The sequence below is a fragment of the Pseudochaenichthys georgianus genome, chromosome 10 (assembly GCF_902827115.2).
Source record: "Pseudochaenichthys georgianus chromosome 10, fPseGeo1.2, whole genome shotgun sequence".
In the NCBI taxonomy this organism is placed as follows: Eukaryota; Metazoa; Chordata; class Actinopteri; order Perciformes; family Channichthyidae; genus Pseudochaenichthys; species Pseudochaenichthys georgianus.
Genome location: NC_047512.1, coordinates 40,778,737 through 40,850,825, shown reverse-complemented (window position 1 = coordinate 40,850,825; position 72,089 = coordinate 40,778,737). Strand labels below are relative to the sequence as shown.

The 72,089-nt window shown below is 44.5% G+C and overlaps 3 protein-coding genes across 3 annotated transcripts; 1 reads left to right on the top strand and 2 right to left on the bottom strand.

The window, feature by feature from the left end:
• The first annotated feature begins 126 nt into the window (after positions 1–126).
• Positions 127–19,429, top strand: ccdc142 (coiled-coil domain containing 142). Its single transcript, XM_071204510.1, has 15 exons — positions 127–138; positions 336–494; positions 1,728–2,210; positions 2,462–2,973; positions 3,368–3,645; positions 7,239–7,325; positions 7,992–8,168; positions 10,542–10,708; positions 11,147–11,299; positions 11,644–11,758; positions 14,112–14,289; positions 16,930–17,040; positions 17,672–17,772; positions 18,341–18,506; positions 19,111–19,429. Exons 1-15 carry the CDS (start codon positions 127–129, stop codon positions 19,217–19,219), a joined length of 2,808 nt encoding a protein of 935 aa, XP_071060611.1. The 3' UTR covers positions 19,220–19,429.
• Positions 19,430–21,114: 1,685 nt separating this feature from the next.
• On the bottom strand, positions 21,115–49,057 carry LOC117453527 (glycerophosphocholine cholinephosphodiesterase ENPP6-like). Its single transcript, XM_034092353.2, is given in 9 exon segments — positions 21,115–22,283; positions 25,784–25,907; positions 26,513–26,650; positions 31,817–31,996; positions 32,088–32,229; positions 34,090–34,201; positions 34,582–34,761; positions 48,703–48,894; positions 48,897–49,057. Coding segments are annotated over 9 exon segments (1,341 nt in total). The 5' UTR covers positions 48,964–49,057; the 3' UTR covers positions 21,115–22,077.
• A 4,892-nt stretch (positions 49,058–53,949) lies between these two features.
• LOC117453468 (glycerophosphocholine cholinephosphodiesterase ENPP6-like) lies at positions 53,950–71,055 on the bottom strand. The gene is made up of 4 exons (XM_034092282.1): positions 70,694–71,055; positions 56,597–56,776; positions 56,105–56,216; positions 53,950–54,073 (listed from the first exon to the last, which is right to left on the bottom strand). The coding sequence occupies exons 1-4, from the start codon at positions 70,953–70,955 to the stop codon at positions 53,950–53,952; spliced, it is 678 nt and encodes a 225-aa protein (XP_033948173.1). The 5' UTR covers positions 70,956–71,055.
• Between the last annotated feature and the right edge of the window lie 1,034 nt (positions 71,056–72,089).

The following is a 72,089-nucleotide window of genomic DNA, read 5'->3' as shown; positions in this document are numbered from 1 at the left end:
GATGCTGTGAGAAACCAATGTGAGTTTGGAACATTGAACAATGTAAATCTATTCTAGTAGACCTCAACAATGGAATTATGATCAGTAGAAATGGCCATGTCATGGGACCTTCAAGTACAAATAAATATGTTTCAATGTGTATAACAAAATAAATAGATATATATATATATCGTGTCATTGCAAGCTGGAGTTTAGTGCAATTATTGCTCTGGGGAAGAAACTGTCTTTAAGTTTGATAACTAGATACCATTCCCCCCCCCCCCCCCCAGGTGTGTGTTAAAGGCCTCCCAGCAGACAGTGGGGTGCTCCTCCTGCCCTCCTCCCTCCTCCTGCAGGGACATCACTCAGCTCTGTGGAGGCTCCTGGAGCAGCGGGTCCTGCTGCTCTTCATTCACGAGTTCATCAGGAGGGCCCGCCTCACAGCAGCTTTCATCTCCAGAGTGCGCCACCTGCTGGAGGAACAGCTGAAGAACTCACACCTGACACTTAACCAGGTCAGGCTGAACTGCAGGGTTCTCTCCAAAGTGCATTGAGATCTGGAGGCTGGCTTCATTATGGCCACTTACCTACAAAAAGAGTATTTTACTTTTGATCATTTAAGTACCTTTGTTAACCTGTAAGGCTTTTTTTTTCACGAAACTCAGGGCTTCTTAACATTTAACAAACTATTAATGTGTCATACCCACTTAACGGGAAGACACTCCTCTAACTGACGATATGAACCATTTTTAGCTAAACGAAACACAAGGGTAATACCAAGCCTCTGAATTACCATTAAGCGAAAAAATGATAACGCACAGAACTCACGGTAGAAATATTGTATTACTTATCGGATCTGCACAAACAAGATATCAAATGAAGGCTGAGATTCCACAGATTCTAGAGATATAAGTATCATCACTGTGCGACCAGAACTCAGGGCAGCGAAGGCAAAACCAGACAACACACAACGTAGCTTTACGGAGCCAAAACGGCAAATACGTCTTACCTTTGCTGTTTTCTGAGATTTCATATAGAGTGTGTGAGAGCTACAACCCAGCTTCCGGTTTTGGGCATTCTGGCTACGCATCACTCATTCACCAAATGTTTAGATGGATTTAGGAACTTCCCCTCGATTCTATTGGCTCTAACGGTTCTAAAGAGGTGTCAGAGATAAGTCAAATGACCCCAGAGGTGTTTTCTTTTTGCTAAACCTCTCTAAAAAAGTCAAATTTCACTTGTTTTGCATCAATCTTGATACAGGGTACTTATTATATGTTAAAGTTTGGATTCCTAAGTCTACTAACCCATCATTCAAGGTTGGTTTTCACTATAAGTAATGTTTTTCTTTTGGACGGACACTATAATCTAAGAAAAATGTCTATGTTCAATCAGAGTTTACTTTAAAAAAAAAAATCTATATTGATTCTCACTTTTCTACATCCAACTCACAGGTTTATCATTGCTTTGAGAAACAAGATTATTAATTTACCCCTTTTAGAAGTGAAGATATAGTCATTTGTTCGGGGCATGTCATTTTCGAGCCTGAGACCTGAAAAACAGGCTCAGGGCTTAACCGGTTAACAATACAGTACCATTGTGCTTTAACTCAAGTGAGATTTCGAATTTAGGATTCTTAACTTTTAATGGAGTATTTTCAAATGTAATGTATTTGTATTTTCTTCGAAGTAAAGCATCGGAAGACTTCTGCCACTAATCACAAACAAAAACGTTCTCCTCTCCCCCAGAGTTCTTCAGTCAGGGGGGGACTCTGCTCGCTGAGTCAGGAGCTGAGGGTCCACCTCAGCCACTGGTCCTGTCTGTTCTCCAGAGTCCAGTATGACCCCCCCCTGAGAGCGGCTCTGAGCCTGCAGTCCGAGCTGCTGCTGCAGGTCAGAGGCAGTCTGGAGCTGCTGGGGGTGCAGGCGCTGCTTCTGGTGGAGCAGTATGTGTACGCCCTGCTGTGTGCTGTGGCCCACACTGAGGGGCACTGTGTCCCCAGAGAGCTCCTGCAGGACATTTTGGCTGGCACGGAGCTGTATAACCAGGCGGTGGGAGAGCAGAGAGCGCAGCACAGCGCCACCCAGCTGAGGACTGCAGTGTTACAGCAGGCTCATTACCCCCCCCTGGACTCCAGTCAGCCCAGCAGCAGAGGGCCTCACCCTGCTGCCTTCTCCCGTCAAAGAGCTGATGAGGATTTTAGCAGTGCATCAGGCAGATGTGGCAGCCCAGCAGCTGCACTGCATGGCCTCTGAACAGACCCGCGAGGCCTCGGCATGTTGTCAGAACTCATCCAGTCGGGGGGCCGGGCCCCACTGCAGGATCCCTGAACTGAGACCTGAGTGGACCTGGGAGCAGCTACAGCAAACCTACCTCACCCCCTCTCCTCTCTTCTCCACCAATCACCCCCCCCTCCTGCAGTCATCATCTCGTCACAGATGCCATCAGACTCCTCCTGTTTACATCCCTGACCTTCATGTAGACAGAACACTCTCTGAAAACCCCCATCCTGTTCAAGCCGAGCCCCCCCCTGTCCACCACAGGCCCGGGTGCTTTGGCAGAGGTCACACAGACACCCCCCCCGACCATTGTGAATGCTTTTAGGTTAGCCAAACCACATGTAGAAAAACAGACCAGCTTAGAAAAACAATGGCCGACCATCTCCCTCCCTCCAGCCCCCATCCAGCCCCCCTCCCTGTCAGGGCTCTGCCAACAGGACCAGTCCTCAGTGGAGCTTCTGTTTCAGGTGCTCCTCTCCTCCAATGAGCTGCTGGCTCCGCTAGTTTCACATGCAGCTGCACCTGGAGCTGATCAGCTACTCTCTCACACAGCAGCAGAGGTGTTCTCAGCCAATGGGAAGGCTCCAGTCAGAAATACAGCTGATTCAGCAGATTGGAATATTGTGAGTACAGAACTAAACAAAGACCAATGTGTGGATGGTCTGCAGGAATGGGCCGAACTGGAAATACCCCCCCGGCCAGAAGCTGTTGTCAGGTAATGTCAGGAATAACAGCCACTGTACGGTGTGTTTTAAACAGACCGTGATACACAGTTTTCTTAGTAGGTGTACACAAAATGTAACTCCTCCACATGTTTGTAACTTTGCCCATTAAACATATTTTTTAGAGATGGATTACCTTAAGCAGATCCCTTATAACATATCATGTTTGATAGCTCAACCAGCCTCCAGCTCCAACAACTATACTCCTCCTGTCTCCCCCTTTCAGCAATTCATCTATCAAAAAAGGCACTAGTAATTATACCAAAGTGTTTGACAATGTTAATGACGTTTGCCTAAATGTGAGCAGGAAAACATTGTGTAACAATTCAGGGTTTCCAGTAGTAATGTGGCCTAAAATGTGTGATAAATGTGTGTTTGTTTTGGAAGGGATGGAGCCCCAGAGAAGGAGGAGCCTGTGGGTGCAGAGGGGGCCACAGATGGAGCACGCTGGCCTCACTCGGTACAGTGGCTGGACGTGGGTCAGTCTGTGTTATTTGCCGATGTGTGTGGGCAGTACCGCAGCCTGCTGTGGGCGCTGTGCAGCAAGGCCCTGAGGCTGCAGCTGCATGTGCCAACTGCAGGGGGCACTGCAGGGAGCATCAACCTCCAACACACACGCACAGGGTTCCACATCCTGCACAGCATGAGGCACGCTTCACACACAGGTAACAAGATAATGTCCGGTGTGCTAACACAGTGTGACCAACAAGCAGTACTCCAGAGGTGAACACAATGCACAAATGAGTCCTGCCGGTACTACATCTTTCTGACATTATTCGTGTAACACAACCTTTGAATCTGATTCGTACTTTTAGAGATATTAAACATTGTTCAGACCTTGGTAAAGAGGCCTTCTTCAGATTTTAGAGTGCGTGATGTCACAGCTAGAGTGGAGGACAGATTTAATTTTGCCTTCATATTTTCTTTTAAACCTGCCATAATTCCCAAACCCTACATTCCTGAGACATAATTTTTCATGACAAACGTAGGAAAACAATTATAATAATTAAGCAAAATAATTAAACAAAATGCCTCTTGAAGGCATGAAGTGACAACAACTTTCAACATTGTCACTACCCGATCTGTCCCCCTGCCCGATCTGTACTGCGCATGTGCGAGATGGTCCGCCATATTGGACAACTCCGGACGGCAACCCAAGTAGGACACTTGACACAGTGGCCGTTTCTCAATCTCGAGGATACTGGCTTCCAAGCCAATATTTCAAGGATGCTACGTCATCGAGTGCCGCAGAAGGACTATTCCAATCTCCAGCATACTTGGAATTCCACTGAGGCCGCGTCCTTGGATTGGGGGAAATTTCAAGGCTGCACATGGGTAGACTTCGTGTCCTCAAAATCCCCACAATGCTTTGCGCATGGACCAATTTCAAAAACCCTTGCGGAGAATGGCTGAACCGACGCAGCACACATTGAAATGTAAGTATGTAGTGGCGTAGAACATGTGTTGGTAAATATGTTACTTTGTTACATTTGTTATCACCAAAAATATGTTCCGTGAAAGTAAAGCAAGTTCATAATTAGATAGACATCGTGAGGTATTTATTTTCGGTAAAGTTTATGTTAAAACCGTTAGAGAGAGTGGCACACTTGTTAGCCTGTTCCATTCTTCTTCGTTTTCCGAAGCATACTTGCTTCGTTTCTGAAGGAAGTGACTTGGAAGTACGCGACTACCAAGCCAGCATCCTCGAGATTGAGAAACGGCCAGTGGCTTTTGGCAAAGCTCAAAAATAAAACTCGAGAGAGATGAGTTATATCTCTCACAGGCTCCGCCCTCTACTGGACTCTATGGGTACTACCTTATCATGCAAGCATTCACCTACTGAGATTTCTATGGACGTAGCCGGCCCCGGGGCGGGCCTACCTGAATGCGTGCGCATCTCACTTCCGTATAAAAGGAGGCCTCGCCTCCTGACCACCATCCTTTACTCTTCAGCGAGCGGAGCACTGAGTCCGAGACGTATTTTTTGAGAGAAAGGAAGAAAGAGAAAGAAAGATAGCGGGCGCCGCCCCCCACCACCTCTGCTTCGAGTGTTTGGAGGACCAGGATATGGCCGAGGCGGTGCCATTTCACGTTCGCCATTCCTTCCGAGTCCGGCGTCCATGGAAGTCCACCGCCCAGGGCTGTACTCTCCCTGGATGATGTGTGGGCTACTCGCTCATTGCTAGAGATGCCCCCGCCTCACCAGGTCATAGCGATTATTGGGCCGCAAGGCCGAATAAGTAGCTTGGTCCACGAGCCTTGCCCCAGGCCCAGTTCCCCCGGGGACCGGTGCTCGGTGGCTTCACATGATATAGGGTCGACCCTACTTCATCACAGGCTGCCGCCGCTGCCTGCCTTGTGATGTCCCTGGGATATCACGTCGCATGGCATTTTTCCAAAGAGGACTGTGTTGATCTCCTGGGAGCCCCTGTCTTTACGGAAGGGCTCTATGGATCGATCTCCTTGCTCACGGGATAAGGAGTAATCACAGCGTGGCTGATTCTTGCCCATCCCCAGCGGAAGAAACACTGTCCTACACTCCCCGCCCCCCGCTGTAAACCCCAGTATAGGGAGCCAGCAGGTGGGCGTGTGCACGTGAGTGGAATAAACCGTGTGTTGTCAAAGCACTGTGCGGGTTCAAGAGACGCTATTGCCGGCGTGCTGTTGTCAGAAAACACACCTTGCCTGCAGGGGCGCCGCCAGGGGGGAGCTGAAGCACCCCCCAGGATTGCCCAAGCACCCCCTAAGCACCTCCAAGAAATATGTGTTTTTTTTTGGTGTAAATATTGATTACACCAATGCAAATGTGAAACAAACACATTTTTGACAAAAAACATAAAGCCAACTCAGGTGATATGATTAGGCCAATGGCCAGCATTTTGTGTGCCTGCGCGAGTGAGAGAGCTACCCATAGATCGTTGTGGTTAGCATCTGGTGCTAGCTAGCCAAGCTAACGGATATAAGGAGCAAGGTGGAGGGAGAACTCTCTCCTGTCAGACGGAGAGTCTCAGGTAACCTCAGCTCAGGTGAAGTAAAGGACTCTCAGTGTTTAGATAGTTAACTTTCGTCTAGTTATCTCAGGTCCGATCGTCCCCAAACTTCGCTTGTATATCACCGGTCCATGCCCAACAGCTCTACGCCAAATCTGAGATCTCACCATAGGCTGTTTCCATGGAAACGCATCCCTCACCAAAAAACACGATGTTGTCGTAACTGATATGAAAATGGTCAAAACACCACCAGACTTCAGATGACATTTAATGCTCCAGCCCTCAACATGTGTATGTATGTGCCATTAGTGAGTTTTACTCAAAGCTGTTGCCATGGCAACGCATCTCTTGCAATAAAACACGATATTGCTATAACTCCTATGAAAATTGTCAAAAGGTGCATGGTTTTCTCATAACTTCAGTGAAAATGCTCCAAAAAGCCCAAAACTAAACAGGTTTGGTAACAATGCAGCCATGAACATATCTAAGCGTATTATGGGGTGTCATCAAATACCGTTGCCATGGCGACAGATCATTCGCCATCAAGTTAGTTCAATAGTTTGCAGTTCAAATATTCTGCTGCTTTTCCAAGCCTTTTTACTTTATTTTCTTCTCTTATCACACATTCAAGCCCCCAGTGTTCATGAATCATTTAAATCTAAATTCTTCACTTTCTTCTTACACATTACATGTCAGCATAGCAATTCAGCGTCAGCTTTTCAGCATAAAGCATTCCCCCTAGCAATTTCTTCAGGAATTGGATTCTCTAGTTGTATTTGCTGTGCATACATGTTGTGCTAATAAGTTGTGTAGAAAAATATATATTTGTTTTAGTTTCTACAGTTTATTAGTGTTTCTGCACATATTTCTGTAGACAGAATTCTCCCTTAGAAGAACAAAGCCCTTAGAAGATGAGTGTGCTTTTGATTGAGCACATCAGTGTGTAGTTGATTGGACAGATTGGAAGAGTTGTGTAGTATAAAGGAAGTGTGTGTGTCCAAAAGTTTTGTTTTGGTAAGTGTTTATGTAGTTTTGAGTGCAGTGCTTCATTCTGATGATACATGAGATGTTTTGCACCTTAGGTGTGTGGTTTTGTTAATTATGTTAAGTGTTTTGAGAAAATGAGCAATGTTTTCAAAAATCTGTGTAAGCAATACAAAAATAAGTAATTGTAACATTTTAGTTCCTACCCCAGTTAGTGATGTTGTAAGAGAGATGATCCAGTCCTCTGTTCAATCTCCATGACGACGTTGTGCTGTTTGTTGCAGATCTGATCCCTGAGGAGTGCCGGACCATGCTGCAGGACTTCAGTCTGTATGTGTTAGTGGTCACTGCACATGCTCAGTGGGACAATGGTAAACACACACACACACACACACACACACACACACACACACACACACACACACACACACACACACACACACACACACACACACACACACACACACACACACACACACACACACACACACACACACACACACACACACACACACACACACACACACATCATCATCATCATCACAGTGGTTGAGTTTGACAGCAGCAGGCAGAGCTGAGTTGTTCTGGCATTATGTAAGTTATGAAGCATTCCTTTATTTGATGTCATTTTTGTATAATTGCTGATCAGCAGATACTCAGTGATAATTTATTTATGTATTTATTAGTGTATTCCACACATGCCAATTATTATTAAAGAAAAACATGTACACTTGACCCAGTTTGTAGCCCATGATGGAAAGGAGCAGGGAGAAGAACATCTTATTTGACCTGCCCCTCATTCAAAGAATGTGATGGTCTGTCAGTCACAGCTGCTTACAAATACTTACAGGAACATGAAACGAAAACACACTCACAAGTCAACACCACAATCTACCATCAGCATGACTGAAGACAATGAATCGTCACAAGCTTTGAATCTTAATCTGGTCATCAGAACATTGCACTGTTTGTGGGGAAACAAACCTTTTTTCTGTTGCATTTGTTCGTTGTCTGTAACACTGTCTGTCTTTCTTAAGTGTTGTGCAGGAGTTTGGGTTCCGCTCTGAAAGATAAGTGTCTCACGGTCGTGAATCAGCCGTCATCTGAGCATGATGGAGATGTGATGATGTCAGAGACCATGAAGCACTTCCTGCTGCTGTCCCCCCCTCTCCTGTCATCTGTGTGTGGCCTTCACTCAAACAGTATGGCCTCAGGTGAAGACACACACACACACACACACACACACACACTCACTCACTCACTCACTCACTCACTCACTCACTCACTCACTCACTCACTCACTCACTCACTCACTCACTCACTCACTCACTCACTCACTCATCATTTCACCTTTTATTGACCAAATGTCCATTGTGATAAAACTCTCTGTTACAATGTGTATCTGTCCAAAAAGGCTGCAAAGTCAAATGTTCGCACATCGACCCTCATATATACAAAACAATTCATACAAAAGGGCAGGGACGTGCACAGACATTTTGGGGGGCGGGTGCTCAAGTGAGAAAAAGGGCACTTCCCATAATCATTTATAAAAAAATGTTTTAAAACAAAAAGTTAAATATAGTTACACATCTCTGACTTCCTGACCAATTTATTTTAATACCCTCACATTCAAACAATTGTACGTAGCCCCCTAGGGGACATGGAGAAGAAGAACAGAATTATTTGACAAAAAAAAAATGCTTTGCGAGATCTCGCAATACTTTTCATTTAGCTCAATGTACTTCCTGGTCTGTTCGGCTGCCACGGCAACACAGAAACCACAACAATGGAGCGGTTCATCGATTTTAATTTGAGCTTGGCCTTAAATATAAATATATAACATCAGTGCTTGGCAATAGGCACGGGTTTCACATAAGTGAAAGACACCTCAAGAGAACACTCAGAGCGAGGGGACACGTCCCTCTGAGCTGAGTTATTGACAGATTTGAATTTCGCGGATCAATAACTCATGAACATAACGTTGTAAAAATACAAACAACATGACTTTACGATCATAGCAAGGTAGACAACGAGCTACCGAGGCGTTTTTATCAGAACAGTTCGATGCGCGCCGTCATCCGAGCTAAACATCAAGAATTGGTCACAATCTGCAGCTGGAGGAGGGAGAGGAGGAGTGCTTAGGGACCGTCTACAAACTGCAACGGGTTTTGCGAGATCTCGCAAAACATTTTTATTTTTTTTCATATCATTTTTTTCTTCTTCTCCATGTCCCCTAGGGGGCTCCGTACAATTCTTTAATACTTAATAATTCTACAATCTAATCTGCATTTAAACATAACATTTCCGGGGGAAATACTGACTTGATGTAAGTAACTGTCTGGGGAAGTTGTGAGGTGATATGTTTTTTTGTTTTATCCCTTTCACCTGCAATGCCTCGGTAACTGCATGCAATTAGCGCATTTTAATTAAGCCTAGTTAACGCCTGATTTGCATATCAATGGGGCAATTGTGATGACATTATTAGATACACATTTTACTGTATTCACTTTAAGTGTCTCCCCTTAAGTACAGTACATTAGCCTGTATGCCCATGATACATTGCCTTAGCTAAACCTTATCCATTAGCTAGTAGCCTCCCTTAATTAACTATATTTGTTATTGTTTTTAGTTAATTAGCTGTAAACCTGAGGCACTGGCAGTTTAGTCATTTGTTCATCTCCACTCACAACATGGGACAGTAAAGTGGGAGGTGCTGCTACCTGTCTGTCTGAAGGGACTGCCGATGTCCGCACCGCTGTGCAAGAGACGTGGAGGGTGGGAGGGAGGGAAGGAGGGAGGGAGGGAGAGCTACGGAACTTCACAATCTAATCTCCCGACCTGATATTTTTATTTTGTATTCAATCAATATATTTTTGGAAAGGCAAACTGTGCGCAAACAGCGGTAGATATATATTCATTTCTATAAATTAAAAAAAGGGGGGGAAAAGGGCTCTTTCTCTGGAGGAAGAAAAGGGGCAGGGGCTCAAGCCCACTTTGATGTCTATGTGTGCACGTCCCTGCAAAAGGGACATGGTAGAAAGTAATGTCCACACATCAACAGAAGAGGGGGCTCATACCACAGACCTGAGAAGTCACTATGCACAGGCAGAGAGAAGCATCAGAGAGGAACGGTGTTCAGCTGTAACATAGACAGTGAAGGCAGCACAGCAGAAGATCAACATGTATTGACTTATCGTTTTATTTTCAGGGGTTATCTTCATTCTTAAATAAGTGAATCCTTATGGGGCATTTGCAAACCGTGTACATGGGGAACATTCTCTATTGTTTTCATAACGGGAACATTTTCCTCATATCCTCTGAAGATGGCAGAGTGCATCAGATTCCCAGATATGTGAAATACTTCAAAGAGACAAACTGGAGCTCTGTCCTCTTGGTCTTGGCTTGTGTGATTGTCTCCAGCCCCCCCAATGTCCCTCAGGTGGGACAGAAACGCTTCTTTAATGCTTCTTCCAACCTAATGACTGATTGCTTGAGGAAATATTCTTTGAGAACAAATCATACCAAGTACATTTCTGTTAGTAGGCAGTGAATATAGCCTCTCTCTTTCTCTGTGTCTCCTCCCCCAGCTTCAGTACGGCTCTCCCCCCCCAGGCTCACTTTGCAGAGTCAGACCGTTAGCTTGCTGTTAGCCACCGTGCAGCTGTCTACGGTGTGGGTCCTGTCCAAGGCTTACCAGTTCCTGTCCTCATGGAGCCTCAAGAAGTTCCTACTCATCTCACAGGGAGACCTCAATGTAGGTTACCCACTCGTATCAGCCAGGACTCTCCCATATGACATGTTCAACAGAATAAGGCATGAAGATACATTCAGAGGTGTTATCATCATATGCACAGAAGTTACAGTTTAGATATGGCAATTAAAAACATTAAAATAGTGCAAAATGAAACAGAGTAGAATAAAATAGTCCAGGTGATGTTGCAGACCATTGTGCAAGTAGTGCAGATGAAGTCAACTCTCTACATGTCAGGAAAACCAATAAATACAATACGCTAAATCATGCAGAGAATGTTATAAGTGACCAAGTTTCACAACACTTCATTCAGATATGTTCACATATTTGGATTGACCAAATATTGACAGATATTTGGATATTGCACCAGTTGTAGCCTTGAACCCTAACATCCAATCAGCCTCAGTTGGATGAAGTGTGTGTGATGTCCTCTGTGTGCAGGTGCTCTCAGAGTCATTGGAGATGATGCTGCATCAGACTAAATCCCTGATGACACATTTAGAGGGTAACCAAAGTTCCAGTGTCCACCCCCACAGCCAGCTCCTGCTGCGGCGGCGCCTGGGAGCGCTGGACGGAGCGGTGTCCGAGCTGCAGGTGACTCTCCTGCTCCTTTCTTTACTAGTTTCAGAACCTCATCTTAAGCTGCGCTTTCCTCCACGTTCTGCAACACTGCTTAGATTAGCTGTGAGTATGGTATGGAATCCTATTTTATATATATATATATTGCTGTTTAAAGGGTCAGATTCACGTCTCACAGAGAGCCTCGTAGCTTACTGCTTATGTATACCTGCTTTATCATCAGACTAACAATGTGATACGACGGGACGACAGGCTCTATTTGTGTGAATGCTTTTAGGAAGATCAGATGTTTTCCCCTTCTTTCATCATGCTAAGCAAAGGATGTGGGTGTCATGTGACCCTGCTGCTCTCTCCATCAGACCTTCTCCACCCTGCTGCTGCACACCTTCTCCAGTGACTGCAAGAGGATGTCAGGGGAGATCTTTGAGCAGACCATGCCCTCTGCTGGACACTGGAGACCCAGCCTCAGGACAGGTGCTCACCTCTGACTGCTGCTGGTCTTCAGTCTATGTTTACACTCCTCTCTGCAGACGATAACATTTTAGCTGCTGTAAACTCGGCTTGTAACTAAAGAATACACACACTCTTGATTGCTTTGGCATACATCCATCTCCGTGGTTTTGTTTGAACATTCTAACATAAGAGAATGGTAAGCCACACTCTGATAGATGCAATCTACATCATCAATGAATCAAAGGACCTGGGCCGTTGAAGGTAACTAGTGCAGTGCGTGTTCAGGTTCACTTGTGAGACTCTGTACGTGTGCTGTAGCATTACAGAGTGCAAAAGCTCCCATGAAAATGTTCTGGCCTCAATAAAGTCAAAGCCCCATTATATGTGTTTGCTCCAGCCAAGGGTGTAACTTTGGTTTGAGAAGTGGGGGGGGGAACAAAACAGGGGGTCCTCTGCAATGAAACATTTTCTGAATTTAATTCCATTTCCTGCCTTTCTACAAATATATTAGGGACTATAGTGTTAACAAATCCAATAAAAATGTGTAGTCTATATAATGAGTGTGCACACCTATCTAGTATCCTATCCATGTGAACCTGTTTTATTTGTGATGACCTCACACCCTCTAGGGCGGTCCAGGAAGATGTGTTTCTTTAAATTGAAGCTAAATGCATCAATCTGGTGCACAAATTAAGAGATTTATGGATACAGCTCTCAACACTCATATGAAACAGAACTGTATATATTTCAATAATCAAAAAACCATTAGAGTATGCTCACAACCAATAACAAATCATTGATAAACTCCTCTCTCCTGTCTTTATCTTACCTAGTCTGCATTCTTTCTTTTTATTTATGCATATTTGACTAATCACTCCCCTTTCAAACTGTGTTTTTTATTTTTGTACTGACCTATAGTACACATTGGAAGGATTTCTTAACTTATTTGATATACATCTAATATTACATAGATGGAAATATTTGTTTACATAGATGACCAAACCGTTTGAGACCCACTGAGATAACTTAGACTAAAGTTTACAACCTAATCACTCAGATTCCTTTACCTCCCTGAGCTGACGTGATCTCTCTCAGTCCCATAGGAGAGGACTCTCCCTCTCCTTATTGTTGAAACAGCTTCTAATCTCCGTTAGCTCCGAGCTAGCACCAGATGCTAACAACAACCCTCGTAACTCTCTCTCTCTCTCTCTCTCTCTCAGCCTCTCAGTCCGACAGGAGAGGACTCTCCCTCTCCTTATTGTTGAAACAGCTTCTAATCTCCGTTAGCTCCGAGCTAGCACCAGATGCTAACAACCCACGTAACTCTCTCAGTCTCTCTCTCTGTCTCTCTCTCTATTTCTCTCTCTCCCTCTCCTTATTGTTGAAACAGCTACTAATCTCTGTTAGCTCCGAGCTAGCACCAAATGCTAACAACAACCCCCGTAACTCTCTGTCTCTCTCTCTTTCTATCTCTCTCTCACAAGATGCGCTCGTGCCACACACACAAAGACGCTCCTCCGTGACGATGACCGCTTGCGTAAAAAAATAATAATAAACACATTTAAAAAGTGGGGGGGACACAAATGAGATTTTGAAAAGTGGGAGGGGGACATGTCCCCCCTGTCCCCAGTGGAAGTTACGGCCATGGCTCCAGCTGTAGTCAACTTTTTGGAACAGTCAGTCAGCTTGGCCAACATTATAGAGATGTCTTTCATTATAATGCGGTACTTTTTTGCCCCTGTACCGCAATGCTAAGGATAAAGGTAAACCTTGTTTAACACACACACACACACAATTATTAATAGAACGAGGGGCCGTCGGGGGAACAAAAAGGAAAAACATTCACACAACAGGAACGAAAAATAAGAAGATAAATATATCTAAATAATCAAAAGTTTAGAGGACAGAGTTAACTGAGGCTGAAGGCCTTGACAAATAGTGAAAGAAAGCATACAGAGTTGTCCCATAGTTAGCGAACATAGCCGCTCTATTTTCTGATTTAGACGCACGTCTTTTGCGCTGTAATATCTTAGTGCCGGCAGTCACAGGGCAGACCGGGTCTTTGCCCTTTTCTACAGAACTGCTGATCCAATTCCACACGGATGCCGAATTATTAGGAAGATGATAAAGTCCTGTTATACTCAGCACTCATGCGGTTCAGTATATCATATATAATACAGCTATAAAGCTTAAGGGCATCTGCATGTTGCTTCAGTTAGAATAAAGGTGCCTGTCAGAGGGCCATCCCATTGCATCATTTCACATAACAATAACATACTTTATTTGTACAGTACTTCTTCAAATGAATCACCCTGCTGTATAACGTGGACCTCTAAAAGAATGTTGGATTGTGTATTTCTCTGTCGCTGCGCAGGTTTTCCCAGCAGCCCCAGTGAATATGTGTCTCTGGCAGCTCAGACTGTGATTGGCCAGGTTTTAGAGGGCGTGGCTCCACTGTCCGAGGATGCCCGTGTCCAGGCTCTGAGCATCACAACCACAGCTTTCATGGAGGCCTGGATGGAGCACATCCTGAAACAGAGGATCAAATTCAGGTCAGCTTCTCACATCGCACGTTGATGCCCACCACCATGTTATCCACCAAACAACAGCTTTGAGATCTGTGTGACTCCCAGCCAGACCGTCTGTGTTTTATCTCACGCCCCTCTCTCTTTAATCACTTTTGGATCAAACTAAATGCCAATACATAATAATGCTTTGGAATAGAAATGACCACTTTCCACATCCATCAACACTATTACAGTAAAACAATTACAGTATATAATGTAATACTTATTACATTATACACATATGTAGCTGTTCATTGTGAATGATGACTTTTATTATGTAAAGCACTTTGAGGGGTCGTAAAGATTAAGCGCTATATATCACCCCAGCCACCAAGTGTTCAGTCTGCTGCCGTCTGGCAGGCGGTACCGCAGCATCCGGACTAAAAGCACCAGACTCAGGGACAGCTTCATCCCACAGGCCAGAAGACTGTTACACACCTGAGCTCAGTAAAGTGCCTCCATAACCCAAAGCATCTGGTTGCGTCTTAGAATTAATTTAATTTATTATCTTAATAGTTATCACTGGATCAAACAGTATTTCATTGTATTTCACTGTACAATATTCAACCTTACATTCTGTCCTTTGATATTGTATTCTACTTACATGTACCTGGTCACTTTGAACATTCTCTGCATCGTTTAGCTTATTGGATTGATTGATTTTCTGACATGTGTATATAGTTAATTTCATCCACCTTCATTGTAGACTGGTCTAGCAACATAACCTGCACTATTTTATTCAAATTACATTACATTACATTGAGCTGACGCTTTTATCCAAAGCAACTTACAATAAGTACATTCGACCAGGAAGACACAACCTTGAAGAAAACAGAATCATAAAGTACATCAGGTTTCCTAGAGCCAAACATTTCAAGTGCTACTCAACTGGCTATAGATAAGGCAGCCCTTTATTAGTATATAAGTGCTCTGTTAGCAGTTCTATCGCTCGAAGTGGAGTCGAAAGAGATGAGTTTTCAGTGTACAGTTTAACCATGTCCTGGATGTAGGAAGGGCCAGATCCATTCGCAGCATGGAACGCAAGTACCATTGTCTTGAAGTGGATTCTAGCAGTTACCGGAAGCCAGTGGAGGGAGCGGAGGAGCGGCGTGGTGTGGGAGAATTTAGGAAGGTTGAAGACCAGACGAGCCGCTGCATTCTGGATGAGCTGCAGAGGTCGGATGGCACATGCAGGTAGACCAGCCAGGAGGGAGTTGCAGTAGTCTAGGCGTGAGATGACGAGAGCCTGGACCAGAAGCTGCGTCGCTTTCTGGGTCAGCTGGGGACGTATCCTCCTGATGTTGTAAAGCGTGTATCTGCAGCAGCGGGTTGTAGCAGCGATGTTTGCAGTGAAGGACAGGTTGTTATCTAGGATCACACCCAGATTCCTTGCAGTCTGAGTCGGGGAAACAACAGAGGGGCCGATGTTGATTGTTAGGTCAAGAGTGGGACAATCTTTTCCCGGAAGGAAAAGCAGTTCAGTTTTGTCAAGGTTGAGCTTGAGATGATGATCAGACATCCACTGAGAGATGTCAGCTAGACAAGCAGAGATGCGTGCGACGACCTGGGTCTCTGAGCGGGGGAAGGACAGAATACATTTTGTGTCGTCAGCGTAGCAGTGGTATGAAAAACCATGCGGGCTAATGACAGATCCGAGCGAGTTTGTGTACAGGGAGAAGAGGAGAGGACCAAGAACAGAGCCCTGAGGGACCCCTGTAGTTAATTGACAAGGGTCGGACTCAGACCCTCTCCAAGTAACCCTGTAGGTGCGGTCTTTGAGGTATGAGGTGAGGAGGGAAAGTGCAGAGCCTGAAACTCCAAGTTCTTGGAGAGTGCGAAGGAGGATCTGATGGTTCACCGTGTCGAATGCAGCAGACAGGTCCAACAGGATGAGGACAGAGGAGAGGGAGGCTGCTTTAGCAGTGTGCAGTTCCTCAGTGACAGCAAGGAGGGCAGTTTCTGTGGAGTGACCTGCCTTGAAACCAGACTGGTGCGGATCCAGAAGGTTGTTCTGATGGAGAGAGCAGGAGAGTTGTTTAAAGACAGCGCGTTCAAGTGTTTTAGACAGGAACGGGAGGAGAGAGACAGGCCTGTAGTTTATAACATCAGACGGGTTGAGAGTGGGTTTCTTCAGGAGAGGGTTTACTCTCGCCTCCTTGAGACTGTTTGGAAAGTGACCAGACGTTAGAGAAGTGTTGATGAAATGGGTGAGAAACGGTAGAATATCAGGAGCGATAGTCTGAAGGAGGTTTGAAGGGATAGGGTCCAGAGGACAGGTGGTAGGGCGGGCAGAGGTAATGAGGGTAAGAACCTCCCTTGGAGAGAGAGGGGAAAAGGAGGTTAGTGTGTGGGTGAAGGGAGGGTCTGGTGACCAAATGTGTCGTACTCTGTTTCATTTGCACTATTTTCATTTTATTAGTATTTATTTGTTCTTATGTCATATATAATATGTTGCATTGTTGGAGTAGTTTTTCATTGCCATAACTACTGTAGCGTATCGTATAGCTACTGTGCATATGACAATAAGACCCTTGAATCTTGAATATAAATACAGTCCATTTACCATGTATTCATATACGTATGTCTATATATATATATATATATTAACCCCCCCCCCCTCCTCAGTGTGCAGGGGGCTCTCCAGCTGAAGCAGGACTTTGATTCCATCAGAGAGTTGATCCAGTCTGACAGATACGGTCTGTCAGCAGAACTCCACCAGCGCCTGCTCAGCCTCCGGTACCTCCATCTGTCTTATAACTTCTAACCTGCCCTTTATATAGCTATTCCCGACACCTCGGTGAGCTGGTATTATTTCAGATGATGCCTCCACTAGGACTAGCATTAAAGTACACTCATCTCCAAGAGAGAGAAGGTGCTGGGACCATTCTTAAGTGGTTATTGACTCCTTAATATGGATGTTCTTCCTGGTCACTGGACAGGTCAGACATTTCATATAAAGCAAAAAAAGATAGAAAATGAATTGGTGTTAGTAAATGAGTTGAGTTGGACTGTTGCCCTGCTCAGTTGGACTGTTGCCCTGCTCAGTTGGACTGTTGCCCTGCTCAGTTGGACTGTTGCCCTGCTCAGTAGGACTGTTGCCCTGCTCAGTAGGACTGTTGCCCTGCTCAGTTGGACTGTTGCCCTGCTCAGTAGGACTGCTGCCCTGCTCAGTAGGACTGCTGCCCTGCTGTCTGAAAGAGCTGAAACAATCATCCAATATACATTTCTTGACATTGTATTCTGAGAGCCATGTTGTTATTGTTGAAACACCAGGGTGAGGAGCCCTCCCCTTTGTGCAGATCATATTCCAGAGCGGTCTGGGATAGCAGGTTGAGTGACCCCCCCCCCCCCCCCCCCCTGTGTGCAGGGTGTTCCAGCAGGTGGACTCAGCCGTGATGTGCCTGCTCCAGCAGCCGCAGGCCAAACCGTACCTGAGGCCCCGAGCCTGGGAACCGTTCACTCGCTGCTGTGAGTATCACAGGAAGTCATGGTGACCACCCTCTGGACCCAGACTCACATGTCCAGCTTTAGTAGGTTAGATTGAAGAAGCCAGAAATAGCACACAAAGACCCCCTCCAGAGCCTTCCCCTAAACCTCTCATTGAGAACGTAAACAACGGACTTTGCAGTAGTTGGCACTCAGCTGTGAAGCCCCGGGCCCAGTCCTGTCGAGGACCAGACTGGCCTGGGGGCCCTTTTACGCATGTCTTCCCCTCTATCTCCCCCTTTCACATTTAGGTGGAAACTTTAATTTCCTTAAGAGAAACTGATAAACGATTCATAAACAACTTTGTCTTTTGTTATATTAAACAAAGTAATAAAGAAAGCCCAAATACAATTGAAATCCATCTCAAATGCAGGAACCGTATGACTGCAGTTCAGTGCTTTTTAAAGATGGATCATAACATTATTCAGGTGACACATCTGGAGTGCTGAACTTCATTTCCCAGAGATACTAGTTGTAGACAGACAGCTGATGGTTCTGCGAGTGGTGCCACACTAGATGGAGTGTGTTAGCAGGCTGTGTGTGTGTGCAGGCCCGGCCAGCAGCAGAGACAGCATGGACGCAGCAGGCGGGAGCAGTATCACAAACCTGAGGAGCATGGAGGGGGAGGAGCTGACTCCGTGTGATCCTTCAGTGGTGACCTCTGACCTCCCTCCTCTGAACCCCTCCTCCCCTGGAGAGCCCTACCTCGCCCCCAGGTAAAGTGTTTTAAAGGTCCCCTATTATACTCTTTTTCAACGACATATCACAGGTCTCAGACATATACAGAACCTGTCTCTGATTGGCTGAAACACCAAACAGATCATTGCAGCCTCCCATCATCTCCCAGTTGCTGCTTGGAAGAAGGCTGATCCACAAGAGTCTGACTTAGCCCTACATCTCACTGCGTTGTCAAGTTATCAAGTCTCATCTCAAGTGTAAAGACATATCATACTTGACAGGACTTCAGCTTTTAGCAATGGCCCCGTTCTCGACACTTTCTCTTCTGTTCCAACGTTGTGCTCGCTGCCGATCTCCCCACGATCTGTTCTGCTCTGGTTAATCCCCCCCAGCCTTCCCCATATCTTGGTGTTTGATGCTGAGAAGTGGTCAGGGACCAAGTTGAAGCTATGTGCAAGGTCAAGCCCTCTCTGGCCCTGGAACCACTTCTGTGGAAAGCGTGTGTGATGCGGTTTGGAGCGGGACTCATTCCTAATGTGTGTGTTAAGGTAGCCTCAAAAGAAAGTGAGGTGTTCACTTATTGGTGTGTTGATTCAGACGTGTGTGTGCTGTGGTGATGAACTCTCTTCCTGTTGCTCTCAGTGCCGCTCTGGGTGCTGCTCAGAGGGAGTGGCTGGAGCTGAGGATCCACAGCAGCACCCCCCGCTGGAGGCTGCCGGGACTGCACTGCCTCTGGAAGTCTGAACCCTGACCACACACTCACACACACGGCTCTTTGGAATCAAAGTCGTAGTTTGATGTATTCAGTACAAACATTTTATTTTGGTTGTGAATATGTTTTGCAAATAAGAATGTGAAAACCCCCATGTATTATTTTTAATAATGTAAAGAAGATTTCATAATTTCTTTTAAAATATTTGTTTTACCACATATTTTTTTATTTGTGAATAAAAAAAATTGTATTCAATACTTTCGACGATATCTTTATATACAGAAGTTTTTCAGCTGCTTTTATAAAAGGGGGGGGGGGTTACCGCCAGCCGTCACCTGAAAAAAATTGAAAAATCTATATTAAATATTTTGGGTATTACATTATGTTACTTGTTAGACGCTTTTATCCAAAGCGACTTACATACATTCAGTACTGTGGACAATCCCCACAGGAGCACTTTGGGGTGAAGTGTCTCATAACACCATGCTGACTGCAGTGGGGTTTGAACCTGTGACCCCTGATCCCAACACCAAGGCTCTATCCACTGTGCCACACGCCTCCCAATTTATATATATATATATACACTCAACAATTTTACCCTATAGTACAAATGAGAACCTTGGGAGAAATGGGAGCTGTCCCTTTGTGAGGAGGGGGGCTGAGACTCTTCCTTTGTTTGGACAGGGACAGGGGACTGGTAAGACTCAGGCCATCCCTGTCTCATGCTGTCCCCATCTTTGAAAATGGGTTCTTCATGTTGGGTCGGAGATGGAATAGAATGGGAGGGATGAGCCCCTCTGTAATGCTCTCACATGCAGAGCACACACAGTGACATGTGTTCTCTGCATTTCACCCATCCTAGTACCAGGAGTCTAGTTCGAGGAGCAGTGGGCAGCTCTTGTCCAGCGCCCGGGAGATATGAGGATTCTTGGACATTCTTTGACTCCTTGTTTGTTTCTGATGACAGGACTGATATCAAATCCATTGTTTCTTTGGCATTCAAAGTGTTTCACATACACAGCTAAGATAAAGAAGAACCAGATGTGAATGTTTCGGATAAGTAATTGATTTAAGACAAAAGTATTCAGGAACACAGCAAAGCTTCATCTTCCTGTTTTAAACAAACGGCTATTTATACAAGCACACACTGACACGTTGAGGGGGGGGTCTTGATGAATCAGTGTTATATTGGGATATACAGTGTATACACGTGTCAGTCTAGATTACAAAGGAAATCAGAAATATCCAGGATCCATCTAAATGTCGCCCGGGCTCAGCGCTGTCATGATAATAATAATAATAACTGATATTTCTATAGCGCCTTTCAAGGGACCCAAGGTCGCTTTACAGGAATAGGGCAAGCACAAACAAAACAAAAATAATGGAGTAACGGCAGTTGACCTATGGAGTGTCAGCCTCCCTGCTGGGATGGGGAGGTTCAAACCTAGGCTGACATGGTGCGGCTGAGGATGGTGGAAAGACCAAATTGTTTCTATGTAAATAAAATGTCCAGTTCCATAGTGGTCCCAGTGGTACTGAAGTAACATATCACATGACATCGTTAAATAAGGTTTTATATCTTGGTTCCGGCACAGAGACCTCGCCTGATTCTCCTTCCTCCTTCTCTGGTGTGGGTCTTCAAATGGAAGCTTGGGAATGTGGTTCCAGTGTCTGTGCAGGACGACCTTCACGTTCTGTTGAACTGAGAACATACTGATACTGCCTCCTTAACTCCCAGAATGCCCCTCTCATTATCGCCAAGCTTTACCCCCCCCCCTCTACATCTTTCACTCTGCTGACAGAATGCTCTCTATATGAGTGACTGAACTTTGAACAGCTGCCGAATCCTTATAGAAAGTTCACAGCTGTTCCTCAATCTGAAGTGTTGGCACAAAAGAAGCTGTTGAGCACACGAAAAAAAATCCAGAGTCATGTTTTCCAAAGCAAATCTATTTTATAGTCATTTTCACATAACATGTTTCACAGGGTCAGATCCAACACAAAGAAAGACATGAAGAGCTGAATTCAACGTGCAGCTTTATTGCCATCACTTAACACAGGATTGCACAATGGAACGAAGTTGGAAACACATGAAAAAGGATCTTTTCGGTCATAATCATCGACCATACGAAGTCAGATACAACATTTTAAAGAGCCTAAGCGTAAAAAAGTGTTTCGAAAGCTTCATTTATTTGTGCTTTGTGAATTGAAAATCAGAAATGCTTTCATCATTCTCAATAATATATCAGATAGCTTGGACACATCAAAAGAAGGCAACATCAGCATTATTGACGATATGAGTCCAGTGGTGACTGTGACATCCACGAAGATTCATTCTGCTCAGGGTATGCATCACAGCGCTCTGGGGGAAACGACATCTTGGAATAAAAGCTTCCAAGAAAGGAGACGAGGTTTACAGCATCAGGGTTACACAGATATCAGCAGTGCGTCAGAATGAGAAAAGCTTTATTCGTCCCACAGAGGGGACACTTGCACTGTTACAGCAGAGGGAGTGTTTATTTGAGTTCTTTCCAGGAAAGTATGCAGAAAATCACTAGGATGCCATTTGGATCAGACATGGAGAGTTGGGGAGGGAGAGGACTCCGAGTTTAGAATGGAAGTCCTCTCTGAGGTGTTGGAGGCATGTAAGGTTTTTCTTTTTTCCCAGTCCATTTCATTAGTTGGGATGTGGTTCTGGAAAACTTTAAAGGCCCTTTAAGGCTTCAAGTTCTTGGTCCTTAAAAATGCTCTAACCATATCAATGAGATATTCAAGCCACTTTCTTTCCCCTCCCTTTGAGATGCATTAACCTCTACACGGTGTCATGTTCTAACTCTTTCTAGCAGGTCCTTTTCTAGCTACCATCAGATGCCATAAGCGCTGAACTGTTTAATGCCTTAGTTCCAAAGTGCAAGCAGTATTCCTAAAAGCCCCATACAGCAAAGGGTCATGGGCTTGGATGGACCCTCAGAGCCGTTCAGGAAGTACTCCACCCGAGACCAGGACCCATTATTGGGCAACGGTTTCACTCCCAACGTCCAGCACATCAAGTTGTAGACGTCCACCGTCCGGATCGGAGCCGCTTGAACATTCCGCTTGAAGTCTGGGTGAAAGGAAGTAACCAGATTTATGTCAAATGAATATTAAATGTTTAATTAAATTAAACAATTTACAACATTTCACTTTCCCACAAATAGACACACCGACAGGGCGGAGTCATTTCTCCAGCACAGTTCTGACCTGTGTTCTGGTCCAGTCTGTTACACTTTACCGAAGCATCTTTACAGCCTGCTTTAGGCGAGGCAAGTTCATTGATATAGCACCTGTGTAGTGCAGCAGGAGGTCAGACATGTATTTTGGGCCCAAACCATTCAGTGCTTTAGAAACCAGCAGCAGCATTTAGAAATCAGTTCTTTGACACACAGGAAGCCAGTGTGAAGGGTTCAGAACTGGACTGATCCACTTTCTTAGTGTTAGAGAGGAACCAGTGGAAAGAATTCAGAACTGGACTGATCCACTTTCTTAGTGTTAGAGAGGAACCAGTGTGAAGACTTCAGAACTGGACTGATCCACTTTCTTAGTGTTAGTGAGGAACCAGTGTAAAGACTTCAGAACTGGACTGATCCACTTTCTTAGTGTTAGTGAGGAACCAGTGTAAAGACTTCAGAACTGGACTGATCCACTTTCTTAGTGTTAGTGAGGAACCAGTGTAAAGACTTCAGAACTGGACTGATCCACTTTCTTAGTGTTAGTGAGGAACCAGTGTAAAGACTTCAGAACTGGACTGATCCACTTTCTTAGTGTTAGAGAGGAACCAGTGTGAAGACTTCAGAACTGGACTGATCCACTTTCTTAGTGTTAGTGAGGAACCAGTGTGAAGACTTCAGAACTGGACTGATCCACTTTCTTAGTGTTAGAGAGGAACCAGTGTGAAGACTTCAGAACTGGACTGATCCACTTTCTTAGTGTTAGAGAGGAACCAGTGTGAAGACTTCAGAACTGGACTGATCCACTTTCTTAGTGTTAGAGAGGAACCAGTGTGAAGACTTCAGAACTGGAGTGATCCACTTTCTTAGTGTTAGAGAGGAACCAGTGTAAAGACTTCAGAACTGGACTGATCCACTTTCTTAGTGTTAGTGAGGAACCAGTGTAAAGACTTCAGAACTGGACTGATCCACTTTCTTAGTGTTAGTGAGGAACCAGTGTAAAGACTTCAGAACTGGACTGATCCACTTTCTTAGTGTTAGTGAGGAACCAGTGTAAAGACTTCAGAACTGGACTGATCCACTTTCTTAGTGTTAGAGAGGAACCAGTGTAAAGACTTCAGAACTGGAGTGATGTGATCCACTTTCTTAGTGTTAGTGAGGAACCAGTGTAAAGACTCCAGAACTGGACTGATCCTGTTTCTTAGTGTTAGTGAGGAACCAGTGTAAAGACTTCAGAACTGGACTGATCCACTTTCTTAGTGTTAGTGAGGAACCAGTGTAAAGACTTCAGAACTGGACTGATCCACTTTCTTAGTGTTAGTGAGGAACCAGTGTAAAGACTTCAGAACTGGACTGATCCACTTTCTTAGTGTTAGTGAGGAACCAGTGTAAAGACTCCAGAACTGGCCTGATCCACTTTCTTAGTGTTAGTGAGGAACCAGTGGAAAGACTTCAGAACTGGACTGATCCACTTTCTTAGTGTTAGTGAGGAACCAGTGTAAAGACTTCAGAACTGGACTGATCCACTTTCTTAGTGTTAGTGAGGAACCAGTGTAAAGACTTCAGAACTGGACTGATCCTGTTTCTTAGTGTTAGTGAGGAACCAGTGTAAAGACTTCAGAACTGGACTGATCCACTTTCTTAGTGTTAGTGAGGAACCAGTGTAAAGACTTCAGAACTGGACTGATCCACTTTCTTAGTGTTAGTGAGGAACCAGTGTAAAGACTTCAGAACTGGACTGATCCACTTTCTTAGTGTTAGTGAGGAACCAGTGTAAAGACTCCAGAACTGGCCTGATCCACTTTCTTAGTGTTAGTGAGGAACCAGTGTAAAGACTTCAGAACTGGACTGATCCACTTTCTTAGTGTTAGAGAGGAACCAGTGTAAAGACTTCAGAACTGGACTGATCCACTTTCTTAGTGTTAGTGAGGAACCAGTGTAAAGACTTCAGAACTGGACTGATCCACTTTCTTAGTGTTAGAGAGGAACCAGTGTAAAGACTTCAGAACTGGCCTGATCCACTTTCTTAGTGTTAGTGAGGAACCAGTGTAAAGACTTCAGAACTGGACTGATCCACTTTCTTAGTGTTAGTGAGGAACCAGTGTAAAGACTTCAGAACTGGCCTGATCCACTTTCTTAGTGTTGGTGAGGAACCAGTGTAAAGACTTCAGAACTGGACTGATCCACTTTCTTAGTGTTAGTGAGGAACCAGTGTAAAGACTTCAGAACTGGACTGATCCACTTTCTGAGTGTTAGAGAGGAACCAGTGTAAAGACTTCAGAACTGGACTGATCCACTTTCTTAGTGTTAGTGAGGAACCAGTGTAAAGACTTCAGAACTGGCCTGATCCACTTTCTTAGTGTTGGTGAGGAACCAGTGTAAAGACTTCAGAACTGGACTGATCCACTTTCTTAGTGTTAGTGAGGAACCAGTGTAAAGACTTCAGAACTGGACTGATCCACTTTCTGAGTGTTAGAGAGGAACCAGTGTAAAGACTTCAGAACTGGACTGATCCACTTTCTTAGTGTTAGTGAGGAACCAGTGTAAAGACTTCAGAACTCGACTGAACCACTTTCGTAGTGTTAGTGAGGAACCAGTGTAAAGACTTCAGAACTGGACTGATCCACTTTCTTAGTGTTAGTGAGGAACCAGTGTAAAGACTTCAGAACTGGACTGATCCACTTTCTTAGTGTTAGTGAGGAACCAGTGTAAAGACTTCAGAACTGGACTGATCCACTTTCTTAGTGTTAGTGAGGACTCGAGCAGCAGCGTTCTGAATCAGCTGCAGCTTCCTAATCGATGTTTTAGTGAGACCTGTGAAGACACCATTACAGTAGTCGAGTCTACTGAAGATAAAAGCATGGACAAGTTTTTCCAAATCCTGCTGTGACATTAGTCTTTTAATCCTAGATATGTTCTTTAGGTGATAGTAGGCTGATTTAGTAACTGTTTTAATGTGACTGTTGAAACTCAGGTCAGAGTCCATGACTACACCTAGATTTCTGGCTTTATCTGTTGTTTTGAACATTGCAGACTGAAGCTCAGCGCTGACTTTTATACGTTCTGCCTTGGCTCCAAAAACCATTACCTCAGTTTTATCTTTGTTTAATTGGAGAAAGTTCTGACACATCCAGTCATTGAATTGTTCAATGCACTTACTCAGTGTTTGAATTGGAGCATAGTCTCCTGGTGAAATGGTTACGTAAATGTGTGTGTCATCTGCATAGCTATGGTAACTTCTTTTGTTGTTTTTCATTATCTGAGCCAGTGGTAGCATGCAGATGTTAAATCGAAGAGGCCCCAGAGGAGAGAAGTGTGTGCGTCAGCTTGAGAGAGCACAGGTCTGAAACAATCATAATGAAACATGCCCTTATTGAACTATATAAATGTTTGTTACCAGGTCCTGAAGCCAAGAAAAAGCCTCTCATGTCGAGGAACTCATTGTCGTATCCATGCCAACCATTTTGCCATGCTGAGGCCTCCCTGGTGTCGTTTTTCCAGTACGGGAGCTTTGCCTTGTTCTGAAGACACACAACAAGAACATCAACACAAACACCCATTCACACTGAAGAGAGAACAAAGTAGGGTGAGGTTTGGTGGACTTTTGACGGCTGCCACTAAATGGATCTTACTTTCCAAGGTCAACAAAGGACTCGCTTAAATGGGTCCACAAGGTTTCTCTTGCACACTAACAAAAGTAATGATCACATTTGTTGTTACCTTAATGCATTGTCGGTTAGAGCTCTAACCTGTGTTTAATGCATGTCCTTCCGCATGAAACATCTGCAAAGCTGTTTTTATTTATTCTAAATCCTTTGATTACATCCATGTTGACTAGCTTGCAGTCTTTCTCTTTCCCACCTGTAGATCAGTGGAGCAGTGAGAAAACATTGGATCATGCTACCAACCTACACTTGCATTAGATGAATAAGAAACAAATGATGAAAAGTCTTGATAAACAGTGGATAAGCACGATGCAGCTCTGTTACTCCTTCAGACACGTCTCAACATGCTCTGTCCCCCCTCACATCTTTGCATTCACCTCAAAGGCAGTTTCTCCAATTAAAACATTCCACAGGTGAAAAGAAGTGAGAACTTTTTCCAAGTGAAAAACAAGTGAAGTTACCTGAATGATGAACCAGCCCGGCTCAGCCACCAGGGTCAGGGGGGCGACGAACTTCCCTCCTTTGAAGTGGAAACGATCAGGGATCTCCTGTCTGCCATAGACTCGCATGTTGTGGACCTGAGACAATGCAGCATACACCTGGCACACGCACACACACACACACACACACACACACACACACACACACACACACACACACACACACACACACACACACACACACACACACACACACACACACACACACACACACACACACACACACACACACACACACACACACACACACACACACACACACACACACACACACACACACACACACACACACTGTTAATGTATTTCTGATCTATTGAGGTTGGCTGCAGGAGTTTCTCTGAGGTTGGGGGAGGCAGTATATATGTGAATATACACTTAATAGTCCCACAGAGGGGAAATGTACCTTCTGCATTTGATCATAGTGTTAGGAGCAGTGAGCTGCCACTATGTAAGGAACGGTGTCTTGCTCAGGGAAACCTCAGTAGCACTTGGTCTTTCGGGGGGTTATTATTTCTGAGTTGCTGAAATTAAGCAATTCAAGTATCTCAGGGTCTTGTTCATGAGGTGAGGTGAGATGGAGCCGTCTGGCTTAAGGTGCTACTTAGGTGTCCCTGAGCAAGGCACGGTTCCCTACAAGGCAAGGCAAGTTTATTTATATAGCACTTTTCAACACAAGGCAATTCAAAGTGCTTTACAAAAAATGAAAGACATTAAGAAAATGGCATTTAAAATCAGTCATTAAAAAGAAAAGATAATAAAATAAACATTAAAAGAAAAAATACATGGATAAAAGTTACAGTTTAAGATGTGAATAGTTCAATTAAAAGCAGCGACAAAAAGAAAAGTCTTCAGCCTGGATTTAAAAGTAGTCAGAGTTGCAGCGGACCTGCAGGTTTCTGGGAGTTTGTTCCAGATATTTGGAGCATAATAACTGAACGCTGCTTCTCCATGTTTAGTTCTGACTCTGGGGACAGAAAGCTGACCAGTCCCTGAAGACCTGAGAGATCTGGATGGTTCATCATTTAGCAGGAGGTCAGACATGTATTTTGGGCCTAAACCATTCAGTGCTTTATAAACCAGCAGCAGTATTTTGAAATCTATTCTTTGACACACAGGAAGCCAGTGTAAAGACTTCAGAACAGGAGTGATGTGATCCACTTTCTTAGTGTTAGTGAGGACTCGAGCAGCGGCGTTCTGAATCAGCTGCAGCTTTCTAATAGATGTTTTAGTGAGACCTGTGAAGACACCATTACAGTAGTCGAGTCTAATGAAGATAAAAGCATGGACACGTTTTTCCAAATCCTGCTGTGACATTAGTCTTTTAATCCTAGATATGTTCTTTAGGTGATTGTAGGCTGATTTAGTCACTGTTTTAATGTCACTGTTGAAACTCAGGTCAGAGTCCATGACTACACCTAGATTTCTGGCTTTATCTGTTGGTTTGAACATTGCAGACTGAAGCTCAGCGCTAACTTTTATACGTTCTGCCTTGGCTCCAAAAACCATTACCTCAGTTTTATCTTTGTTTAATTGGAGAAAGTTCTGACACATCCATTCATTGATTTGTTCAATGCACTTACTCAGTGTTTGAATTGGAGCATAGTCTCCTGGTGAAATTGTTACGTAAATGTGTGTGTCATCCGCATAGCTATGGTAACTTATTTTGTTGTTTTTCATTATCTGAGCCAGTGGTAGCATGTAGATGTTAAAGAGAAGAGGCCCCAAGATGGAGCCTTGAGGAACCCCACGTCATATTTGTCAACTCAGATGTGTATGTACCTATAGAAACAAAGTTGTTTCTGTCCTTTAAGTAGGATTCAAACCAATTTAGAACTGTTTCCGAAAGTCCCACCCAGTTTTCCAGTCGGTCTAGTAACATGCTGTGGTCAACAGTGTCAAACGCAGCACTGAGATCTAATAATACTAACACTGAAGTTCTGCCACTGTCTGTGTTTAAGTGGATGTCAATGAAGACCTTTACAAGAGCAGTCTCAGTGCTGTGGTTTGGACGAAAGCCTGACTGGAACACATCGAAACAGTTATTTAAATGCAAGAAATTACTCAACTGTTGAAAAAACACTTTTTCAATGATCTTACCTAGAAATGGCAGGTTTGATATGGGCCTGTAATTGTTCATTACTGAAGCATCTAGATTATTCTTTTTTAAGAGCGGTTTAATGACTGCAGTTTTCAGGGCCTGTGGAAAAATACCTGAGTGAAGAGATTTGTTTACTATATGAAGTAGATCTGAGGCCATGCAAGGCAAAACATCTTTGAAAAATCCTGTTGGAATAATATCAAGGCAGCAGGAGGAGGACTTCAGAAGTTGAATAATGTCCTCTAGGTTTTTATCATTAATCTGATGGAATTGTGTCATGATGTCTGAATTGATGTTAAGTGGACACAGAGACAACACATGTGCTGTTCCTGATGCAGAGGCACTGACTGCTTGTCTGATTTTCTGAATTTTGTCAGTGAAAAAGGAGGCAAAATCATTGCACGCCCTGGTGGATAGAAATTCAGAGGCTACTGACACTGGGGGGTTAGTTAGTCTGTCGACGGTAGCAAACAAGGCACGTGCGTTGTTTTTGGTAATGATGTCAGAGAAGAACGATTGTCGTGCGTTTTTCAATTCCAAATTATAAAGGCCAAGTCTCTCTTTATAGATTTCAAAGTGAACCTGGAGATTAGTTTTTCGCCACCTGCGTTCAGCTTTTCGACATTCTCTTTTTTCTGTTTTCACGGCCATGGCCTTTCTCCATGGAGATATTTTCTTGCCAGACACTTCCTTTACCTTAGTTGGAGCAATGGCATCTATAACATTTTTAATTTTTGAATTAAAATGATCTACTAGTTCATTTACTGAGATGTTAGCAGGGGCAAGTGTGGAAGAAAAATTCTGGAACATTTCCCTAGTATTTTCAGTTAAATATCGCTTTGTGGTTACCTCTTTTTGAACATTTTTGTGAACAGAAATAGAGCTCTCAAAGAAAACACAGGAATGGTCAGACAGTGCAACATCAGTCACCACAATATAGAGATATTCAGACCCTTTGAGATAATTAAGTCCAGAGTGTGCCCCTTATTGTGCGTGGGCTCCGTCACATGCTGAGTCAGTCCATAGCTATCAAGAACACAAAACAGTTCTTTAGCCCCTCTGTCCTGGGGGTTGTCAACATGGATGTTAAAATCACCAACGATGACTAGACGGTCAAAGTCAATACACACTATAGACAGCAGTTCGGTAAAGTCATCAAAAAGCTTGCACAGTATTTGGGTGGCCTATAGATATTTAGGAACAGAGCTCGAGAGGAGCATTTCAGCTGAAGGGCCACATATTCAAAAGAATCAAAGTTTCCATACGATGTCTTCCTGCATTGAAGGGAATCATTGAACAGAATAGCAACTCCACCCCCTTTCTTATGCATTCTTTCCTGACTCATAAAACTAAAGTTGGGAGGGGTTGATTCGATAAGAACAGCTGCACTGTTATTTTGTTCAATCCAAGTTTCTGTTAAAAACATAAAATCGAGATTGTGCTCAGTGATAAAATCATTGATTAAAAATATTTTTCCTGCCAAAGACCTGACATTTAATAAAGCTAGTTTAAGTTTGTTAAACACACTATCAGTCAGGTTTTTTGTGACAAGCTGTGGCTGACATGGAATCACTGCTAAATTAGATAAACTCACACAAACGTTTGAGCGCTTCCTGTTTCTAAGATGATTCACCGCTCTTAATCTTTTACCTATCAACACAGATATCGGCAAAGCTACTGGCAGGCAGGGCCCCGGCATGTGTGTGCCATACACCCTTGAGCCTGGACCCAGCAGATATCAGTTTGCAGCGTTTTGTACACACACATCCCTATCAGGCTTTGAAGGTGAGGGAGGACCCACCACCCTGCTCCTCTCATCATAGGAGGGCAGGGTGAGGGCTACACTGTAGAAAGGGGGGTTTGGAAATCTGCTGCCATCTTCCTTGTATTGTTTTGGTTTGGATGATTGTGGTAGGCATGGTGATGAAGCCGGGGGAGATGGTGCGCGTCTCTGCTTCGGTGATTTTGGTGGGCGTCGTTGAGGGGCGGGGGTAAAGGACATGCTGCCAACCCTGCGTATCGCCTTCATGCGGTCATCGAACTCCAGGGGGGAGGGCGAGGGTGAAAGGGTGAGCGGAGAGTAGAGAGAGCTGGGGGATGAATGAAGAGTATCCTCGAAGGCGTTGACAGGGAGGGTGACGGGCGGTGGAGACTCCTCCGTGTGTCTCATAGGTCTCCCATAATCAGAACATTCCTCAGGCGGGTGCAGTGATACTTCTTCAGGGTTCTCTGCAGGATGTGTTGTGTCTTTCTCCTGTTTTGATTCCTCTTGTTGCTTGTCCTTGGCAGAGGGAACAGATTGATGACGCAGGCAGTTGAATATGTTAGAGATAAACAATTTCACTCCTGACTTGTTCAGGCAAACTCCATTTGCCTTGAAAAGATGTCTGCGGTCCCAGAAAAAGTTAAAATTGTCAATAAAATGCACAGAATGGTCAGTACAGGCAGTTGAAAGCCAGGTGTTCAGTGCAAACAATCTGCTGAATCTCTCCACTCCTCTTCTGACTGGCGGTAGAGGGCCACTGATGAATACCTCTGCATTTAGAGAGCTGGCAGTTTCCAACAGACATTTAAAGTCTTCTTTCAGCACTTCTGACTGTTGTTTCACAACATCATTTGTTCCAATGTGCAGAACCACATTCTTCACAGTCAGATGTTCAGCCGCAATATGCAGGATCTTCTCAGCCAAGCCAGAGACCACATCCTTGGGAAAACAGAGTACTTTGGTGTTGTTCTTACTACACAGACCTACACTGCTCCTAACACTAGGATGGGTCAAATGCAGAGGCCAGTGGGGGGGCAGTTGGGGGGTTGTGGCTCAGTCTGTAAGGACTAGGCCTCTGAACCGAAGGGTTGTCGGTTCATCTCCTTTTGGACCAAAAATACTGAGTGTGGACTGACTGCTGGAGAGGTGCCAGTTCACCTCCTTGGCTCTGCTGAGGTGCCCTTAAGCAAGTTCAAAATGCCAGGCAGCCTCTGGCACCTCTCTATGATGCATGTGTGCAGACTCTCTGGTAAAATGTATCGTCTACTTACAACGTCTCTGTTCACTGGACTCAGCAGCTCCTCTACCTGCAGCCCCCCCCACAGGCCCTCAGCCAGCCCCTCACTCACTCACATTAGAACATGGGCCCTGCCTGGCCCCTCAGCAGAGAACACAGCCTCACCTCTTGGTACATGTTATCTTGGGGCCACAGACTGACCACCGCCCCTCTGTCCATCATCCTAGCGATGGAGGACATGTTGATGTACTGGTCCAGCTCGATGACCTTCTCCATCCACTGGATCTTCGTCATACCGTGGTCAGAAAACAGGATGATGTTCAGCTGGTTCACCATGTTCTTCTCCTGGAGGAACATCACAAGCAACAGACTCAGATGAAATGAGACTGCACGACCGGAGCTGTATTTGTGATTCAAATAGGAGGAAATGACTCACTTTGATTTTCCTGTTGAGGGTCTGAATAGCAAGATCCAGATGTTGCACAGCTGTTCTGACCTGAGGAGAGTCTGGGCCGAAGTGATGGCCCTCCACATCGATTTTCTCATAATATATCGATGCCATATCCGCCTGGCCTGACCTACACACACACACACACACACACACACACACACACACACACACACACACACACACACACACACACACACACACACACACACACACACACACACACACACACACACACACACACACACACACACACACACACACACACACACACACACACACGTGATTGTAAAATCATATTGTTGCTGTCACATTAGAGCTATTGGATAACAGAACGTCTCCTCAGACAATCATTCACTCTGTCCTGCTGTAATTACTGAGGATTTCACAACACCAGAGCTTTAGTAGACCTTTGGCCAGAATGAATGTGTACTGGATAGTACCAGTAGTTTTCCATTCACCTGTCTCACCTGTTTTCCACACCCACTCGTTAGCTCACTCTCTTTCTCTTCTGCACCCATTAACTTCTGCCAGTATTTAAACCCGCACCTTACACACACTCTTTGCCAGATTGTACTTTGCCTCATGCTTGTCTCTCCCGCGTTTGATACCAGATTGCCTACCCGGTTCCGACCCTGCCTGTCCTCGATCTGCCTGCTCTGCCTGTTCCCTGATCCTGCCTGTCCTCGATCTGCCTGTTCCCTGATCCTGCCTGTCCCTCGACTATCCTGCCTGGCCTGTTATCCGACCCTGCCTGTATCCACGCTGACCGCCTCGCTCACTCCCTGACTCACCTTCTGCCCGCTGTCCTCCGGTGCGTTAAACTGCTCGGTTGGTATTCCTCAGATCCAGTGGAATCTCCAATAAAGTTTATTACCAATTCTCCTTGGTTTCTCGAGTGCTGCATTTGGGTTCTCCTTAAGATTGTGACACTAAGTATAGTTCCTCATGTCTCCCTATGTTTTCACAGACATGGCTGACATGAACTCATGAACTCTCTTCTGTCGAGTTAGGCCTGTAAACACCAAGGGCTGATACTAAATGCTGTTTGTTAGGGTCACTCAAAGATATAAGCATTGTCTAAACTGTAATAATCACATTAATTATCATACTTATCTTAATGTATGAAGAGAACCCCAAAAATGCTGTTGAGAAAGGCTATGTCATGTCGCAAGCTTGTCATTTTAGTTATTGGTGCGAGCGTCGATGGGGGGGGGGTGCTAGTGGAAACCGTGCCGCGCCACACTAATTGCGCCACATTTGCGGCTCAGTTGAGGCCCCCTCCGCAAGGTGAGGCCCCCTCCGCAAGGTGAGGCCCCCTCTGCAAGATGAGGCCCCCTCTGCAAGATGAGGCCCCCTCCGCAAGATGAGGCCCCCTCCGCAAGATGAGGCCCCCTCCGCAAGGTGAGGCCCCCTCCGCAAGGTGAGGCCCCCTCTGCAAGATGAGGCCCCCTCCACAAGGTGAGGCCCCCTCCGCAAGATGAGGCCCCCTCCGCAAGATGAGGCCCCCTCCGCAAGGTGAGGCCCCCTCCGCAAGGTGAGGCCCCCTCCGCAAGATGAGGCCCCCTCCGCAAGGTGAGGCCCCCTCCACAAGGTGAGGCCCCCTCCGCAAGGTGAGGCCCCCTCCGCAAGGTGAGGCCCCCTCCGCAAGATGAGGCCCCCTCCGCAAGGTGAGGCCCCCTCCACAAGGTGAGACCCCCTCCGCAAGGTGAGGCCCCCTCCGCAAGGTGAGGCCCCCTCCGCAAGATGAGGCCCCCTCCGCAAGGTGAGGCCCCCTCCGCAAGGTGAGGCCCCCTCCGCAAGGTGAGGCCCCCTCTGGCTGGAGGGAGGGACGGCCCTGCTTATGCTACTTTTTCCAACTTAGAACACTTTTACTGGCATGGCGATCAAGAGTCAAGCTGAGGGCGCTTTCATGTTTCATTCTGAAAGAAGCCATAGAAATAATCATTCTAAATAAGCAAGGAGTCACAAAGCATCATTTGGTGGTTACCTGATGACATTGAGAGAATTCTCTATAGAGTCTGTGAGGTTTTTCTCCGATGGATCGTAGACGTTTTTCTCACAGAATGATGGACGGACACTCAGGATCTCCACGTCGCAGCCTGGGGACAAGTGAGATCACTGTTACAACCTGCTTTTAGGGATAGTCGCCTTGCACACAGTAGCAAAGTAGTAAAGTTAGTTCTCACAACAAACTCTCTCCAACTTTCACACATGTTTAGGCCATAGAAGAATAGATTCTGTGTGTAGTGATAAGTCTGTCAATTGGAACTATTAGAACCATTTTCTCAATGCAGGCACAACTTTTAAAAGTAGAAGAAGTGAAAACAATGCAGGAATGTATCTGTTAAGACAGACAGCATGAGATGCACAGCAGAAGAATGCAGCCGAACACTTTGTGTAGATATAAACTAGGAGGTCCTTTGCCTTTTCAGTTCTGTCTCTTCATACAACTTGAGTTCAGGTTCATGTGTGTGCTCACCAGGCCAGTAGTACATGAACGCCTTCTTTCCCAGCTTCTGCATGGTGACCCACAGCGGCTCTGACCCGTCCCACCACAGAGGCATCAGGCTGTCGGGGTTCACCCCAATCAAAAACTCCTTATTGGAGGATTCGTCCCACATGAAGTTTCCAGTGATCTGATGAATGTTAGAGTGACGCCCTGAAAAAGATCATAGATGGATAGAGTTTCAAGAGCCTGATATATAAATGATCATTCCTCAGATGACTTATCCACACTGTTGCACTGAGGAAAATGTCCCTTCAATACCATGAACATAATTCATAATAATAACAATAAGCTTTATTTGTATAGCACCCAGTCCAAAGCGCTTCACAGTAAACATCTCTTAATATGGAGCCTGCATTCTCAAACATAAATCCCCATGCATGCCTTTATCTTTTTAATAATTTAGATTCATTATAAATGTTTAATGACAAACATAACAAGAAAGAATGCAATCCAGTACAAAGACAATGCTCACAACAAAAGGACAAGGTGTGGGGAGGTATTACAGGGTTACATTATGTAATGCATGTGTTCCAATGGGACCATAGGAGCACATGCAGGCAAAACACTTTAATTATGACTTAGTTTTCTCCTTACTCCTGATGGGTTCTCTAGATGAGACTCACAATACTCACCCCAGGTGTCAACATGGATGCAATAGATGATTTGTATTACAAAGGGGAGCTGCAGAGATGATTAGAGTTCAGGAATGACTTTATTGTAACTCATGACCTGTTACCTTCCTTTTATAACTCTTCTTTTGTCTTGCTGGCTCTGCTACGACTACAAAACTCCAGAAGCAGGTCAACCGATCGGACTGCTTACTAAAGCTCATGTCGACAGTTTATAATAACTCTCACTGCCAGATGGGTAGACACTTGTCCACGGTGATATAATGTGAAATAAAACAACCTTAGTTTAGTTAACCCAGAGACTGAATTTAAGTAACCTGTCAGTGTGCTGCTAAGCTATTTAAACTCAAAAAGGCCCTATTATGCTTTTGGGGTTTCCCCTTTCCTGTAGTAGTGTGTTATTTAGGGTGTTGTGCATGCAACTAATCTACAAAGGCTAACATGTCAAAGGTCCTCTCCCACACTCCCCCCCTGCGCCAGAAACACCTCCATTGGACTCTGGCCCCGTCTCAGGTCGGTTAAATTAAATCCTTGCGTCCCTCACTTGCGTCGTTTCCCTGCGTTTAGTCCCTGCCCCCAGGCAAGCATGGAGGGACGCAAGGAAACCACGAGAGGCAGTAGAGGTTTCTCAATACTCAAATTTCCCCTCCTCGACTCCTATCCTCGACTCCCTTCCTCAAGACTTGGTGCCGCCCACAGGAGATGCGAGCGGAGGACTGAGGAGGGGAACCGAGGTGAGAGGAGGGGAAGCAGCAGGCGGTGAGAGAAATGAGAACTCCTCTCCTCTGAGCGGTCATTTTAAAGAGACGTCCATTAATGATGACAGGAGGCACAGCAGCCCTCTGTCTGATGGACAGATGTGTTCATGATGACTTATATATTTACTTTAATTCATTCACAGTGCGGTATAATGAGACAATAACAGGCTACAGATGCGGACATATACACACACACACACACATATATTTATATAATATATACAATTTCAGAATTAAACAAGTATGAGAGCACTCTCATAATAACGTAACCCAATCAGAGACTGGATATATCCCCCCCTCTCTCTCTCTGGTCGCTGAAATGGGGAATTGAAATTACGGGCCAAAAGTTGTACAAGTATTAAAAGTAAGCAGAGGACACCAAACCAACTGAGACCCGTCTGTCCACCGCATCTACGCACTGTACAACACACACCTACACACTGTACCACACACACACCTACACACTGTCACACACACCTACTGCTCCTAAAGCATAATCAGGCTACAGCCGTTGTGTATTTTATTATGTGAAGCACTAAATGGTCTTAGAAAAATATCTACTAAACTACAGCATACAAATACAGAAAGTAATGTAGGCCTGTTATACTGAGTGATATATATTTTACACACTGCGCTGCTTTCTGCACGGACCTCACAGCTGTTCTCACTGTAACATCGCGTTGCGATGAAAGCAGTTACTAATATAATATCCAAGGGATGCATGCAGAGCTGTCATTGGCTGAGATAAGTCCGGCTGTGCGTCACGCCTCCACCGTTCCCGGAAATGCATCCTGCACTGATGCATCCTGTGGAGGATGCATCAGTGTCTCCTCGGTTAGAGCTCCTCCAGAGAGCCTCCTCGGTCCTCGGTCCTCGAAGTGCATTTAGAGAAATGAGATGTCCTTCAACATGGCGCGCTGAAATTCATTTCCGGGTCACTACCGGAGGACCGAGGAGTCGAGGAGGGGAAATTTGAGTATTGAGAAACCTCTAGGGAAATGAGTTTTAAGAGCAATGGGACGTCCTTTCCTCCGGAGCGTCACGTGAAGCGACGTCCGTTTGTGATGACGCCGCACAGCTGTTCGTCTGACAGCAGCTCCGTCCCCGTTATTTTCACCAACACCGACGAAAAAAGCGATCATGAAAAAGTTTCCAATAAATGAATAAAATGATTTTTCACCACTTTGTTGTTCAGATATATCACATATTTGTAACTAAATGAAACATTAATTGAAACAAAACTCGGTATAAACTGAGGAGTGACTCCCGTGAATTTCATGTGTTTTCTTCACTCCGCTGGGAAACTAAGAAGCATCAGATCAGTGCATGCGCTGCATCGTCCAATCAGTGAGCGATACACAGTAAGGGGGCGGGGCGAGTATCTGTGGATTTCATCAGAGGATGGACTGGTGGTTCCTCGATTATCGCTCCTCCATTATCGCTCCTCGCTCCTCTGGCAGAAATAAGAGCCATGGGACAGTACTCAAGATGGCGCAGACAAATCAACTTCCGGAGCGAGGAAATGAAAATAGTCGACGCCCTTTCTCATTTCTCTAACTCCCCTCCTTGACTCCTATCCTCGATAATTAGTCCCGCCCACAGGAGATGCGAGCGGAGGAGCCGAGGAGGGGAAAACCGAGGAGAGAGGAGGGGAAGCAGCAGCGGTTACGGCCCTCCACACTACAGCTTCGACAGCTTCAAAACGGTTTCCAACAGCGTCTGCCCATTCACTTTGAAGTGGGGTGACGTCACGTTGCCTCGCTTTTCGCTTAACTGAATTGTGGGGTAGCATAGCGGTCCGGTCTCCGGCGTCAGAAGTTGAACATTCAACTTCTGACGCCGGAGACGCCGGGAGTAGCCAGCGCCAGCCAATCAAATGCCCGTTTCTGAAAATCTGACAGCTCAAGCCGTAGCCAATCAAACCGCGTCTAAGCTGGGAGAGATATCCCGCCGTTCATTTCTATATTTCAAAAAAAAGTTGGAGGAGAAACTAACTATCGCCGTAGCAAATCACCCGGTTTTTGTATGACCAGACCCTCTTCACCTCCCGGGATACAATCGGAGGAACCAGGCATGGAGGGAGGTGGCAGAGACAGTGGGGGAAACTGTTTGGGGAGTTTATATATATATATTGCTCGCATAAAATCCCCGGGGATTTTGCTTTGTATGTCGGGGGGCGGGAGATTCATGTGATTGGTTGTTGGTCGCGTTGCTCGATAAAATCCCCAAATGCGATGAGAGCAGAATAAATAATATCTAGGGGATCCATGCAGAGCTGTCATTGGCTGAGATAAGTCCGGCCGTGCGTCACGACTCTTTGAAACATCTCTGTTCCTGGAAATGCATCCGCGAAGGAGCCGTGGAGGACCCATCAGTGTATCCTCGGTTTAAAGCTCTTCCAGAGAGCCTCCTCGACGCTCGATCCTCGGTCCCCTCGAAGTGCATTTCGAGAAATGAGATGTCCTTCAACATGGCGCGCTGAAATTCATTTCCGGGTCACTACCGGAGGACCGAGGAGTCGAATTGATTAAATGAGAAAGGGCCAGGGCCTCTGTCACCATAGATATATTATATCTGTCACAACCCGATTTGCATCCCCTGTCCTACTGTATCTTGCGGGGCGCATGTGCGAGATGGTCCTCCATATTTGACAACTACATACGGCAACTCTAATAGGACACTTGACACAGTGGCGTTTGGCAAAGCAGAAAAAGAACACTAAAAAAAAAACGACAATATTAATCTGAACGAGAGAGATGAGTTATTGTTATTACAACGTGACTTCACTATTATTGAACAACTCCTTTTAATGGGTCCTTTTATTGGGTTAAGTACATTGTCAGAATAAGTGAGAAATTGATTTAACTCCTGTTAGACAGCTATCATACATACTGAAGAAATATTGACTGTGAATGTATGCAATATGTATGCCATTCATAATGTATATCTAATTACATTAACTGTGAATGTCCTTCATTGTATCTGCAGCAGCGGGTTGTAGCAGCGATGTTTGCAGTGAAGGACAGGTTGTTTATCTAGAGTCACACCCAGATTCCTTGCAGTCTGAGTCGGGGAAACAACAGAGTTGCCGATGTTGATTGTTAGGTCAAGAGTGGGACAATCGTTTCCTGGAAGGAAAAGCAGTTCAGTCTTGTCAAGGTTGAGCTTGAGGTGGTCAGCAGACATCCACTGTGAGATGTCAGCTAGACAAGCAGAGATGCGTGCGACGACCTGGGTCTCTGAGCGGGGAAAGGACAGAATTAATTGGGTGTCATCGGCGGTGTGTGTAGCAGTGGTATGAAAAACCATGCGGGCTAATGACTGATCCGAGCGAGTTTGTGTACAAGGAGAAGAGCAGGGGACCAAGAACAGAGCCCTGATGGACCCCTGTAGTTAATTAACAAGGGTCGGACTCGGACCCCTCTCCAAGTGACCCTGTAGGTGCGGTCTTTGAGGTAGGATGTGAGGAGGGAAAGTGCAGAGCCTGAAACTCCAAGTTCTTGGAGAGTGCGAAGGAGGATCTGATGGTTCACCATGTCGAATGCAGCAGACAGGTCCAGAAGGATGATGACAGAGGAGAGAGATGCTGCTTTAGCCGTGTGCAATTCCTCAGAGACATCAAGGAAAGCAGTTTCTGTGGAGTGACCTGCCTTGAACCAGACTGGTGCGGGATCCAGAAGGTTGTTCTGATGGAGATAACAGGAGAGTTGTTTAAAGACAGCGCGTTCAAGTGTTTTAGACAGGAACGGGAGGAGAGAGACAGGCCTGTAGTTTATAACATCAGACGGGTTGAGAGTGGGTTTCTTTAGGAGAGGGTTTACTTTTGCCTCCTTGAGACATGTTTGGAAAGTGACCAGAAGTTAGAGAAGTGTTGATGAATTGGGTTAGAAACGGTCTCTGCAACGCTCACAGGTCGGTTACCAACTGCTGGCTTTTCGAGGTCATAAATATAACTTTTGGCCTAATTTCATTTTCCCATTGTAGCCAATCCACAGACAGAAGAGACACAACAGCAGAGGGAGAGAGAGATGTAGAGAAAGAAAGAGATATGGCTTAGAACAGAACTGCTGTATTTTTTTTTAAATTCCTCATCACTTCAGTCTAAGCCTCTATCAGGAAATTACAAATGTGAGGTGCTTTTATATGAAGTCAGATCACAGTTTTGAGAGAAGACAAGGAAGGAGAGATAATAATAAAAACTAAATAATAATAATATTAACAAAAATAATATGATAATAAGACAATAAATAAACAACTCAGGGGTCATTTATAAAGGCAGTGTGGGGAGCAACAGGAAATGATAAAAAGCCCTTTTTTAATGATGACCAATGGTGGGCAACCCTCAGACCCTCAGGGGTTTGCTCCTCCTGTCAGCTGTGTTCACCTAGGTTCTTTGTTGTTTCCCTTTTGTAGCACCTATTTGCTAAAGTGCACCAACCATAGACCATAATAATAATACAGTTAATGCATGATGACATATCTGTATTATCTATCTGCTTGGTATGGATGGCACACGGGTAAGAAGCTGGCGGTGACTGAGGTCAGAACCAGGAGATCTAGGAAGGATCAGTAGTTTGGTTTGCTACTGCAACAGATCATTTTCCTGTGAGGTGTTCTTAAAGCTTCGTCAGATCATTGAGAGATGGGACTAACACGTCAATGGTTTTCATTTAAATATAGGTTAGGACAAACAAAAAGAGCAGCAATCAGGACTGGCTACACAGTAGTGACTCCACTGGATGTGTTTGAGGGTAAGTGTGGTGTCACAAGCCCAGCCAGTCACACTCTTAACAGTGTGCAGTGTGTTCATGTGAAACACACACATCAGCACATCATCGGAGGGGAGCTCCAGAACCCACATCCTGTTGGCTATGATGGGCTGTTGTTTATAGAGCTTACTAAGAGAGGGGACTGCAACACAAAGGAATGCATCCCAGACTGACACACGCACGTGCACGCACACACACACAAACACACATGTGTTTTTCCCAAAGACTTGTGTGTCCCAAATAACATACATCCTGGTACAATTATTCTCGGTACTTTGGGATTTTGCTGCTTGCTCAACTTGGCTTAACTGTTAAAACGTTATATTTAGTTTTTCTACCTAGGTTGTGTAGAAATGGTATGAAAACATCTTTCACCTCTGTCATTATGTATCTTTACTGTTTAAACTGGAAGACAAGTCTGGACCTGGTTTAGAGTGTGCAGTGTGTTCATCTGAAACACTCACATCAGCACATAATTTCTACCTAGGTTGTGTAGAAAATGTCTTGCAGAGAAAAAGAGCAGCAACACTACACAACCGTCTCTGTCATTACGTATCTTTACTGTTTAAACTGGAAGACAAGTCTGGACCTGGTTTAGAGTATCTGAAGCCAAATAAACCTGCGGAAGACCCCAAGTCATACAGACCCATCGCGCTGCTCTGTGTCCCATTCAAGATTTTGGAGAGGATGATCCATAGCCGCATCGAGCCAGTGGTGGACTCACAGCTTCCACGGGAACAAGCTGGTTTTCGTCGTGGAAGGTCAGCAGTTCACCAGGTAACACTACTCTCTCAGGACATCAAAGACAGCTTCCAGGACAATGAGAAAGCTGGGGTAGTGTACCTGGATCTGACTGCCGCATATATGACACTGTCTGGCACCGTGGACTCCACCTGAAGCTGTTGAGGACAATGCCAGACCGGCATATGGTTAAGTTCATCATGGAGACGCTTACCAATCGCAGCTTTGTCCTCCAGACCAGACCAGGCTCAGAAGACTGAGGAACGGTGTTCCGCAGGGGTTGGTTTTCTCGCCGATGCTGTTCAACATATATGTACACGACCTACCTGACACATCATCCAGAAAGTACGGCTATGCAGACAATCTAGCCATCATGCTGAGACAACCAACATGGAAGGCGATGGAAGATGGCCTTAACGACGACATGGGCACCCTGGTAGCATACTTTCAAAGGTGGCGTCTACAGCTCAACATCGGAAAGACAGTAGCAGCGGCATACCATCTTAGCACCAGAGAAGCTAGGAGGGAACTTGAGGTGCGCGTCAATAACAAACGTCTGGGGGTCCAGCAAGCCCCGAAGTACCCCGGCGTGCGTCTGGATCGGACACTGTCCTTTAAACAACACCTTGAGAAGACAAGGCCAAGGTAACATCAAGGGTCGCGCTGATCCGCCACCGTGACCTCGCTGGAAAAACCTGGGGAGCCTGCGCTAAGACGCTCCGATTATCAACCCAAGCCCTGGTCTTCTCTGCAGCGGAATACTGCGCCCCAGCCTGGAGCAGAAGCCCTCATGCAAGTAAGGTTGACGTGGTCATCAACAACGCCCTCCGGATTATAACGGATACCTGAAGCCTACCCCTGTGTCCCTCTTGCCAGTCCTCGCGGGAATAACTCCGGCCAGCCTCCGATGGGAGGCTGCCACCCTCGCCCTGGCCGGGAAATCTCAAAAGCATGACTGGCACATCCTGCATAACACTACAACAACAGCAGCGCCCCTAAGTAGGCTCATGTCCCGGCCTCCCCTACAACAAGGCAGCACAAGAGATTCTCAATTCCACCTCTGAGGACCTCTCCAGAGATGCATGGTTGGCGGCTGCTTGGAAGCAGGAGTGGGAGATAGCTGGGCCCTCCCGCATCCATCGCTACATCTGGGACCCAGGAGATGGCGCCATAGGAGGAAACGACCTACCACGCCGGCAACGGACCACACTAAAACCGTCTATGAACTGGGGTCGGTCACTTCAAAACATCGATGAAGAAGTGGGGCCTGGCAGACAGTAGTGTATGCGAGTGCGGTGACCATGAACAGACTGCCGAACACATAATCACCAGCCTGCCGTTTATATAGACCACCCACGGAAGCCAGCCTCTTCGACTTAGGACCAGAGATAACCGTTTGTCTCCATTCTCCATTCACAGTTTGAATCAAACTCCCTATCAATATCAAGACAGATGTGGCCTGAAAAGCTCATCTCTTACACAAGTCCCTTATCTATTCTCTAGTCTAGCATAATCACATTTATAGTGGATTGTAAAGGCCTCAGAGTACAATCAGCCATCTTTATTCTTCTACAACCCTACAGTAAGTGTATCTTGTTTAGTGAATCATTAATGCTCAACACAGAGACAGTTCATCTGAAATGGTAGAAGAGACTCCTCAGACATGGTCCCTGAATAGCTCTGGGCAGCATTACCACCACAGTGACAAACACCAGAAAAACATTTGAACCAGGGCTCGAAATTAACTTTTTTCCTCAGTGTCCCACAACTGTCCCGAATTCTACTTTGTATTGTCCCGGATATAACCAGCAGTGTCCCAAATTTAAATTTGTATCGTCGCCCCCCCAATTATGCAGAATACATATAATAACATTAATTTTTTGTCACTTAATCATCACACCATAGACTCTGGTCCACCATGTAAGTTTAAAATACTTATTCTTTTAAACATATGATATTAGTCTGATCTGTTGCCTCTCCTAGAGTAGAAGGGAAGAGAGTTGTTTTAAGACATGTTTTTCTATTGTTTCTCAATATCCAGACTAATTTATCATTGTCATGTCAACATTGAAGAATTCTGATTTGTATTTTTCAATTCAATATGGTATGGCTGTATGGTCTCTGTGTTTTATGATCGGAACCCTCTATCTGGCAATAAAAGTGGTATGAATGAAAATAAAAAAACAGAAGTTCCATAATACAGTTTAATAAATGTATCTGTTTTCAGTTCTAATTACAAGTTATCCTCACAAGTCGTCAGTAGTACTATAGGAATATAAATTGATCTTCTATCTTCATTCATGAATGTCAATCATCTTGCTCTCACTCACTCACCCACCCCCCCCTAGGCACAAAAACAACTGGAACATTACTCTCTCTTAACATGACACATTATTCTCATACCAGAGTTGATTGACAAACTAAAATTACCTTGCGACCCCCTTTCTAATCATCACCCAATCTGACTGACGTTCTTGACCAAAAAAAAGTAAAACACTAAAAAAGATGAAAGCTAAATGATTGAGATGGGTCTGGCTGCAGACCGCAGCAAGGAGGCGGATCCTATAGGGGCGTTTCCTATAGGGGCGTTTCCTAACTTTTTTATCCAATAGCAACTTAAGGGATTCCAGCTGCTTTTATAAATCCTCGCAGAAGAAGTCATTCCTTCTAGCGATGGGAATTCCGGCTCTTCTTGCTGAGCCGGATCATTTGGCTCACCAAGAAGAGCCGGCTCTTTCGGCTCCCAAAGGGCTCTTCAGTTTACCACATATTATACCTTTTAATTAAATCAAATGTAGCCCTGTTTTGACTAATGAGTTATATGTGTACACATATATCACTTAAATTATTCAAGACATCCTTTGTACTAAAGTATTCAAAAGTAAAAATTACATGTTTAATATAAATTATTTGCTGTGGCCAATTGTTTTCATTGCATTTACAGACCCGTGTAACTCTCTGATACCACCCAATGAATGCATTGACTTGCTTGTAGAACCACGCTACACAAACGCTTTTTTTTTTCTGGAGATAGGCACTTCTCAATCCACTCCTCCATAGTAAGGCCACCCCGGAGGTCGAAGTTAACCTTAAATGTTTCCATTTTAAGCTTTGTTAGTTAGTTAGTTTCGTGACGGACGTAATGTAACAGTTGTAACCATATGGTTGTAACGGTTCTCAGACGCGGAGGATTACTGATTTGTGAAAAGTAACTACAATTATACCCGGGATATACGCTCATTATATCACGACTAAGAAACATCAGATTGCTTGATTTGAATTGTCCGTTTTATAAACATGTACTAACTGTGCTTACCCCCCCCCCCCCCCAAAAAAAAGGGCGGGAGTTTAACCAAAGAGTTACCAAAGAGTAACCGCCCTTACGGGATGCTGTAATAAGTAAAGCGAACGCACCCGCAAGGCCACCTGGCCTCAATAGAGTCTGGCTGCAGACCGCAGCAAGGAGGCGTTTCCTATAGGGGCGTTTCCTATAGGGGCGTTTCCTATAGGGGCGTTTCCTATAGTGAACGACGGGAGCCGGCTCTCGCCCGCGAACGAGCCGTTTTTTGTTTTGTTTTTGCGGAGGGATCTAGATCGGCATGAAGGCACATTATGCAATGTGCAATGTAGTGTTGTCACGATACCAACATTTTGGTTTCGATACCGATACCAAGTCAAGAATTGCGATTCCGATTCTTTTTCGAAAAAAGGGGAAACACGGAATATCGGCTTTAAAATTAGGAATAACAGATGATTTTAGCAGTCAGAACAACTAAAGCAGCAGTGTCACTAAGAACAGAAACACCAAAGAGTCACATCTAATATAAATATATAAAAGCATTTATTTTAATTGTGTAGCAGTGAGTTTAACATTTTGGCAGCACTGTTGAGCATTTTGAAAATGTATTGTCATGCCTCTGTGCTTAGTCTTTCTATCTTTATAGCCACTGGTGTAAAGTAACTAAGTTCAAACTCAACAAGTACTACTTGGGTACAATTTGAGATACTTGTACTTTATTTAAGTATTTCAATGTTTCTTTTGCTACTTTGTACTCCACTACAGTTCAGAGGTACATGGTGTACTTTTACTCCACTACATGTATTAATACCTTTAGTTACTTTACAGATGTGGATGAATGATGTGAAATATAATCAATACTTAAATCAGACTTTAGTTCCACCTGGAGTAAATCCTCCAGCTACCCTGCAGTCTACAAAGTACTTCAGACTAGCTGCACCTCCACCAGCTTGAGAACACTTTCATGATCAATCATTATAAAACATATATATATATTATTCTGAAATGGACCAATCTGCACAATGACTACTTTTACTGTCGCTACTTTAATACTTTTAGTTGAGGAACATTTTGAATGCAGTACTTTTACTGTCGCTACTTTAACTATATTTTGATGATAATACTTTTGTACTTTTATTTGAGGAACATTTTGATTGCAGGATTGTTCCTACATTCTGGTACTTCTACTTTAACTCAAGTACAAGACCTGGGTACTTCTACTTTTACTCAAGTACAAGATATATACTTGTACCACCTCCGTTTATAGCCTATGAAAAAAACTAATAGAAAACGAAGGCTAAAGCTAACGTTAGCAGATAGTGATGCTAGTTTGCTAGTTAAGTTTGCTCAACGATAATATTGCGACAGAAACACTTTTCAGTGCACATCACGCTCTGCCGCTCCGACAGGGAGCTCTGCTCTGAACACCTGAACGGCCCGTTCAAAGACTTCTGGCGTCTTTTTTGTCAAGCCGAAGCAGCGTGGCAGTTGCACTCCCACTTGCAGCCATGCTTCTCGTTTTCTCACATGCTCTGGCAGCTAGCGAGTGGCCGCGTGCACGAGAGAGGGGAGGGACTTAGAGCGTGCTTGAGAGGGGCGGGACTGCAGGCACGACTGCAGTGCAGGGAGTGGAAGCAGAGCGCTGAACACACACGGCTCTTATTAAAACGACGCTTTTTCACGGGAGTACTTTTCCCCGTCATTCTTAAAGTACCGATACTAATGAAACGGAGGAATCGTACCGTTTTTAACGGCAGGGTATCGCGGTACCTTTCAAGTATCGGTACACCGTGCAACACTAGTGCAATGTGGACATTATCCCGCTTATTACACATGGCCACATTCTCAACAAAGTAACGACATGACTCCCAATAATAATTGAAATGCTTTTATGGATTTCTAAAAAGATTTATTGATTTAAATTTGTTTTATGTATTTATTTAAATTGACATGCATCCGCTAAGAAAAGTAGTCCGTTGTTACTGTTTGAACTAACGTAACAACGGCAGGAACTGCTTCTATAGTGTTGTTGAGGAGCTTTTGATTACAGATTTGAAAAATCGTTGCTTGCTTTAAAAGTAGCACAATTCATTATGTCAAACCTTGAAAGATATCCCTGCCCTAATGCCAAAAGTAACTGGCAAACTATGTGTCGCCGTAGCTATGATGTCTATGTCTGGACCGCTGCGTAAAAAGGAGGGTTTCTGCCCCATTACTTCTCTTCTTACTTCTATAAGAATAAAACACGGAGGACGGAGGTCTCTTTTTGTCCCCCTCTTCTCCCCACTGCAGCCTAGCAGTTGATCTCAAAGCACGCTCCCCTCTCCTGCAGGGAGAAAAACTATATTTATATACTTTATATAGGTTGATACAGTAGCCCCTTTTTTAAATAGTTTTTATAGGTGTTGCCATCTGTTTTGTGTAGCGTGGTTCAACAAGCAAGTCAATGCATTCATTGGGTGGTATCAGAGAGTTACACGGGTCTGTAAATGCAATGAAAACAATTGGCCACAGCAAATAATTTATATTAAACATGGAATTTTTACTTTGAATACTTCAGTACAAAGGATGTCTTGAATAATTTAAGTGATATATGTGTACACATATAAATCATTAGTCAAAACAGGGCTACATTGATTTAATTAAAAGGTATAATATGTGGTGGTAAACTGAAGAGCCCTTTGGGAGCCGAAAGAGCCGGCTCTTCTTGGTGAGCCAAATGATCCGGCTCAGCAAGAAGAGCCGGAATTCCCATCACTAGAAGGAATGACTTCTTCTGCGAGGATTTATAAAAGCAGCTGGAATCCCTTAAGTTGCTATTGGATAAAAAAAAGTTAGGAAACGCCCCTATAGGATCCGCCTCCTTGCTGCGGTCTGCAGCCAGACCCATCTCCCTGGCCTCCTATTGATTGAGGGATTTTGCATAAAAGTTTTGAGCGCGCACAGAATAATTCTGAGAGCAGAAAAAGTTTCGAGCGCACAGAATAATTCTGAGCAGCAATATATCTGAGTGCAAGCGTACAGTTTGAGCACAAGCAGAGCAAATCTAAGTGCAAGCAGGCACTATTTGAGTGCGAGGGCACTATTTGAGTGCGAGTACAGAGTTTGAGGGAAATAAATACATAAAGTATACTCTCAAATTTAAATACCACGCTCTTGAATAAAGATAGGGAATAACCTCCAGACTGCTGCGGCCAGGCAACTGTCAGTCTGAGCGCCTGTGAGTACTATGGGAGGGAGGCGGGGCTCACGGCAGCACCCGCGGCTCGTTAACTGCAGAACAATACGTGAGTCTCCAAACACCAGAAAAGTCCCTAATAACACCATTATAAATCGTTAGATTAGTCGTTAGTCGCTTTTGACACAAAATAAGTAGCCGGAGGGTTTGGAAATCCGCCAAATTTAACGAGAAAATCGCCAAGTTGGCAACACTGCATATGAGAAATAACTGCGGTCTGGCTTTCCCAACATACACCCGGTTTGATTGGCTACTGCTTGTACTGTCAGATTTACATACGAGGGATTTGATTGGCTGACGCCTCCGTCGAGGCGGCAAAAGTAGAACATTGCTCTACTTTTGCAGCGAGCACCTGTGTTTGTATTTTTTTTCAAAGGGGGTACATTATTGAAAAAAGTTTGAGAACCACTGGGTTAGAGATTGCTAACATGCTCTGTCATTTGTATTCATTAACAGTGAAACCACATTCAAAGAAATCTGAACCAACCCTGTGCTAATGATAGATGCAGAGAGGGAGGGGGGGGGGGGTACACACATATATATAGAGAGAGAGATAGATCGATAGATAAATAGATAGATAGATATAGATAGATAGGCTAGATAGGCTAGATATGTATACATGTATAGCCTATATATATATATATATGATATATAGTACCTGTCATTAGTGTGTAGTAATTGGGGTAAGATAGACTGGGGAAGTCCGGGGTAATGTAGTCCACCTTCACCCCGTTGCTCGCGAGCTCTCGGAATCCGGGGAGCGCGTTCAGGTCGTCCATGTAGTCATAGCGGAATCCGTCGATCAGGAACACGAGCAGCGGCCGGGTCGCGAGGCTATGCTGCCCGCCAGCAGCAGCAGTAGCAGCGGGGGGAGCAGGAGGGTTAGGCGGGGGGAGACAGGTCTGAGTCCCGGGGACATGCTGAGCTGTGGGACGGGTCTCAGCCGCTGCTTCAACCTGGAAATGAGCGCGCAGCGTTATGCCGCAGACATGCACAGTGCTGGGGGGCAGAGGAGGGTGGGGTTAGATCGGGACTCCCGAACACTTGATTCATGGGGGCGTGATTTGGCAGAACGTAGTCAGTGAACCCCGTGACCGTCCTGTGTGTGAGTGCGCGTGCATGATAAAGATGGCAAGTGTATAATGGTATAATGGTCATTCAGTGCGTGTCAGTGTGTATGAAGCAGTGGCGGTTCTAGACCAATTTGACTGGGGGGGGCAGACTGGGGCCAGTTAAATGCAGAACGAAAAAGACAAAAACAGTATGACGTAATTGCGCATAAGAAAACAATGCCATACAGTTATTGGTATTTGTTTCATTACACATTATATATGCTTACCTTTAACCTTTGTGTGCTGTTTGGGTCTGTGGGACCCGTTTTCAGTGTTTACTAAAAGACAATGTATGCAATTTAATTTTTTAACCTGCTTTCTTTGGGGGTGGACCTCACCTCTTCTAGGGGGGTCCGGGGGCATGCACCCCGGGAAGATTTTTTTAAATGTTGAATTTAAATGCATCAATCTGGTGCACTTTGATCACAAAATGAATGTATGGATACAGCTCTCAACACTCATATGAAAGGAGCTGTATACTTTTCAATAATCCAAATATCTTTAGAATATGATCACAACCAATAACAAATCATTTAAACTAGTTTATCTTATCTTATGTTACCTATGTTTTTTCGGAATGATTTCTTACTTTATTTTTACAACTATATTAAATAGATAAAGGTGTGTTCTCTCTCTCTCTCTCTCTCTCTCTCTCTCTGTGTGTCTCTGTGTCTCGCCCCCTCCGTGGCGATGACGGCTTGCGTTAAAAAAATAAAATAAACATATTGTAAAGTGGGGGCTATTGAGGGCTTGCGAGATACCGGTAGCTCGCAATCGACGTGTTGGAGACCCCTGCTCTAATGGGTCCGACTAGAATGACAAATATCGTTAGTTATGCCTATTCCGTCAGCCAAGAAATTGTTTAATCATAAACTTTTTAGTTTTTAGTTTTTTCATTTTCAGGGGGGCCACAGGGGGATCCAAAGTCAGTGTTAGGGGGCACTGGCTGGTGGAAGTGTGAATATCCCCCCCCGGAATGACCTCACTTCCAGCTTCTATAGCAATATTTCTGCTGACCCGTATACTACACATCCATAATTTAGTTCTGATCTTATCAAAGATGTATAAATATTCCTCAGCATACTCCTACTTGCTCCCCATTTAGACATGTAATTTTATTTAGAACCACCTTAAATGTCTATATTTTATTCATATGTACACTCCAGGTTAATTTGTGTTTCTCTCTACATATTTATGCCATTTTCTCTTATCTTCTGCCTAGTTAATAGCACTACCTTTGTCTTCCCACTGCCCACCTAAATCCCCACGAGTATTTTTGAACCACCCTAATTGCTTCTTTTATCTTCCATTAAATCAGTGACATTTTCCATGGTGATCATGGGCCAATAATGCTCTGACATTACATGTCACTTGTTAGACGCTTTTATCCAAAGCGACTTACATACATTCAGTACTGTGGGCAATACCCACAGGAGCAATTTGGGGTGAAGTATTTTGCCCAGTGACACAACTACATGCTGACTGCAGTGGGACTACCCCCTGATTCAAAGTTCAGTGCACTACCCACTGAGCCACAGCCTCTTCCAACAGTATAGCTGACATTTGTTACAGATTAGATCTGTAAGCATAATTGAAAATATGATAAGCCTGAACCGCCCAGAGGAGTTCTACCTGATAACGAGACACTCCTGCTGTTCCTAACGCGAATGGTGCCCTCTGTTTTTAGTACAGGAAGTACTAGCATAGGCATACTGAATCTTAATTTGATACACATTTTCCCTCAATATTGTCTGTGAAAAAAGATTGTACAAGCGAGACAGCAGAATTGATTCTAGAGCTTTAAGCAACTGTTAAATGATATAAATACTTTAATGTGGATACAATACATTCTGTTCACTGTTCTCTGTTTGTCCTGGTTGTACAGTGTTTACTCTAATATCACAATTAAATACAAAGTTGAATATCTATAAGGCAAGGCAAGGTAAGTTTATTTATATAGCACTTTTCAACACAAGGCAATTCAAAGTGCTTTACAAAAAATGAAAGACATTAAGCATTAAAAGAAAAGCTAATAAAATAAACATTAAAAGGAAAAATACATGGATAAAAGTTACAGTGCAGTTTAAGATATGAATAGTTCAATTAAAAGCAGCGACAAAAAGAAAAGTCTTCAGCCTGGATTTAGATTTTTTAGTGAGACCTGTGAAGACACCATTGCAGTAGTCGAGTCTACTGAAGATAAAGGCATGGACACGTTTTTCCAAATCCTGCTGTGACATTAGTCTTTTAATCCTAGATATATTCTTTAGGTGATAGTAGGCTGATTTAGTAACTGTTTTAATGTGACTGTTGAAACTCAGGTCAGAGTCCATGACTACACCTAGATTTCTGTTGGTTTGAACATTGCAGACTGAAGCTCAGCGCTAACTTTTATACGTTCTGACTTGGCTCCAAAAACCATTACCTCAGTTTTATCTTTGTTTAATTGGAGAAAGTTCTGACACATCCAGTCATTGATTGTTCAATGCACTTACTCAGTGTTTGAATTGGTCTCCTGGTGAAATTGTTACGTACATTTGTGTGTCATCTGCATAGCTATGGTAACTTATTTTGTTGTTCTTCATTATCTGAGCCAGTGGTAGCATGTTGACGTTAAAGAGAAGAGGCCCCAAGATGGAGCCTGAGGTACCCCACATGTCATATTTGTCAACTCAGATGTGTATTTACCTATAGAAACAAAGTTGTTTCTGTCCTTTAAGTAGGATTCAAACCAATTTAGAACTGTTTCCTACAGAACATAATTATAGCATAACTGACATATTATAGTAACAGCTACAGGAACAACCCCCCAGAACTACAGTTACTGTAATAATGTAAACAAAATTGCAACTAGTGCCTTTATTACAGTGATAGATATGAAACTGGGAGACAGGGGGGATGGCATACGGCAAATTGTCCCGAGACGGATTTGAATCCGGGAGAGAAACCCCAGTATATGGGCCGCCAGTTCTACCAACTGAGCTACAGTATACGGCGGGCCTAATGTTATATTTTTATGGATATTGTCATTTTTGTTAGGGAAGGAAATGCCTTAAGGACATTGCAGTGTCTACATTGTCCAATGGCTGTTGTTAGAGGAAAATTAAAAGCTGTTACGTGGTTGTTTTATTTGAGAATGTGTGCAAAGCCAATGCAGTGACACTCAATATTCCAAAATGAACTGTACAAATTATTTGCACGCTGATAAGTGTTAACTCATCATTTATCTCCGATGTGCCCTCTGAGGGGTACTGCGGATATTGCACAGGTATTGTGAGGCTTATATAGCGTGTTAAAAAAAGAAACACACAGTGGTTTAACCAAACATTGTTATTTTATTATCTTAAAAAGTAACACAATCCCAATAGGGTATCACATACACTACAACAACGGTAACACCAGAACTACACATCAAAGGGACTTTCGGATAATATAGACATTTTAAAAAAAATCCCCTTTTTATTGTTTAAATTATTTGACTAGGCATGACAGATAAACATCATTTACAGGTATGACATACCGTCACCATTAGAAACAATGTTATTGTTGAACCGCCATTTTCATAAACCACCGCCGATGTTAAGGGAAGACATTTTATGGACTGTCAGTGTAGAAAAGGGATGGGGGGGTTACAGGACTGTGTGGTTGATGGGGGGCCACTGGACCAGACAGTAGCAGGAGGACGTCGGGAGGGGCAGTGCACTCGTCAGACAGAAATGAAGGTAATCCATGATCCCCACCAGGCAGGGGACTATAGCCCTGTTCTCCTAGTGGAACCGGGACAAGAACCCAGTGTGGCTGTGGAACCGGAGCTGAACTCCTGAGCTGGGGCGTATACACATTATACTCCACTGGAGTGGTTCACCAATGATTAGTGGTACATTAGGGTTTGGAAATAGAGTATTTGTGGGTAGGGGGCTCCTCTCAATGGAAAAAGTGGAACAGAGACTCCACCATGACTAACAGAACGACTTTCTGAAGTCACACAATAGATAGAGTAGGGGATAAGATGGTATCATTGTGATTGGACCTGTTCTACCTTTAATCAGCATTAGAAGCCTGTTGACATTGTAGGCCGTTGGCTATAATGCCAGAACAGAGAGCTGAGGCATACTGACACCTGGGTGTTTTGGTCGCCAATTGGATTTTAGTACCTAGCACCCCGAGGGTGTACAAACCATGAACAGCTATGGAGCAGACTGTAAATATCTTTCAAATGTAGAACAGAGGTTAGAAAATTGATAGAACTGTGATCATATTTCAAGAACAGAAACATCAGTCCTTTGGGAAAGTCAGTAAACTTCAATGTAGGTGTTTGTTGATCAGGAAACAGTAAACCTTTAAGATGGTACTCAGAACTCCCAGTGTGGAAATTGAGATCACTAAAAGGGGGGGGGGCATACTAAACCGCTGATGGATACTAACAGATACACTTTGAGGGTCCCTTCCCCTGCAGACTGACAGAGTGTGTGCACGTGGAGATGGAGACGTGGAGTCCTCCTGTGTGCATCCTCACTAGATCTGATTTGTACTTCTTTGTGCCTCGTCGCAGCGGTCTAGCTTGCATAGCTGTATGTCAGGACATATTGTTACATTGGTGAGAAGGCCAACACTTCTTGGGTCTACGTTCCTCTTTTAGGATCGGGACAGGGGGGGGGGATGCAGCTGAACCACAATGCTTTCATGTAACATAAGAAGAAATGTTGTTAGTGAAGAAAGGGAAACGATAGGGAATCCAGCACTTTGATGTGTAGCATGTTAGTGTGTGTGTGTGTGTGTGTGTTTGCAGACATTCACAGGCTAGAGGCTGATGACAGTGTGTAGTAGAAAGGACGGGCTGTGTTTTTGCTGCTGTGGAGGTAGTTGTAGAGGAGCCAATATGACGACCACACTGGGATGACGGACAGCTCTCTGAGCCTATAGGAGGATGGGAAACAATTGACCCATAGGGCTGCAGAACTGGTTAAAATGAGACCATACATTTGGAATGTGGTACATTCCCGCCATCGTCAGCGGAGCCCCAGCATCCTTCACTGTAATCCCAGGCCGGGTCACCCATGCTTTACAGAAGGGTCAAAATGGCCATTGCCAAAGTATGCAGGTGAAACATATATACACGTGAAAGCAACCTTTTACTATATTCCAACTCTCTCATCACCCTTTTTATTATGACTATTATCATGGTCGTCACTGACCACAATACATTTTAGCACCAGGAGTGAGAGTGGCTCAAGGATTTAATCCAAACAGTTTGAAGAAAACTCAAATAGTCATGAACTTGATAGAAATGTAAATTAATGTAAATAAAGCAATACTAAATAACTGAAATCAAAACAAAGTCACATCCCTGCTTGTTGTGTAGAATACTGGTCTGGATGAGTTTTGTGGATCTCATATTCTCTGTTGGACGCTCAGCCCCGCGAGTGCCACACAGCTGCTCCTTGTCAACGTGTACTCCTGATGCAGGGAATCCAAATGTCACTTAATTTAAAATGTACTAACCAATTACTGGTCAGTGATATTTACTGCTTTAAAAAATCCCAACTCTTCCCAAACAGAAGCAACTCACTGTTAGCTTAGCAACGCTTAGCTGTGGAGCTGAGCAGGGATCATGCTGCTCCTCAGGTGCACTGGCTGCAGCCTCACACTTCCTCTCACTTCAACCAGATAGGAATAGAAGCAATGGTGGGAAACCAAACTAATTCTTTTCAAATGTTCTGTGTGCTCTTTGAGTCATAAAAGTTGATCGAGTTCCTGCTCTGACGTTTCCAGCCTCCGAGCTGCTGAAGAGTTCAGAAACCCTGAAGGCCTACTCGGTGTGTTAGTGTAAACTTAGCTGCTCATTGACAACTGATTGCAATGTAATGAAAGTGAATACATGTGAATAAACTCAATATAATAGCGTCTTGACGTGTCACCGTTGGTGTATATCAGTTTAGATCAGGGGATCAGTATAGGACCTCAGCAGCTTATATCTGAACACCGCTGCAAACAAAGTGGCTCTATTAACAAAGTAATACTATAGTTTTGCCAATGTACATTAAGACAAAATAACAATACGCAGCATGTCGTTAATTATTAGATTCAGGTTAAATGTTAATATAATATAGGCATTTATACAATATATAAACTGTCGCAAGCTTGTCATTTTAGTTATTGGTGCGAGCGTCGATGGGGGGGGGGTGCTAGTGGAAACCGTGCCGCGCCACACTAATTGCGCCACATTTGCGGCTCAGTTGAGGCCCCCTCCGCAAGGTGAGGCCCCCTCCGCAAGGTGAGGCCCCCTCTGCAAGATGAGGCCCCCTCTGCAAGATGAGGCCCCTCCGCAAGATGAGGCCCCCTCCGCAAGATGAGGCCCCCTCCGCAAGGTGAGGCCCCCTCCGCAAGGTGAGGCCCCCTCTGCAAGATGAGGCCCCCTCCACAAGGTGAGGCCCCCTCCGCAAGATGAGGCCCCCTCCGCAAGATGAGGCCCCCTCCGCAAGGTGAGGCCCCCTCCGCAAGGTGAGGCCCCTCCGCAAGATGAGGCCCCCTCCGCAAGGTGAGGCCCCCTCCACAAGGTGAGGCCCCCTCCGCAAGGTGAGGCCCCTCCGCAAGGTGAGGCCCCCTCCGCAAGATGAGGCCCCCTCCGCAAGGTGAGGCCCCCTCCACAAGGTGAGACCCCCTCCAAGGTGAGCCCCCTCCGCAAGGTGAGGCCCCCTCCGCAAGATGAGGCCCCTCCGCAAGGTGAGGCCCCCTCCGCAAGGTGAGGCCCCCTCCGCAAGGTGAGGCCCCCTCTGGCTGGAGGGAGGGACGGCCCTGCTTATGCTACTTTTTCCAACTTAGAACACTTTTACTGGCATGGCGATCAAGAGTCAAGCTGAGGGCGCTTTCATGTTTCATTCTGAAAGAAGCCATAGAAATAATCATTCTAAATAAGCAAGGAGTCACAAAGCATCATTTGGTGGTTACCTGATGACATTGAGAGAATTCTCTATAGAGTCTGTGAGGTTTTTCTCCGATGGATCGTAGACGTTTTTCTCACAGAATGATGGACGGACACTCAGGATCTCCACGTCGCAGCCTGGGGACAAGTGAGATCACTGTTACAACCTGCTTTTAGGGATAGTCGCCTTGCACACAGTAGCAAAGTAGTAAAGTTAGTTCTCACAACAAACTCTCTCCAACTTTCACACATGTTTAGGCCATAGAAGAATAGATTCTGTGTGTAGTGATAAGTCTGTCAATTGGAACTATTAGAACCATTTTCTCAATGCAGGCACAACTTTTAAAAGTAGAAGAAGTGAAAACAATGCAGGAATGTATCTGTTAAGACAGACAGCATGAGATGCACAGCAGAAGAATGCAGCCGAACACTTTGTGTAGATATAAACTAGGAGGTCCTTTGCCTTTTCAGTTCTGTCTCTTCATACAACTTGAGTTCAGGTTCATGTGTGTGCTCACCAGGCCAGTAGTACATGAACGCCTTCTTTCCCAGCTTCTGCATGGTGACCCACAGCGGCTCTGACCCGTCCCACCACAGAGGCATCAGGCTGTCGGGGTTCACCCCAATCAAAAACTCCTTATTGGAGGATTCGTCCCACATGAAGTTTCCAGTGATCTGATGAATGTTAGAGTGACGCCCTGAAAAAGATCATAGATGGATAGAGTTTCAAGAGCCTGATATAAATGATCATTCCTCAGATGACTTATCCACACTGTTGCACTGAGGAAAATGTCCCTTCAATACCATGAACATAATTCATAATAATAACAATAAGCTTTATTTGTATAGCACCCAGTCCAAAGCGCTTCACAGTAAACATCTCTTAATATGGAGCCTGCATTCTCAAACATAAATCCCCATGCATGCCTTTATCTTTTTTAATAATTTAGATTAATTATAAATGTTTAATGACAAACATAACAAGAAAGAATGCAATCCAGTACAAAGACAATGCTCACAACAAAAGGACAAGGTGTGGGGAGGTATTACAGGGTTACATTATGTAATGCATGTGTTCCAATGGGACCATAGGAGCACATGCAGGCAAAACACTTTAATTATGACTTAGTTTTCTCCTTACTCCTGATGGGTTCTCTAGATGAGACTCACAATACTCACCCCAGGTGTCAACATGGATGCAATAGATGATTTGTATTACAAAGGGGAGCTGCAGAGATGATTAGAGTTCAGGAATGACTTTATTGTAACTCATGACCTGTTACCTTCCTTTTATAACTCTTCTTTTGTCTTGCTGGCTCTGCTACGACTACAAAACTCCAGAAGCAGGTCAACCGATCGGACTGCTTACTAAAGCTCATGTCGACAGTTTATAATAACTCTCACTGCCAGATGGGTAGACACTTGTCCACGGTGATATAATGTGAAATAAAACAACCTTAGTTTAGTTAACCCAGAGACTGAATTTAAGTAACCTGTCAGTGTGCTGCTAAGCTATTTAAACTCAAAAAGGCCCTATTATGCTTTTGGGGTTTCCCCTTTCCTGTAGTAGTGTGTTATTTAGGGTGTTGTGCATGCAACTAATCTACAAAGGCTAACATGTCAAAGGTCCTCTCCCACACTCCCCCCCTGCGCCAGAAACACCTCCATTGGACTCTGGCCCCGTCTCAGGTCGGTTAAATTAAATCCTTGCGTCCCTCACTTGCGTCGTTTCCCTGCGTTTAGTCCCTGCCCCAGGCAAGCATGGAGGGACGCAAGGAAACCACGAGAGGCAGTAGAGGTTTCTCAATACTCAAATTCCCCTCCTCGACTCCTATCCTCGACTCCCTTCCTCAAGACTTGGTGCCGCCCACAGGAGATGCGAGCGGAGGACTGAGGAGGGGAACCGAGGTGAGAGGAGGGGAAGCAGCAGGCGGTGAGAGAAATGAGAACTCCTCTCCTCTGAGCGGTCATTTTAAAGAGACGTCCATTAATGATGACAGGAGGCACAGCAGCCCTCTGTCTGATGGACAGATGTGTTCATGATGACTTATATATTTACTTTAATTTCATTCACAGTGCGGTATAATGAGACAATAACAGGCTACAGATGCGGACATATACACACACACACCACACATATATTTATATAATATATACAATTTCAGAATTAAACAAGTATGAGAGCACTCTCATAATAACGTAACCCAATCAGAGACTGGATATATCCCCCCCTCTCTCTCTCTGGTCGCTGAAATGGGGAATTGAAATTACGGGCCAAAAGTTGTACAAGTATTAAAAGTAAGCAGAGGACACCAAACCAACTGAGACCCGTCTGTCCACCGCATCTACGCACTGTACAACACACACCTACACACTGTACCACACACACACCTACACACTGTCACACACACCTACTGCTCCTAAAGCATAATCAGGCTACAGCCGTTGTGTATTTTATTATGTGAAGCACTAAATGGTCTTAGAAAAATATCTACTAAACTACAGCATACAAATACAGAAAGTAATGTAGGCCTGTTATACTGAGTGATATATATTTTACACACTGCGCTGCTTTCTGCACGGACCTCACAGCTGTTCTCACTGTAACATCGCGTTGCGATGAAAGCAGTTACTAATATAATATCCAAGGGATGCATGCAGAGCTGTCATTGGCTGAGATAAGTCCGGCTGTGCGTCACGCCTCCACCGTTCCCGGAAATGCATCCTGCACTGATGCATCCTGTGGAGGATGCATCAGTGTCTCCTCGGTTAGAGCTCCTCCAGAGAGCCTCCTCGGTCCTCGGTCCTCGAAGTGCATTTAGAGAAATGAGATGTCCTTCAACATGGCGCGCTGAAATTCATTTCCGGGTCACTACCGGAGGACCGAGGAGTCGAGGAGGGGAAATTTGAGTATTGAGAAACCTCTAGGGAAATGAGTTTTAAGAGCAATGGGACGTCCTTTCCTCCGGAGCGTCACGTGAAGCGACGTCCGTTTGTGATGACGCCGCACAGCTGTTCGTCTGACAGCAGCTCCGTCCCCGTTATTTTCACCAACACCGACGAAAAAAAGCGATCATGAAAAAGTTTCCAATAAATGAATAAAATGATTTTTCACCACTTTGTTGTTCAGATATATCACATATTTGTAACTAAATGAAACATTAATGAAACAAAACTCGTATAAACTGAGGAGTGACTCCCGTGAATTTCATGTGTTTTCTTCACTCCGCTGGGAAACTAAGAAGCATCAGATCAGTGCATGCGCTGCATCGTCCAATCAGTGAGCGATACACAGTAAGGGGGCGGGGCGAGTATCTGTGGATTTCATCAGAGGATGGACTGGTGGTTCCTCGATTATCGCTCCTCCATTATCGCTCCTCGCTCCTCTGGCAGAAATAAGAGCCATGGGACAGTACTCAAGATGGCGCAGACAAATCAACTTCCGGAGCGAGGAAATGAAAATAGTCGACGCCCTTTCTCATTTCTCTAACTCCCCTCCTTGACTCCTATCCTCGATAATTAGTCCCGCCCACAGGAGATGCGAGCGGAGGAGCCGAGGAGGGAAACCGAGGAGAGAGGAGGGGAAGCAGCAGGCGGTTACGGCCCGTCCACACTACAGCTTCGACAGCTTCAAAAACGGTTTCCAACGCGTCTGCCCATTCACTTTGAATGGGGTGACGTCACGTTGCCTCGCTTTTCGCTTAACTGAATTGTGGGTAGCATAGCGGTCCGTCTCCGGCGTCAGAAGTTGAACATTCAACTTCTGACGCCGGAGACGCCGGAGTAGCCAGCGCCAGCCAATCAAATCCCGTTTCTGAAAATCTGACAGCTCAAGCCGTAGCCAATCAAACCGCGTCTAAGCTGGGAGAGATATCCCGCCGTTCATTTCTATATTTCAAAAAAAGTTGGAGGAGAAACTAATTATCGCCGTAGCAAATCACCCGGTTTTGTATGACCAGACCCTCTTCACCTCCCGGGATACAAATCGGAGGAACCAGGCATGGAGGGAGGTGGCAGAGACAGTGGGGGAAACTGGTTTGGGGAGTTTATATATATATATTGCTCGCATAAAATCCCCGGGGATTTTTGCTTTGTATGTCGGGGGCGGGAGATTCATGTGATTGGTTGTTGGTCGCGTTGCTCGAATAAAATCCCCAAATGCGATGAGAGCAGAATAAAATAATATCTAGGGGATCCATGCAGAGCTGTCATTGGCTGAGATAAGTCCGGCCGTGCGTCACGACTCTTTGAAACATCTCTGTTCCTGGAAATGCATCCGCGAAGGAGCCGTGGAGGACCCATCAGTGTATCCTCGGTTAAAGCTCTTCCAGAGAGCCTCCTCGACGCTCGATCCTCGGTCCTCGAAGTGCATTTCGAGAAATGAGATGTCCTTCAACATGGCGCGCTGAAATTCATTTCCGGGTCACTACCGGAGGACCGAGGAGTCGAATTGATTAAATGAGAAAGGGCCAGGGCCTCTGTCACCATAGATATATTATATCTGTCACAACCCGATTTGCATCCCTGTCCTACTGTATCTGCGGGGCGCATGTGCGAGATGGTCCTCCATATTTGACAACTACATACGGCAACTCTAATAGGACACTTGACACAGTGGCGTTTGGCAAAGCAGAAAAAGAACACTAAAAAAAAACGACAATATTAATCTGAACGAGAGAGATGAGTTATTGTTATTACAACGTGACTTCACTATTATTGAACAACTCCTTTTAATGGGTCCTTTTATTGGTTAAGTACATTGTCAGAATAAGTGAGAAATTGATTTAACTCCTGTTAGACAGCTATCATACATACTGAAGAAATATTGACTGTGAATGTATGCAATATGTATGCCATTCATAATGTATATCTAATTACATTAACTGTGAATGTCCTTCATTGTATCTGCAGCAGCGGGTTGTAGCAGCGATGTTTGCAGTGAAGGACAGGTTGTTATCTAGAGTCACACCCAGATTCCTTGCAGTCTGAGTCGGGGAAACAACAGAGTTGCCGATGTTGATTGTTAGGTCAAGAGTGGGACAATCGTTTCCTGGAAGGAAAAGCAGTTCAGTCTTGTCAAGGTTGAGCTTGAGGTGGTCAGCAGACATCCACTGTGAGATGTCAGCTAGACAAGCAGAGATGCGTGCGACGACCTGGGTCTCTGAGCGGGGAAAGGACAGAATTAATTGGGTGTCATCGGCGGTGTGTGTAGCAGTGGTATGAAAAACCATGCGGGCTAATGACTGATCCGAGCGAGTTTGTGTACAAGGAGAAGAGCAGGGGACCAAGAACAGAGCCCTGAGGGACCCCTGTAGTTAATTGACAAGGGTCGGACTCGGACCCTCTCCAAGTGACCCTGTAGGTGCGGTCTTTGAGGTATGAGGTGAGGAGGGAAAGTGCAGAGCCTGAAACTCCAAGTTCTTGGAGAGTGCGAAGGAGGATCTGATGGTTCACCGTGTCGAATGCAGCAGACAGGTCCAAAAGGATGATGACAGAGGAGAGGGATGCTGCTTTAGCAGTGTGCAGTTCCTCAGTGACAGCAATGAGGGCAGTTTCTGTGGAGTGACCTGCCTTGAAACCAGACTGGTGCGGATCCAGAAGGTTGTTCTGATGGAGATAACAGGAGAGTTGTTTAAAGACAGCGCGTTCAAGTGTTTTAGACAGGAACGGGAGGAGAGAGACAGGCCTGTAGTTTATAACATCAGACGGGTTGAGAGTGGGTTTCTTTAGGAGAGGGTTTACTTTTGCCTCCTTGAGACTGTTTGGAAAGTGACCAGAAGTTAGAGAAGTGTTGATGAATTGGGTTAGAAACGGTCTCTGCAACGCTCACAGGTCGGTTACCAACTGCTGGCTTTTCGAGGTCATAAATATAACTTTTGGCCTAATTTCATTTTCCCATTGTAGCCAATCCACAGACAGAAGAGACACAACAGCAGAGGGAGAGAGAGATGTAGAGAAAGAAAGAGATATGGCTTAGAACAGAACTGCTGTATTTTTTTTTAAATTCCTCATCACTTCAGTCTAAGCCTCTATCAGGAAATTACAAATGTGAGGTGCTTTTATATGAAGTCAGATCACAGTTTTGAGAGAAGACAAGGAAGGAGAGATAATAATAAAAACTAAATAATAATAATATTAACAAAAATAATAATGATAATAAGACAATAAATAAACAACTCAGGGGTCATTTATAAAGGCAGTGTGGGGGAGCAACAGGAAATGATAAAAAGCCCTTTTTTAATGATGATCCAATGGTGGGCAACCCTCAGACCCTCAGGGGTTTGCTCCTCCTGTTCAGCTGTGTTCACCTAGGTTTCTTTGTTGTTTCCCTTTTGTAGCACCTATTTGCTAAAGTGCACCAACCATAGACCATAATAATAATACAGTTAATGCATGATGACATATCTGTATTATCTATCTGCTTGTTATGGATGGCACACGGGTAAGAAGCTGCGGTGACTGAGTCAGAACCAGAGGATCTAGGAAGGATCAGTAGTTTGGTTTGCTACTGCAACAGATCATTTTCCTGTGAGGTGTTCTTAAAGCTTCGTCAGATCATTGAGAGATGGACTAACACGTCAATGGTTTTCATTTAAATATAGGTTAGGACAAACAAAAAGAGCAGCAATCAGGACTGGCTACACAGTAGTGACTCCACTGGATGTGTTGAGGTAAGTGTGTGTCACAAGCCCAGCCAGTCACACTCTTAACAGTGTGCAGTGTGTTCATGTGAAACACACACATCAGCACATCATCGGAGGGGAGCTCCAGAACCCACATCCTGTTGGCTATGATGGGCTGTTGTTTATAGAGCTTACTAAGAGAGGGGACTGCAACACAAAGGAATGCATCCCAGACTGACACACGCACGTGCACGCACACACACACAAACACACATGTGTTTTTCCCAAAGACTTGTGTGTCCCAAATAACATACATCCTGGTACAATTATTCTCGGTACTTTGGGATTTTGCTGCTTGCTCAACTTGGCTTAACTGTTAAAACGTTATATTTAGTTTTTCTACCTAGGTTGTGTAGAAATGGTATGAAAACATCTTTCACCTCTGTCATTATGTATCTTTACTGTTTAAACTGGAAGACAAGTCTGGACCTGGTTTAGAGTGTGCAGTGTGTTCATCTGAAACACTCACATCAGCACATAATTTCTACCTAGGTTGTGTAGAAAATGTCTTGCAGAGAAAAAGAGCAGCAACACTACACAACCGTCTCTGTCATTACGTATCTTTACTGTTTAAACTGGAAGACAAGTCTGGACCTGGTTTAGAGTATCTGAAGCCAAATAAACCTGCGGAAGACCCCAAGTCATACAGACCCATCGCGCTGCTCTGTGTCCCATTCAAGATTTTGGAGAGGATGATCCATAGCCGCATCGAGCCAGTGGTGGACTCACAGCTTCCACGGGAACAAGCTGGTTTTCGTCGTGGAAGGTCAGCAGTTCACCAGGTAACACTACTCTCTCAGGACATCAAAGACAGCTTCCAGGACAATGAGAAAGCTGGGGTAGTGTACCTGGATCTGACTGCCGCATATATGACACTGTCTGGCACCGTGGACTCCACCTGAAGCTGTTGAGGACAATACCAGACCGGCATATGGTTAAGTTCATCATGGAGACGCTTACCAATCGCAGCTTTGTCCTCCAGACCAGACCAGGCTCAGAAGACTGAGGAACGGTGTTCCGCAGGGGTTGGTTTTCTCGCCGATGCTGTTCAACATATATGTACACGACCTACCTGACACATCATCCAGAAAGTACGGCTATGCAGACGATCTAGCCATCATGCTGAGATAACCAACATGGAAGGCGATGGAAGATGGCCTTAACGACGACATGGGCACCCTGGTAACATACTTTCAAAGGTGGCGTCTACAGCTCAACATCGGAAAGACAGTAGCAGCGGCATACCATCTTAGCACCAGAGAAGCTAGGAGGGAACTTGAGGTGCGCGTCAATAACAAATGTTTGGAGGTCCAGCAAGCCCCGAAGTACCTCGGCGTGCGTCTGGATCGGACACTGTCCTTTAAACAACACCTTGAAGAAGACAAGGCCAAGGTAACATCAAGGGTCGCGCTGATCCGCCACCGTGACCTCGCTGGAAAAACCTGGGGAGCCTGCGCTAAGACGCTCCGATTATCAACCCAAGCCCTGGTCTTCTCTGCAGCGGAATACTGCGCCCCAGCCTGGAGCAGAAGCCCTCATGCAAGTAAGGTTGACGTGGTCATCAACAACGCCCTCCGGATTATAACTGGATACCTGAAGCCTACCCCTGTGTCCCTCTTGCCAGTCCTCGCGGGAATAACTCCGGCCAGCCTCCGATGGGAGGCTGCCACCCTCGCCCTGGCCGGGAAATCTCAAAAGCATGACTGGCACATCCTGCATAACACTACAACAACAGCAGCGCCCCTAAGTAGGCTCATGTCCCGCCTCCCCTACAACAAGGCAGCACAAGAGATTCTCAATTCCACCTCTGAGGACCTCTCCAGAGATGCATGGTTGGCGGCTGCTTGGAAGCAGGAGTGGGAGATAGCTGGGCCCTCCCGCATCCATCGCTACATCTGGGACCCAGGAGATGGCGCCATAGGAGGAAACGACCTACCACGCCGGCAACGGACCACACTAAACCGTCTATGAACTGGGGTCGGTCACTTCAAAACATCGATGAAGAAGTGGGGCCTGGCAGACAGTAGTGTATGCGAGTGCGGTGACCATGAACAGACTGCCGAACACATAATCACCACCTGCCGTTTATATAGACCACCCACGGAAGCCAGCCTCTTCGACTTAGGACCAGAGATACCGTTTGTCTCCATTCTCCAGTCACAGTTTGAATCAAACTCCCTATCAATATCAAGACAGATGTGGCCTGAAAGCTCATCTCTTACACAAGTCCCTTATCTATTCTCTAGTCTAGCATAATCACATTTATAGTGGATTGTAAAGGCCTCAGAGTACAATCAGCCATCTTTATTCTTCTACAACCCTACAGTAATGTGTATCTTGTTTAGTGAATCATTAATGCTCAACACAGAGACAGTTCATCTGAAATGGTAGAAGAGACTCCTCAGACATGGTCCCTGAATAGCTCTGGGCAGCATTACCACCACAGTGACAAACACCAGAAAAACATTTGAACCAGGGCTCGAAATTAACTTTTTTCCTCAGTGTCCCACAACTGTCCCGAATTCTACTTTGTATTGTCCCGGATATAACCAGCAGTGTCCCAAATTTAAATTTGTATCGTCGCCCCCCCAATTATGCAGAATACATATAATAACATTAATTTTTTGTCACTTAATCATCACACCATAGACTCTGGTCCACCATGTAAGTTTAAAATACTTATTCTTTTAAACATATGATATTAGTCTGATCTGTTGCCTCTCCTAGAGTAGAAGGGAAGAGAGTTGTTTTAAGACATGTTTTTCTATTGTTTCTCAATATCCAGACTAATTTATCATTGTCATGTCAACATTGAAGAATTCTGATTTGTATTTTTCAATTCAATATGGTATGGCTGTATGGTCTCTGTGTTTTATGATCGGAACCCTCTATCTGGCAATAAAAGTGGTATGAATGAAAATAAAAAAACAGAAGTTCCATAATACAGTTTAATAAATGTATCTGTTTTCAGTTCTAATTACAAGTTATCCTCACAAGTCGTCAGTAGTACTATAGGAATATAAATTGATCTTCTATCTTCATTCATGAATGTCAATCATCTTGCTCTCACTCACTCACCCACCCCCCCCTAGGCACAAAACAACTGGAACATTACTCTCTCTTAACATGACACATTATTCTCATACCAGAGTTGATTGACAAACTAAAATTACCTTGCGACCCCCTTTCTAATCATCACCCAATCTGACTGACGTTCTTGACCAAAAAAAAGTAAAACACTAAAAAAGATGAAAGCTAAATGATTGAGATGGGTCTGGCTGCAGACCGCAGCAAGGAGGCGGATCCTATAGGGGCGTTTCCTATAGGGGCGTTTCCTAACTTTTTTATCCAATAGCAACTTAAGGGATTCCAGCTGCTTTTATAAATCCTCGCAGAAGAAGTCATTCCTTCTAGCGATGGGAATTCCGGCTCTTCTTGCTGAGCCGGATCATTTGGCTCACCAAGAAGAGCCGGCTCTTTCGGCTCCCAAAGGGCTCTTCAGTTTACCACATATTATACCTTTTAATTAAATCAAATGTAGCCCTGTTTTGACTAATGAGTTATATGTGTACACATATATCACTTAAATTATTCAAGACATCCTTTGTACTAAAGTATTCAAAAGTAAAAATTACATGTTAATATAAATTATTTGCTGTGGCCAATTGTTTTCATTGCATTTACAGACCCGTGTAACTCTCTGATACCACCCAATGAATGCATTGACTTGCTTGTAGAACCACGCTACACAAACGCTTTTTTTTTTCTGGAGATAGGCACTTCTCAATCCACTCCTCCATAGTAAGGCCACCCCGGAGGTCGAAGTTAACCTTAAATGTTTCCATTTTAAGCTTTGTTAGTTAGTTAGTTTCGTGACGGACGTAATGTAACAGTTGTAACCATATGGTTGTAACGGTTCTCAGACGCGGAGGATTACTGATTTGTGAAAAGTAACTACAATTATACCCGGGATATACGCTCATTATATCACGACTAAGAAACATCAGATTGCTTGATTTGAATTGTCCGTTTTATAAACATGTACTAACTGTGCTTACCCCCCCCCCCCCCCAAAAAAAAGGGCGGGAGTTTAACCAAAGAGTTACCAAAGAGTAACCGCCCTTACGGGATGCTGTAATAAGTAAAGCGAACGCACCCGCAAGGCCACCTGGCCTCAATAGAGTCTGGCTGCAGACCGCAGCAAGGAGGCGTTTCCTATAGGGGCGTTTCCTATAGGGGCGTTTCCTATAGGGGCGTTTCCTATAGTGAACGACGGGAGCCGGCTCTCGCCCGCGAACGAGCCGTTTTTTGTTTTGTTTTTGCGGAGGGATCTAGATCGGCATGAAGGCACATTATGCAATGTGCAATGTAGTGTTGTCACGATACCAACATTTTGGTTTCGATACCGATACCAAGTCAAGAATTGCGATTCCGATTCTTTTTCGAAAAAAGGGGAAACACGGAATATCGGCTTTAAAATTAGGAATAACAGATGATTTTAGCAGTCAGAACAACTAAAGCAGCAGTGTCACTAAGAACAGAAACACCAAAGAGTCACATCTAATATAAATATATAAAAGCATTTATTTTAATTGTGTAGCAGTGAGTTTAACATTTTGGCAGCACTGTTGAGCATTTTGAAAATGTATTGTCATGCCTCTGTGCTTAGTCTTTCTATCTTATAGCCACTGGTGTAAAGTAACTAAGTTCAAACTCAACAAGTACTACTTGGGTACAATTTGAGATACTTGTACTTTATTTAAGTATTCAATGTTTCTTTTGCTACTTTGTACTCCACTACAGTTCAGAGGTACATGGTGTACTTTTACTCCACTACATGTATTAATACCTTTAGTTACTTTACAGATGTGGATGAATGATGTGAAATATAATCAATACTTCAATCAGACTTTAGTTCCACCTGGAGTAAATCCTCCAGCTACCCTGCAGTCTACAAAGTACTTCAGACTAGCTGCACCTCCACCAGCTTTGAGAACACTTTCATGATCAATCATTATAAAACATATATATATATTATTCTGAAATGGACCAATCTGCACAATGACTACTTTTACTGTCGCTACTTTAATACTTTAGTTGAGGAACATTTTGAATGCAGTACTTTTACTGTCGCTACTTTAACTATATTTGATGATAATACTTTTGTACTTTTATTGAGGAACATTTTGATTGCAGGATTGTTCCTACATTCTGGTACTTCTACTTTAACTCAAGTACAAGACCTGGGTACTTCTACTTTACTCAAGTACAAGATATATACTTATACCACCTCCGTTTATAGCCTATGAAAAAAACTAATAGAAAACGAAGGCTAAAGCTAACGTTAGCAGATAGTGATGCTAGTTTGCTAGTTAAGTTTGCTCAACGATAATATTGCGACAGAAACACTTTTCAGTGCACATCACGCTCTGCCGCTCCGACAGGGAGCTCTGCTCTGAACACCTGAACGGCCCGTTCAAAGACTTCTGGCGTCTTTTTTGTCAACAAGCCGAAGCGCAGTGGCAGTTGCACTCCCACTTGCAGCCATGCCTTCTCGTTTTCTCACATGCTCTGGCAGCTAGCGAGTGGCCGCGTGCACGAGAGAGGGGAGGGACTTAGAGCGTGCTTGAGAGGGGCGGGACTGCAGGCACGACTGCAGTGCAGGGAGTGGAAGCAGAGCGCTGAACACACACGGCTCTTATTAAAACGACGCTTTTTCACGGGAGTACTTTTCCCCGTCATTCTTAAAGTACCGATACTAATGAAACGGAGGAATCGTACCGTTTTTAACGGCAGGGTATCGCGGTACCTTTCAAGTATCGGTACACCGTGCAACACTAGTGCAATGTGGACATTATCCCGCTTATTACACATGGCCACATTCTCAACAAAGTAACGACATGACTCCCAATAATAATTGAAATGCTTTTATGGATTTCTAAAAAGATTTTATTGATTTAAATTTGTTTTATGTATTTATTTAAATTGACATGCATCCGCTAAGAAAAGTAGTCCGTTGTTACTGTTTGAACTAACGTAACAACGGCAGGAACTGCTTCTATAGTGTTGTTGAGGAGCTTTTTGATTACAGATTTGAAAACATCGTTGCTTGCTTTAAAAGTAGCACAATTCATTATGTCAAACCTTGAAAGATATCCCTGCCCTAATGCCAAAAGTAACTGGCAACTGAATATGTGTCGCCGTAGCTATGATGTCTATGTCTGGACCGCTGCGTAAAAAGGAGGGTTTCTGCCCCATTACTTCTCTTCTTACTTCTATAAGAATAAAACACGGAGGACGGAGGTCTCTTTTTGTCCCCCTCTTCTCCCCACTGCAGCCTAGCAGTTGATCTCAAAGCACGCTCCCCTCTCCTGCAGGGAGAAAAACTATATTTATATACTTTATATAGGTTGATACAGTAGCCCCTTTTTTTAAATAGTTTTTATAGGTGTTGCCATCTGTTTTGTGTAGCGTGGTTCAACAAGCAAGTCAATGCATTCATTGGGTGGTATCAGAGAGTTACACGGGTCTGTAAATGCAATGAAAACAATTGGCCACAGCAAATAATTTATATTAAACATGGAATTTTTACTTTTGAATACTTCAGTACAAAGGATGTCTTGAATAATTTAAGTGATATATGTGTACACATATAAATCATTAGTCAAAACAGGGCTACATTTGATTTAATTAAAAGGTATAATATGTGGTAAACTGAAGAGCCCTTTGGGAGCCGAAAGAGCCGGCTCTTCTTGGTGAGCCAAATGATCCGGCTCAGCAAGAAGAGCCGGAATTCCCATCACTAGAAGGAATGACTTCTTCTGCGAGGATTTATAAAAGCAGCTGGAATCCCTTAAGTTGCTATTGGATAAAAAAAAGTTAGGAAACGCCCCTATAGGATCCGCCTCCTTGCTGCGGTCTGCAGCCAGACCCATCTCCCTGGCCTCCTATTGATTGAGGGATTTTGCATAAAAGTTTGAGCGCGCACAGAATAATTCTGAGAGCAGAAAAAGTTTCGAGCGCGCACAGAATAATTCTGAGCAGCAATATATCTGAGTGCAAGCGTACAGTTTGAGCACAAGCAGAGCAAATCTAAGTGCAAGCAGGCACTATTTGAGTGCGAGGGCACTATTTGAGTGCGAGTACAGAGTTTGAGGGAAATAAATACATAAAGTATACTCTCAAATTTAAATACCACGCTCTTGAATAAAGATAGGGAATAACCTCCAGACTGCTGCGGCCAGGCAACTGTCAGTCTGAGCGCCTGTGAGTACTATGGGAGGGAGGCGGGGCTCACGGCAGCACCCGCGGCTCGTTAACTGCAGAACAATACGTGAGTCTCCAAACACCAGAAAAGTCCCTAATAACACCATTATAAATCGTTAGAGATTAGTCGTTAGTCGCTTTTGACACAAAATAAGTAGCCGGAGGGTTTGGAAATCCGCCAAATTTAACGAGAAAATCGCCAAGTTGGCAACACTGCATATGAGAAATAACTGCGGTCTGGCTTTCCCAACATACACCCGGTTTGATTGGCTACTGCTTGTACTGTCAGATTTACATACGAGGGATTTGATTGCTGACGCCTCCGTCGAGGCGGCAAAAGTAGAACATTGCTCTACTTTTGCAGCGAGCACCTGTGTTTGTATTTTTTTTTCAAAGGGGGTACATTATTGAAAAAAGTTTGAGAACCACTGGGTTAGAGATTGCTAACATGCTCTGTCATTTGTATTCATTAACAGTGAAACCACATTCAAAGAAATCTGAACCAACCCTGTGCTAATGATAGATGCAGAGAGGGAGGGGGGGGGGGGGTACACACATATATATATAGAGAGAGAGATAGATCGATAGATAAATAGATAGATAGATAGATAGATAGATAGGCTAGATAGGCTAGATATGTATACATGTATAGCCTATATATAGTACCTGTCATTAGTGTGTAGTAATTGGGGTAAGATAGACTGGGGAAGTCCGGGGTAATGTAGTCCACCTTCACCCCGTTGCTCGCGAGCTCTCGGAATCCGGGGAGCGCGTTCAGGTCGTCCATGTAGTCATAGCGGAATCCGTCGATCAGGAACACGAGCAGCGGCCGGGTCGCGAGGCTATGCTGCCCCGCCAGCAGCAGCAGTAGCAGCGGGGGGAGCAGGAGGGTTAGGCGGGGGGAGACAGGTCTGAGTCCCGGGGACATGCTGAGCTGTGGGACGGGTCTCAGCCGCTGCTTCAACCTGGAAATGAGCGCGCAGCGTTATGCCGCAGACATGCACAGTGCTGGGGGGCAGAGGAGGGTGGGGTTAGATCGGGACTCCCGAACACTTGATTCATGGGGGCGTGATTTGGCAGAACGTAGTCAGTGAACCCCGTGACCGTCCTGTGTGAGTGCGCGTGCATGATAAAGATGGCAAGTGTATAATGGTATAATGGTCATTCAGTGCGTGTCAGTGTGTATGAAGCAGTGGCGGTTCTAGACCAATTTGACTGGGGGGGGCAGACTGGGGCCAGTTAAATGCAGAACGAAAAAGACAAAAACAGTATGACGTAATTGCGCATAAGAAAACAATGCCATACAGTTATTGGTATTTGTTTCATTACACATTATTATATGCTTACCTTTAACCTTTGTGTGCTGTTTGGGTCTGTGGGACCCGTTTTCAGTGTTTACTAAAAGACAATGTATGCAATTTAATTATTTTAACCTGCTTTCTTTGGGGGTGGACCTCACCTCTTCTAGGGGGGTCCGGGGGCATGCACCCCGGGAAGATTTTTTTAAATGTTGAATTTAAATGCATCAATCTGGTGCACTTTGATCACAAAATGAATGTATGGATACAGCTCTCAACACTCATATGAAAGGGAGCTGTATACTTTTCAATAATCCAAATATCTTTAGAATATGATCACAACCAATAACAAATCATTTAAACTAGTTTATTCTTATCTTATGTTACCTATGTTTTTTCGGAATGATTTCTTACTTTATTTTTTACAACTATATTAAATAGATAAAGGTGTTCTCTCTCTCTCTCTCTCTCTCTCTCTCTCTGTGTGTCTCTGTGTCTCGCCCCCTCCGTGGCGATGACGGCTTGCGTTAAAAAAATAAAATAAACATATTTGTAAAGTGGGGGCTATTGAGGGCTTGCGAGATACCGGTAGCTCGCAATCGACGTGTTGGAGACCCCTGCTCTAATGGGTCCGACTAGAATGACAAATATCGTTAGTTATGCCTATTCCGTCAGCCAAGAAATTGTTTAATCATAAACTTTTTTAGTTTTTAGTTTTTTCATTTTCAGGGGGGCCACAGGGGGATCCAAAGTCAGTGTTAGGG

What these genes read in the sequence shown, in the direction of transcription:
- ccdc142 (XM_071204510.1), top strand. An exon ending in CGGCCAGAAGCTGTTGTCAG is followed by an intron (nt 2,974 to 3,367) that starts GTAATGTCAGGA and finishes TTGTTTTGGAAG; the next exon opens with GGATGGAGCCCCAGAGAAGG. An exon ending in CAGCGCCTGCTCAGCCTCCG is followed by an intron (nt 17,041 to 17,671) that starts GTACCTCCATCT and finishes CCCTGTGTGCAG; the next exon opens with GGTGTTCCAGCAGGTGGACT.
- LOC117453468 (XM_034092282.1), bottom strand. Translation starts at nt 70,955, where the DNA reads ATGTCCCCGGGACTCAGACCTGTCTCCCCCCGCCTAACCCTCCTGCTC. An exon ending in GTTCATGTACTACTGGCCTG is followed by an intron (nt 56,217 to 56,596) that starts GTGAGCACACAC and finishes ACTTGTCCCCAG; the next exon opens with GCTGCGACGTGGAGATCCTG. An exon ending in AATTCTCTCAATGTCATCAG is followed by an intron (nt 54,074 to 56,104) that starts GTAACCACCAAA and finishes ATCCTCCTATAG; the next exon opens with GCTCAGAGAGCTGTCCGTCA.